Source organism: Dendropsophus ebraccatus, chromosome 6 (genome assembly GCF_027789765.1).
Source record: "Dendropsophus ebraccatus isolate aDenEbr1 chromosome 6, aDenEbr1.pat, whole genome shotgun sequence".
In the NCBI taxonomy this organism is placed as follows: domain Eukaryota; kingdom Metazoa; phylum Chordata; class Amphibia; order Anura; family Hylidae; genus Dendropsophus; species Dendropsophus ebraccatus.
In genome coordinates this window covers 58,057,606-58,129,694 of record NC_091459.1, presented here as the reverse complement: position 1 = coordinate 58,129,694, position 72,089 = coordinate 58,057,606, and the positions used below count along the sequence as shown (strand labels likewise).

The 72,089-nt window shown below is 45.5% G+C and overlaps 1 protein-coding gene across 2 annotated transcripts; it reads left to right on the top strand.

The window, feature by feature from the left end:
* Positions 1-11,504: 11,504 nt before the first annotated feature.
* Positions 11,505-67,092, top strand: EZR (ezrin). 2 transcript variants are annotated; one of them, XM_069975031.1, is made up of 14 exons: positions 11,505-11,607; positions 12,664-12,728; positions 43,344-43,427; positions 45,955-46,050; positions 48,350-48,624; positions 50,345-50,428; positions 53,183-53,329; positions 56,177-56,273; positions 57,213-57,376; positions 58,144-58,274; positions 59,261-59,421; positions 64,672-64,764; positions 65,660-65,902; positions 66,431-67,092. In XM_069975031.1, exons 2-14 carry the CDS (start codon positions 12,717-12,719, stop codon positions 66,593-66,595), a joined length of 1,752 nt encoding a protein of 583 aa, XP_069831132.1. In that variant the 5' UTR covers positions 11,505-11,607; positions 12,664-12,716; the 3' UTR covers positions 66,596-67,092. The 2 variants fall into 2 exon arrangements, with proteins under 2 accessions (XP_069831132.1, XP_069831133.1); XM_069975032.1 differs by lacking the exon at positions 11,505-11,607 and adding an exon at positions 11,665-11,782.
* The last annotated feature ends 4,997 nt before the right edge of the window (positions 67,093-72,089 follow it).

Below are 72,089 nucleotides of genomic sequence, written 5' to 3'. Positions count from 1 at the left end.
TGTCCCCTCTCTGCCCTCTATCCCCCTTCTCCCCCGGTCCCAGCACCTGTCCCCTCTCTGCCCTCTATCCCCCTTCTCCCCCGGTCCCAGCACCTTTCCCCTCTCTGCCCTCGCTCTATCCTCCTTCTCCTCCGGTCCCAGCACCTGTCCGCTCTCTGCGCTCTATCCCCCTTCTCCCCGGTCCCAGCACCTGTCCCCTCTCTGCCCTCTATCCCTCTTCTCCCCGATCCCAGCACCTGTCCTCTCTCTGCCCTCTCTTTATCCCCCTTCTCCCCCTGTCCCCTCTCTGCCCTCGCTCTATCCCCCTTCTCCCCCGGTCCCAGCACCTGTCCCCTCTCTGCCCTCTATCCCCTTCTCCCCCGGTCCCAGCACCTGTCCCCTCTCTGCCCTCTATCCCCATTCTCCCCCGGTCCCAGCACCTGTCCCCTCTCTGCCCTTGCTCTATCCCCCTTCTCCCCCGGTCCCAGCACCTGTCCCCTCTCTGCCCTCTATCCCCCTTCTCCTCCGGTCCCAGCACCTGTCCCCTCTCTGCCCTCTATCCCCCTTCTCCTCCGGTCCCAGCACCTGTGCCCTCTCTGTCCTCTATCCCCCTTCTCCTCCGGTCCCAGCACCTGTCCCCTCTCTGCCCTCTATCCCCCTTCTCCTCCGGTCCCAGCACCTGTCCCCTCTCTGCCCTCTATCTCCCTTCTCCTCTGGTCCCAGCACCTGTCCGCTCTCTGCGCTCTATCCCCCTTCTACTCCGGTCCCAGCACCTGTTCCCTCTCTGCCCTCTATCCCCCTTCTCATCCGGTCCCAGCACCTGTCCCCTCTCTGCCCTCTATCCCCATTCTCCTCCGGTCCCAGCACCTGTCCCCTCTCTGCCCTTTATCCCCCTTCTCCCCCGATCCCAGCACCTGTCCCCTCTCTGCCCTCGTTCTATCCCCCTTCTCCCCCGGTCCCAGCACCTGTCCCCTCTCTGCCCCTCTATCCCCCTTCTCCCCGGTCCCACCACCTGTCTCCTCTCTGCCCTCTATCCCCCTTCTCCTCCGGTCCCAGCACCTGTCCCCTCTCTGCCCCTCTATCCCCCCTCTCATCCGGTCCCAGCACCTGTCCCCTCTCTGCCCTCTATCTCTTTCTCCCCCCGGTCCCAGCACCTGTCCCCTCTCTGCCCTTGCTTTATCCCCCTTCTCATCCGGTCCCAGCACTCTCCCCTCTCTGCCCTCTATCCCCCTTCTTCCCCGGTCCCAGCACCTGTCCCCTCTCTGCCCCTCTATCCCCTCTCTGCCCCTCTATCCCCCTTCTCCTCCGGTCCCAGCACCTGTCCCCTCTCTGCCCTCTATCCCTCTTCTCCTCCGCTCCCAGCACCTGTTCCCTCTCTGCCCTCTATCCCCCTTCTCCTCCGGTCCCAGCACCTGTTCCCTCTCTGCCCTCTATCCCCCTTCTCATCCGGTCCCAGCACCTGTCCCCTCTCTGCCCTCTATCCCCATTCGCCTCCGATCCCAGCACCTGTCCCCTCTCTGCCCTTGCTCTATCCCCCTTCTCCTCCGGTCCCAGCACCTGTCCCCTCTCTGCCCCTCTATCCCCCTTCTCCCCGGTCCCACCACCTGTCTCCTCTCTGCCCTCTATCCCCCTTCTCCTCCGGTCCCAGCACCTGTTCCCTCTCTGCCCTCTATCCCCCTTCTCATCCGGTCCCAGCACCTGTCCCCTCTCTGCCCTCTATCCCCATTCTCCTCCGGTCCCAGCACCTGTCCCCTCTCTGCCCTCGCTCTATCCCCCTTCTCCTCCGGTCCCAGCACCTGTCCCCTCTCTGCCCTCACTCTATCCCCCTTCTCCTCCGGTCCCAGCACCTGTCCCCTCTCTGCCCTCGCTCTATCCCCCTTCTCCTCCGGTCCCCTCTCTGCCCTCGCTCTATCCCCCTTCTCCCCACCTGTCCCCTCTCTGCCCTCGCTCTATCCCCCTTCTCCTCCGGTCCCAGCACCTGTCCTCTCTCTGCCCTCTCTCTATCCCCCTTCTCCTCCGGTCCCAGCACCTGTCCCCTCTCTGCCCTCTATCCCCCTTATCCTTCGATCCCAGCACCTGTCCTCTCTCTGCCCTCTCTTTATCCCCCTTCTCCCCCTGTCCCCTCTCTGCCCTCGCTCTATCCCCCTTCTCCCCCGGTCCCAGCACCTGTCCCCTCTCTGCCCCTCTATCCCCCTTCTCCCCCGGTCCCAGCACCTGTCCCCTCTCTGCCCTCTATCCCCATTCTCCCCCGGTCCCAGCACCTGTCCACTCTCTGCCCTTGCTCTATCCCCCTTTTCCCCCGGTCCCAGCACCTGTCCCCTCTCTGCCCTCTATCCCCCTTCTCCTCCGGTCCCAGCACCTGTCCCCTCTCTGCCCCTCTATCCCCCTTCTCCCCGGTCCCACCACCTGTCTCCTCTCTGCCCTCTATCCCCCTTCTCCCCCCGGTCCCAGCACCTGTCCCCTCTCTGCCCTCTATCCCCATTCTCCCCCGGTCCCAGCACCTGTCCACTCTCTGCCCTTGCTCTATCCCCCTTCTCCCCCGGTCCCAGCACCTGTCCCCTCTCTGCCCTCTATCCCCCTTCTCCTCCGGTCCCAGCACCTGTCCCCTCTCTGCCCTCTATCCCCCTTCTCCTCCGGTCCCAGCACCTGTGCCCTCTCTGTCCTCTATCCCCCTTCTCCTCCGGTCCCAGCACCTGTCCCCTCTCTGCCCTCTATCCTCCTTCTCCTCCGGTCCCAGCACCTGTCCCCTCTCTGCCCTCTATCTCCCTTCTCCTCTGGTCCCAGCACCTGTCCGCTCTCTGCGCTCTATCCCCCTTCTACTCCGGTCCCAGCACCTGTTCCCTCTCTGCCCTCTATCCACCTTCTCATCCGGTCCCAGCACCTGTCCCCTCTCTGCCCTCTATCCCCATTCTCCTCCGGTCCCAGCACCTGTCCCCTCTCTGCCCTTTATCCCCCTTCTCCCCCGATCCCAGCACCTGTCCCCTCTCTGCCCTCGCTCTATCCCCCTTCTCCCCCGGTCCCAGCACCTGTCCCCTCTCTGCCCCTCTATCCCCCTTCTCCCCGGTCCCACCACCTGTCTCCTCTCTGCCCTCTATCCCCCTTCTCCTTCGGTCCCAGCACCTGTCCCCTCTCTGCCCCTCTATCCCCCCTCTCATCCGGTCCCAGCACCTGTCCCCTCTCTGCCCTCTATCTCTTTCTCCCCCGGTCCCAGCACCTGTCCCCTCTCTGCCCTTGCTTTATCCCCCTTCTCATCCGGTCCCAGCACCTGTCCCCTCTCTGCCCTCTATCTCTTTCTCCCCCGGTCCCAGCACCTGTTCCCTCTCTGCCCTCTATCCCCCTTCTCCTCCAGTCCCAGCACCTGTCCCCTCTCTGCCCTCTATCCCCCTTCTCCCCCGGTCCCAGCACCTGTCCCCTCTCTGCCCTCGCTCTATCCCCCTTCACCTCCGGTCCCAGCACCTGTCCCCTCTCTGCCCTCTATCCGCCTTCTCCCCCGGTCCCAGCACCTGTCCCCTCTCTGCCCTCTATCCCCCCTTCTCCCCCGGTCTTATCACCTGTCCCCTCTCTGCCCTCGCTCTACCCCCCTTCTCCCCCGATCCCAGCACCTGTCCCCTCTCTGCCCTCGCTCTATCCCCCTTCTCCTCCGGTCCCAGCACCTGTCCCCTCTCTGCACCCTATCCCCCTTCTCCTCCGGTCCCAGCACCTGTCCCCTCTCTGCCCTCGCTCTATCCCCCTTCTCCTCCGGTCCCAGCACCTGTCGCCTCTCTGCCCTCTATCCCCCTTCTCCTCCAGTCCCAGCACCTGTCCCTTTTCTGCCCTCTATCCCCCTTCTCCCTCGGTCCCAGCACCTGTCCCCTCTCTGCCCTCTATCCCCCTTCTCCCCCGGTCCCAGCACCTGTCCCCTCTCTGCCCTCTATCCCCCCTTCTCCCCCGGTTTTATCACCTGTCCCCTCTCTGCCCTCGCTCTATCCACCTTCTCCCCCGGTCCCAGCACCTGTCCACTCTCTGCCCTCGCTCTATCCCCCTTCTCCCCCGTTCCCAGCACCTGTTCCCTCTCTGCCCTCTATCCCCCTTCTCCCCTGGTCCCAGCACCTGTCCCCTCTCTGCCCTCTGTCCCCCTTCTCCCCGGTACCACCACCTGTCTCCTCTCTGCCCTCTATCCCCCTTCTCCTTCGGTCCCAGCACCTGTCCCCTCTCTGCCCCTCTATCCCCCCTCTCATCCGGTCCCAGCACCTGTCCCCTCTCTGCCCTCTATCCCTTTCTCCCCCGGTCCCAGCACCTGTCCCCTCTCTGCCCTTGCTTTATCCCCCTTCTCTTCCGGTCCCAGCACCTGTCCCCTCTCTGCCCTCGCTCTATCCCCCTTCTCCCCCGGTCCCAGCACCTGTCCCCTCTCTGCCCCTCTATCCCCCTTCTCCTCCGGTCCCAGCACCTGTCCCCTCTCTGCCCTCTATCCCTCTTCTCCTCCGGTCCCAGCACCTGTTCCCTCTCTGCCCTCTATCCCCCTTCTCCTCCGGTCCCAGCACCTGTTCCCTCTCTGCCCTCTATCCCCCTTCTCATCCGGTCCCAGCACCTGTCCCCTCTCTGCCCTCTATCCCCATTCTCCTCCGGTCCCAGCACCTGTCCCCTCTCTGCCCTCGCTCTATCCCCCTTCTCCTCCGGTCCCAGCACCTGTCCCCTCTCTGCCCTAACTCTATCCCCCTTCTCCTCCGGTCCCAGCACCTGTCCCCTCTCTGCCCTCGCTCTATCCCCCTTCTCCTCCGGTCCCCTCTCTGCCCTCGCTCTATCCCCCTTCTCCCCACCTGTCCCCTCTCTGCCCTCGCTCTATCCCCCTTCTCCTCCGGTCCCAGCACCTGTCCTCTCTCTGCCCTCTCTCTATCCCCCTTCTCCTCCGGTCCCAGCACCTGTCCCCTCTCTGCCCTCTATCCCCCTTATCCTTCGGTCCCAGCACCTGTCCGCTCTCTGCGCTCTATCCCCCTTCTCCCCCGGTCCCAGCACCTGTCCCCTCTCTGCCCTCGCTCTATCCCCCTTCTCCTCCGGTCCCAGCACCTGTCCCCTCTCTGCACCCTATCCCCCTTCTCCTCCGGTCCCAGCACCTGTCCCCTCTCTGCCCTCGCTCTATCCCCCTTCTCCTCCGGTCCCAGCACCTGTCCCCTCTCTGCCCTCTATCCCCCTTCTCCCCCGGTCCCAGCACCTGTCCCCTCTCTGCCCTCTATCCCCCTTCTCCCCCGGTCCCAGCACCTGTCCCCTCTCTGCCCTCGCTCTATCCTCCTTCTCCTCCGGTCCCAGCACCTGTCCGCTCTCTGCGCTCTATCCCCCTTCTCCCCGGTCCCAGCACCTGTCCCCTCTCTGCCCTCTATCCCTCTTCTTCCCCGATCCCAGCACCTGTCCTCTCTCTGCCCTCTCTTTATCCCCCTTCTCCCCCTGTCCCCTCTCTGCCCTCGCTCTATCCCCCTTCTCCCCCGGTCCCAGCACCTGTCCCCTCTCTGCCTCTCTATCCCCCTTCTCCCCCGGTCCCAGCACCTGTCCCCTCTCTGCCCTCTATCCCCATTCTCCCCCGGTCCCAGCACCTGTCCACTCTCTGCCCTTGCTCTATCCCCCTTTTCCCCCGGTCCCAGCACCTGTCCCCTCTCTGCCCTCTATCCCCCTTCTCCTCCGGTCCCAGCACCTGTCCCCTCTCTGCCCTCTATCCCCCTTCTCCTCCGGTCCCAGCACCTGTGCCCTCTCTGCCCTCTATCCCCCTTCTCCTCCGGTCCCAGCACTTGTCCCCTCTCTGCCCTCTATCCTCCTTCTCCTCCGGTCCCAGCACCTGTCCCCTCTCTGCCCTCTATCTCCCTTCTCCTCTGGTCCCAGCACCTGTCCGCTCTCTGCGCTCTATCCCCCTTCTACTCCGGTCCCAGCACCTGTTCCCTCTCTGCCCTCTATCCCCCTTCTCATCCGGTCCCAGCACCTGTCCCCTCTCTGCCCTCTATCCCCATTCTCCTCCGGTCCCAGCACCTGTCCCCTCTCTGCCCTTTATCCCCCTTCTCCCCCGATCCCAGCACCTGTCCCCTCTCTGCCCTCGTTCTATCCCCCTTCTCCCCCGGTCCCAGCACCTGTCCCCTCTCTGCCCCTCTATCCCCCTTCTCCCCGGTCCCACCACCTGTCTCCTCTCTGCCCTCTATCCCCCTTCTCCTTCGGTCCCAGCACCTGTCCCCTCTCTGCCCCTCTATCCCCCCTCTCATCCGGTCCCAGCACCTGTCCCCTCTCTGCCCTCTATCTCTTTCTCCCCCGGTCCCAGCACCTGTCCCCTCTCTGCCCTTGCTTTATCCCCCTTCTCATCCGGTCCCAGCACTCTCCCCTCTCTGCCCTCTATCCCCCTTCTTCCCCGGTCCCAGCACCTGTCCCCTCTCTGCCCCTCTATCCCCTCTCTGCCCCTCTATCCCCCTTCTCCTCCGGTCCCAGCACCTGTCCCCTCTCTGCCCTCTATCCCTCTTCTCCTCCGCTCCCAGCACCTGTTCCCTCTCTGCCCTCTATCCCCCTTCTCCTCCGGTCCCAGCACCTGTTCCCTCTCTGCCCTCTATCCCCCTTCTCATCCGGTCCCAGCACCTGTCCCCTCTCTGCCCTCTATCCCCATTCGCCTCCGATCCCAGCACCTGTCCCCTCTCTGCCCTTGCTCTATCCCCCTTCTCCTCCGGTCCCAGCACCTGTCCCCTCTCTGCCCCTCTATCCCCCTTCTCCCCGGTCCCACCACCTGTCTCCTCTCTGCCCTCTATCCCCCTTCTCCTCCGGTCCCAGCACCTGTTCCCTCTCTGCCCTCTATCCCCCTTCTCCTCCGGTCCCAGCACCTGTCCCCTCTCTGCCCTCTATCCCCATTCTCCTCCGGTCCCAGCACCTGTCCCCTCTCTGCCCTCGCTCTATCCCCCTTCTCCTCCGGTCCCAGCACCTGTCCCCTCTCTGCCCTCACTCTATCCCCCTTCTCCTCCGGTCCCAGCACCTGTCCCCTCTCTGCCCTCGCTCTATCCCCCTTCTCCTCCGGTCCCCTCTCTGCCCTCGCTCTATCCCCCTTCTCCCCACCTGTCCCCTCTCTGCCCTCGCTCTATCCCCCTTCTCCTCCGGTCCCAGCACCTGTCCTCTCTCTGCCCTCTCTTTATCCCCCTTCTCCTCCGGTCCCAGCACCTGTCCCCTCTCTGCCCTCTATCCCCCTTATCCTTCGATCCCAGCACCTGTCCTCTCTCTGCCCTCTCTTTATCCCCCTTCTCCCCCTGTCCCCTCTCTGCCCTCGCTCTATCCCCCTTCTCCCCCGGTCCCAGCACCTGTCCCCTCTCTGCCCCTCTATCCCCCTTCTCCCCCGGTCCCAGCACCTGTCCCCTCTCTGCCCTCTATCCCCATTCTCCCCCGGTCCCAGCACCTGTCCACTCTCTGCCCTTGCTCTATCCCCCTTTTCCCCCCGGTCCCAGCACCTGTCCCCTCTCTGCCCTCTATCCCCCTTCTCCTCCGGTCCCAGCACCTGTCCCCTCTCTGCCCCTCTATCCCCCTTCTCCCCGGTCCCACCACCTGTCTCCTCTCTGCCCTCTATCCCCCTTCTCCCCCGGTCCCAGCACCTGTCCCCTCTCTGCCCTCTATCCCCATTCTCCCCCGGTCCCAGCACCTGTCCACTCTCTGCCCTTGCTCTATCCCCCTTTTCCCCCGGTCCCAGCACCTGTCCCCTCTCTGCCCTCTATCCCCCTTCTCCTCCGGTCCCAGCACCTGTCCCCTCTCTGCCCTCTATCCCCCTTCTCCTCCGGTCCCAGCACCTGTGCCCTCTCTGTCCTCTATCCCCCTTCTCCTCCGGTCCCAGCACTTGTCCCCTCTCTGCCCTCTATCCTCCTTCTCCTCCGGTCCCAGCACCTGTCCCCTCTCTGCCCTCTATCTCCCTTCTCCTCTGGTCCCAGCACCTGTCCGCTCTCTGCGCTCTATCCCCCTTCTACTCCGGTCCCAGCACCTGTTCCCTCTCTGCCCTCTATCCACCTTCTCATCCGGTCCCAGCACCTGTCCCCTCTCTGCCCTCTATCCCCATTCTCCTCCGGTCCCAGCACCTGTCCCCTCTCTGCCCTTTATCCCCCTTCTCCCCCGATCCCAGCACCTGTCCCCTCTCTGCCCTCGCTCTATCCCCCTTCTCCCCCGGTCCCAGCACCTGTCCCCTCTCTGCCCCTCTATCCCCCTTCTCCCCGGTCCCACCACCTGTCTCCTCTCTGCCCTCTATCCCCCTTCTCCTTCGGTCCCAGCACCTGTCCCCTCTCTGCCCCTCTATCCCCCCTCTCATCCGGTCCCAGCACCTGTCCCCTCTCTGCCCTCTATCTCTTTCTCCCCCGGTCCCAGCACCTGTCCCCTCTCTGCCCTTGCTTTATCCCCCTTCTCATCCGGTCCCAGCACCTGTCCCCTCTCTGCCCTCTATCTCTTTCTCCCCCGGTCCCAGCACCTGTTCCCTCTCTGCCCTCTATCCCCCTTCTCATCCGGTCCCAGCACCTGTCCCCTCTCTGCCCTCTATCCCCATTCGCCTCCGATCCCAGCACCTGTCCCCTCTCTGCCCTTGCTCTATCCCCCTTCTCCTCCGGTCCCAGCACCTGTCCCCTCTCTGCCCCTCTATCCCCCTTCTCCCCGGTCCCACCACCTGTCTCCTCTCTGCCCTCTATCCCCCTTCTCCTCCGGTCCCAGCACCTGTCCCCTCTCTGCCCTCTATCCCCATTCTCCCCCGGTCCCAGCACCTGTCCACTCTCTGCCCTTGCTCTATCCCCATTCTCCTCCGGTCCCAGCACCTGTCCCCTCTCTGCCCTCGCTCTATCCCCCTTCTCCTCCGGTCCCAGCACCTGTCCCCTCTCTGCCCTCACTCTATCCCCCTTCTCCTCCGGTCCCAGCACCTGTCCCCTCTCTGCCCTCGCTCTATCCCCCTTCTCCTCCGGTCCCCTCTCTGCCCTCGCTCTATCCCCCTTCTCCCCACCTGTCCCCTCTCTGCCCTCGCTCTATCCCCCTTCTCCTCCGGTCCCAGCACCTGTCCTCTCTCTGCCCTCTCTCTATCCCCCTTCTCCTCCGGTCCCAGCACCTGTCCCCTCTCTGCCCTCTATCCCCCTTATCCTTCGGTCCCAGCACCTGTCCGCTCTCTGCGCTCTATCCCCCTTCTCCCCCGGTCCCAGCACCTGTCCCCTCTCTGCCCTCGCTCTATCCCCCTTCTCCTCCGGTCCCAGCACCTGTCCCCTCTCTGCACCCTATCCCCCTTCTCCTCCGGTCCCAGCACCTGTCCCCTCTCTGCCCTCGCTCTATCCCCCTTCTCCTCCGGTCCCAGCACCTGTCCCCTCTCTGCCCTCTATCCCCCTTCTCCCCCGGTCCCAGCACCTGTCCCCTCTCTGCCCTCTATCCCCCTTCTCCCCCGGTCCCAGCACCTTTCCCCTCTCTGCCCTCGCTCTATCCCCCTTCTCCTCCGGTCCCAGCACCTGTCCGCTCTCTGCGCTCTATCCCCCTTCTCCCCGGTCCCAGCACCTGTCCCCTCTCTGCCCTCTATCCCTCTTCTTCCCCGATCCCAGCACCTGTCCTCTCTCTGCCCTCTCTTTATCCCCCTTCTCCCCCTGTCCCCTCTCTGCCCTCGCTCTATCCCCCTTCTCCCCCGGTCCCAGCACCTGTCCCCTCTCTGCACCTCTATCCCCCTTCTCCCCCCGGTCCCAGCACCTGTCCCCTCTCTGCCCTCTATCCCCATTCTCCCCCGGTCCCAGCACCTGTCCACTCTCTGCCCTTGCTCTATCCCCCTTCTCCCCCGGTCCCAGCACCTGTCCCCTCTCTGCCCTCTATCCCCCTTCTCCTCCGGTCCCAGCACCTGTCCCCTCTCTGCCCTCTATCCCCCTTCTCCTCCGGTCCCAGCACCTGTGCCCTCTCTGTCCTCTATCCCCCTTCTCCTCCGGTCCCAGCACCTGTCCCCTCTCTGCCCTCTATCCTCCTTCTCCTCCGGTCCCAGCACCTGTCCCCTCTCTGCCCTCTATCTCCCTTCTCCTCTGGTCCCAGCACCTGTCCGCTCTCTGCGCTCTATCCCCCTTCTACTCCGGTCCCAGCACCTGTTCCCTCTCTGCCCTCTATCCACCTTCTCATCCGGTCCCAGCACCTGTCCCCTCTCTGCCCTCTATCCCCATTCTCCTCCGGTCCCAGCACCTGTCCCCTCTCTGCCCTTTATCCCCCTTCTCCCCCGATCCCAGCACCTGTCCCCTCTCTGCCCTCGCTCTATCCCCCTTCTCCCCCGGTCCCAGCACCTGTCCCCTCTCTGCCCCTCTATCCCCCTTCTCCCCGGTCCCACCACCTGTCTCCTCTCTGCCCTCTATCCCCCTTCTCCTTCGGTCCCAGCACCTGTCCCCTCTCTGCCCCTCTATCCCCCCTCTCATCCGGTCCCAGCACCTGTCCCCTCTCTGCCCTCTATCTCTTTCTCCCCCGGTCCCAGCACCTGTCCCCTCTCTGCCCTTGCTTTATCCCCCTTCTCATCCGGTCCCAGCACTCTCCCCTCTCTGCCCTCTATCCCCCTTCTTCCCCGGTCCCAGCACCTGTCCCCTCTCTGCCCCTCTATCCCCTCTCTGCCCCTCTATCCCCCTTCTCCTCCGGTCCCAGCACCTGTCCCCTCTCTGCCCTCTATCCCTCTTCTCCTCCGCTCCCAGCACCTGTTCCCTCTCTGCCCTCTATCCCCCTTCTCCTCCGGTCCCAGCACCTGTTCCCTCTCTGCCCTCTATCCCCCTTCTCATCCGGTCCCAGCACCTGTCCCCTCTCTGCCCTCTATCCCCATTCTCCTCCGATCCCAGCACCTGTCCCCTCTCTGCCCTTGCTCTATCCCCCTTCTCCTCCGGTCCCAGCACCTGTCCCCTCTCTGCCCTCTATCCCCCTTCTCCCCCGGTCCCAGCACCTGTCCCCTCTCTGCCCTCGCTCTATCCGCCTTCTCCCCCGGTCCCAGCACCTGTCCCCTCTCTGCCCTTGCTCTATCCCCCTTCTCCTCCGGTCCCAGCACCTGTCCCCTTTCTGCCCTCTATGCCCCTTCTCCTCCGGTCCCAGCACCTGTCCCCTCTCTGCCCTCTATCCCCCTTCTCCCCCGGTCCCAGCACCTGTCCCCTCTCTGCCCTCTTTCCCCTTCTCCTCCAGTCCCAGCACCTGTTCCCTCTCTGCCCTCTATCCCCCTTCTCCCCCGGTCCCAGCACCTGTCCTCTCTCTGCCCTCTATCCCCCTTCTCATCCGGTCCCAGCACCTGTCCCCTCTCTGCCCTCTATCCCCCTTCTCCTCCGGTCCCAGCACCTGTCCCCTCTCTGCCCTCTATCCCCCTTCTCCTCCGGTCCCAGCACCTGTCCCCTCTCTGCCCTCTATCCCCCTTCTCCTCCGGTCCCAGCACCTGTCCCCTCTCTGCCCCTCTATCGCCTCTCCCCCGGTCCCAGCACATGGCACCCGCCGCCGGGCTCTGGCCTCCTATGTGGTGACGTACGGCCCGGGCGGAGGGAGAGGCAGGTAGACGGTGACACCAGGTCCCGCAGCTGAGGGAGTGGCGGCCGGGAGGGGGAGGGAGGGACCTGTTGCACTAAGTTTGCCAGCCAGCAGCCATATTGCAGTACAGGAGCTCCCGGGGAGAGCAGGGCACCTCGGGCACAGGCTGGCAGACAGGTGAGTGTGTATATGTGTCATGTAGCCTCGGTGTGGCGGAGGCCGGGGGCAGCCGGAAGGGGCACCCTCCTCCTTCCCATACACCGAGCTGGTAGGTGAGGCACCTGTCACCCTGTGGTGGCCTCACTACACTGCCCGGATCCGCCAGGTGTGACCAGCTGCCAGACGTGCTGCGGTAATTGAGGGGCCACCATCTCCCCTGTGTGCATGGGACATATCGGGCTGAAGCCGCAGTACACGGTGTGGAGCGGGGAAGTGGCAGAACAAGTTATATAAGTGTATGAGGCGGCCGGGAAGGTAGAGGTGCGAGGCGGCCGGGCAGGTAGAGGTGTGAGGCGGCCGGGCAGGTAGAGGTGTGAGGCGGCCGGGCAGGTAGAGGTGTGAGGCGGCCGGGCAGGTAGAGGTGTGAGGCGGCCGGGCAGGTAGAGGTGTGAGGCGGCCGGGCAGGTAGAGGGAGGTGGGTCAGGAGCCTCCATGGCTGCAGCTCGTCCGGCCACACCGTGAACTCTCCTCACAGGAGGAGGGGGCTGACCTCTGAGGGGAGGATGAGGAGCTGGGCTCTTATATAGTGAAGCACATAGTCAGCATGGTGAATACCCCACCATAGACCTGGAGTGCCCTTTCATATGGGGAGACAGCCACCACCTGGACTGTCTGCTTTACTTATCATGGAGTTTATTCAGTGCCAGCCAAGGGGCAAGATGGCACCAACCTGAGCTGGGGCCCTGTACCACCACATGTGCCAGGGACTTCCCATATAGTGTTTACCCCTTTACATGAAGATCCCAGTAAGTCTGCTGTATGGGTATATAGGGTATATAGGGATGGCCGTCTGGGTGTGGTATATGTGACCTTTAAGGGGTTGTAATTGGACTTTCTGCCGCTGGGTGAGGCCGGCTCCTTCACTCCGACTTAGAACTGCTTGTTTTCCTTATGATTCATAGACCTGAGCACACAACCTTATATTAGCTGCTTCCCATAATACTCCCTCATCCTGCCCTCCACTCTGTTCGGCTCACACTTTCTCATTGGAGTTTCCCTTTATTCTGCTTTCAGGAGATCTAGAATTTTTTCTTACTTCAGTAAAAGACTTTGAGAAAGAAGCAACCATGCCAAAACCGGTAAGTCCGCCTGACGTCACCGAATGCCTTATGTCTACTCTTATTCTTAATAATAAATAATAAGATACAGTAAGATACAATAAAATATCAGGATGTGATATGTGAGCAATGGGTTATCAATAGATGAATATTTTATGCATTGGATAAGTAAAGTTTTAAAGAATGCCGACTCGCTTTGCTTTCAGAGTTTGTGGGATGTTTATATCTCCTTCATGAGGTTGTACATCTTCCTGCATAGCTGACGGTAGACTACCTGGCCTCCTCTAACAGACCTATGCAGTTAGTATCTCCATTGGGACTCTATATATATATATATATATATATATATATATATATATATATATAGCTGTACATCTTCCTGCATAGCTGGCGGTAGACTTCCTGGCTTCCTCTAGACAGATCCATGCAGTTAGTTAGTTTTTCCATTGGTTGCCCATCTTCCTGCATACTTGCGCATTACCTGGCCTCCTCTAGACAAATCCATGTGGTTAGTTAGTACCTCCATTGGGAATATGGGGTTGCTGTAGAAATATACAAAGTATCAAACGTAACATGCTGACTTGTCTAAAGGAGGCCAAGTAGTTTACCATACACCCTGTGCAATATTTTGACAGAAATTGATATCCCCTTAAGGGTCTGTTCACACATGCAGACTTGCTGCGTATTTATCGCTGTGAGTTTCTCGCACATAAATTCACAGCGATACTGATTGCTATCAAGTTAATGTATGTGTATTCTCGCTGCGTGTTTGGTGCGATTTTTACATGCGAGTTTTGATTTTCACATGATTTTTACAGGCAAGTTCAACACCACAAAAACGCTGCTACTTTCATGCGAGTTTGATGCGAGTTCTGTGCGAGTTTTACGCAGCGAGTCTATACGTGTAAACAGACCCCTAGGGTGCCTTCACACCTACCGACTCACAGCGTTAATAACACTGCGAGTCGGCTAGGTCCTGGCAGATCACTGTCTGAACGACCGCTGCGTGTATGTAAATCTGCCGGCCACTTAACCCCTTCTGATGCCAGCCGGCCGCCTCCCGCTCCACTCTGTATACATTACCTCCTCGCTCCACGGGGTCCCGGCGTCCTGCTCTCGCGCTCGGCCAATCAGTGTGTTGCCCTGCCGCAGCCACTGATTGGCCGGGTGGGAGAGCAGGATGCCGGGACCCCGTGGAGCGAGGACAGGTAATGTATACAGAGCGGAGCGGGAGGCGGCCGGCATCAGAAGGGGTTAAGCGGCTGACAGAATTACATACACGCAGCGGTCGTTCATACCACTGCGTGTATGTACTGACAGTGATCTGCCAGGACCTAGCCGACTCGCAGCGTTATTAACACTGCGAGTCAGTAGGTGTGAAGGCACCCTTAAGGATTATTGAAAATGTTATCCTTACAAAAATATTATTTCTTAAAATTGCCCAAAAAGTTATGTAATTTTTTTTTACAAAAATGTTAATTTACCTAAAATATAAAATAATCATTGTTATAGACATATGTTGGTCACTATGGTCTACAAATATCCGATCATGTCTCTACCTGTGTATCTGATGTCTGTGCTTGTTCAGTTACACAGAATACTTTATGGTCTTGATTGAACAGGTTTTCATTCATTCAAATATTGCTGACTGTATTGGAAGTAGAGGCCATAATGTTTAATGGGAACCCAATGGACCCATAATCTGTGGGGTCAGTTGGGCGTTGTTGCGATCCGGCAATAGCATTATGTTTTGTTTTCTGTTTCTTTGATGGATACCAGAAATGAGAATGCATGAACAGAGCCTAAAGTTAAAGGGGTATTCTGCTCAAAACTCAGTTTTAATATGTTGCTGCCCATTGGGATAACATAACAAGCAGCGTATTGTTACATTTTCACATACGGGTCTCCGGTGTCCCACCCGAGAAGATCCAGATCGGATTCAGCTTGGGGGTGACAGTCATCTAAAGGCTATGCTCAGACAACGTTTTTTCAGCTCCGTTTAAAATGACATCCATCATTTTGAGTCTAAAATAACGGACGTCATTTAGCTGCCTGGCCTCCCCTTAGTGCAATGACAGCTGTTGGTACATTATTCTAGTTTGGGGTTACTAATTGGCCTTTGGGTGTGGCTTAATTGAAAGTCCATTGAATTTAATAGTAAAAACGGTGACAAAAAACATGTGTGTTAACAACTAGTAAAAAAAGTCCGAAAATAAACGTTATTATGATGTCCGCTGCAATAACGTCTGTTATCCAATACATTGTGTACATTGGACGTCCGTCTTTCTATTGACTTCAAAAAAATTCCCCCTCCCTGTGTGATAAGTCCTCGGCTGAGCAGGTCATCCTCTCCCACCCCTGCTCTCACTGTTATGTGGGTGGGGATGGTATACTAAGGTTTACACATATGGTTACTTCTGCCATTGTTTCTATATATATAACATGTTGATACCCTAAAAAATTGGAATTATTAAAATTTATGTTTATCTAGTCATTGAGTTTGTTGGGAATGATCATCTTTGTAGACATATGGAGTAATAGAGAAGTGAAGGTGACGTCCAATGGGCTGAGCCTGTCTGAGACGCTAACCTCACTTCCTCATTCTCTAGTGTCATTGACTGATTAGGAGCCATTTCCAGTACAGAGGAACACATCTATGTACTAAGCATGACAGTAAACGAAGCTTTCCTCTAGAGGAGGGATCCCCACCTTTGGCCCTTAAGCTTTTGCAAAACTACAATTCCCATTATGCCGGGCAATCCAAAAGCTTTAGCTGTCCAGGCACCATGGGAATTGTAGTTTTGCACCAGCTGGAGGGCCAAAGGTTTCCCATCCCTACTCTACTTATACATACAACCAGTGGATTTTTATGTGCCCATCCAAGCCCTTTGTTTAATAATTTAATACATACTTGGCATCAATATTACCTATGTTGTTTTAATATCATTTGCCTTGGAGTAAAATAGATGTTTTTCGTCTCAATATATTTGTGTTCTTATATAAATCCTTGTTAAAAATAAGTGAAGTGACACCTTTGACCCCATACATTTTAGATATTTGGCCCATGTGACTAAAATCAGTGGGTTTGGCTAGGTTTTTATCCGCTTTCATCAAATACTTCAGTGTTCTTTTGGATAGACATAAAATTTGTTTATGCAAAAATGTATTGCCCGTCCCCAAAAAATGGAACCAAAACAGAATGCACATATCCTTTTTTATTTTTTACAATATAGTCAATGGGTTCACACTCGGATCCATTTTTAAATAGTTACTTTTAAAATACAGAAAATCTTGATTCTTTTTCTTATAATGGAGGTCAATAAAAAAAACGGATCCAAACAGAAACACACAATTGCATTCGTTTTTGCATTGTTTTTTTCTCTCCTATAAAACGGATATGTTAAACAGACTGCAAAAGTGCAGTGTGTTTTTTTCACTTAATTCATTTAATATGGACTAATCTGTTCATGAATGAGACAAACGCAGATGTGAATAATGAATGTATGTGGCCACCTTCAAGGGGTAATTCACCTCATAATTTTTTCATTCAAACAACTGGTCCCAGCAAGTACCAGAAATTTGTAGTTTACTTCTATACAAAAAAAACCTTCCAGTACTTATGAGCTACTGTATGTCCCTGAGGAAGTGGTGTATTCTTTCCAGTCTAACACAATGCTCTCTTCTGCCACCTCTGTCCATGTCAGGAACTGTCCAGAGCAGGAGCAAATCCCCATAGAAAACCGCTACTGCTCTCCAGACCGAAAAGAATACCACTTCCTGCAGGACATACAGCAGCTGATTTTAAAAGAAAAGTTTATTTAGTGAACTACTCCCTTAAACCTTCAAGAGGGAAGGAAACCTGATCATCTTCAGTCATTTTTATTCATTACAAACATCCTGTGAAATAACTCGGTTTAGTTTTTATTCTTTTTCTTTTAATCCCATTTGTATGCGCTCATATTGTTTCTTTAGCGAACATCATCACAGACAATAAGCGGTGAGATATAACTCATTTCCTCAACAATAGAGCTAACCGGTGGCCTGAATGTTATCAGGGTTTGCGAGCTCACACAATGCGTCTGTCATCAAAATAAGAGTAACGACTGCATGCTGACCAATGGAGAATGCCTTGTTTGTTTTTGTAACTAAAGGCTTTTAGACAATGACACCGTCCTGCAATTACATCTGGTCACAGGACTTAGCAATAAAAAGTCATGTTCTAGTGCTGGCTCTGAATCCAGTTACAGCAGAGGACGGTGTGCCAAATGGCCCATTGTCCGAGGCTCTGCCTCTGTGAGAAAGTAATACTTAACCATTACCAGGTCCCGAGCAAGACCAACTATCCATATGTATCCATATACGATACAGGGATAATCAAGTGATTTTCTTATATAAATAGTTATCCATATTGATAAAAATAACACCACATCTGAACAAATTTTGGTTGTTCTTTTTGGTTCTGTTAGGTTTATTGCCAGAATAGAATAATAGAAAATAGCAAGAAAAGCAAAAATCACAGCACTTAAAGGAGTATTCCGCTCAAAACTTAACAGACGGTACAGCGCCTCGGCCAGTGATTGGCTAAGCGGGCAGTCAGTGCCAGATGAGTCCGTCTTTGAAGGGGTATTTTTTCCAGTCTGACACAGTGCTCTCTGCTGCCACCTCTGTCTATGTCAGGAACTGTCCATCAGCAGCAATTACCAATAGAAAACCTCTCCTGCTGTGGACAGTTCCTGACATAGACAGAGGTGGCAGCAGAGAGCACTGTGTCAGAGTGGAAAGAATACACCACTTCCTGCACGACGTACAGCAGCTAATAAAGACATGATATTTATAAATAGAAGGGATTTACAAATCTGCATAACTTTCTGGTACCAGTTGATTTAAAAAAATAAAAATAAATCACTGGAGTCCCCTGATTGTTTACATATAGTGAATCTGTGGGATAGACTAAGTTCCTTTTTGTGTTTTTAGATCCCATGTAAATAGCGTATAAAAGCAGTCATTACTTATTTCATATATCATGAGATGCTCAGTGTTATTATAGCAGCAGAGAAGTAAGCTTTATACAACACAATGTAGTGGTGAAGACCACAATATACTTTATTGTCTTTATGTAGAAAACCTGGGTTTGTTATTGTTGTCAGGTTTTCCAGTTACATCCTAGCAGAAGAGCTTATAGCCAATAAAGGGATCCATGTTTTGATCTTAGGGCAGACAGCTGTTAATAGGATTAGGTTGCTAGGGGCTTGACAGGATACAGTCAAAAGCTGTTCTGTGTCTGAGTGGTGTTTTAATACTGTTGTGTAGTTTCTGATCAGCAGTATACTGTGCAATATGTACAATTCTAATAAATGGCCTTAAAGATTATATTCTAAAGGACCCTATTACACTACCCAATCTGCAGGAGCAAGTGAGTGCCTACCTGTCAGGTTAGCGCTCGCTTGCTCCTCATTTACTGTTGGCGCTATTACACAGATAAGAGCTGGGAGGCCATGGGGAGCTTTGGGAGGGGCTCCCTGGATGATCTTTAGATTGTCCGGGAACCCATAGGAGATAGGGACGGTCTGCTGCCACCTCTCCTATTACACAGAGCGACAGCCAGCAGACTGTGACAATGGGAATCAAGATTTTTGTTCCTGTTGTAAACCAGTGATTAGCCGACATTGTGCATGTCAGCTGATCGTTGTTTTACAACATGAGTTATTACACGAAGCGATGCAATAGCGATGCACTGTCCGTGCAGCCCTTGCCTTAAAAATGTATACATACCTCTCCACGGTTCCTGATATTCTTCTGCTCTCTACTCACTTCCTGGAGCCGCTGCTGTAGCTTTAGAGCAGGTCTCTGAGCTGACAGGCTGCTGAGCCAGAAAGGCCGCTCAACCAGTTAGTGATTGGCTGAGCAGCCTGTCAGTTACTAGACCCACTCTGAAGCTACAGTGGCGGCTCTGGGAATCGAGCAGAGGGCAGAAGAATACCATAGATAATGGAGAGGTATGTATACAGTTATTTTTTTTTTTTTAAACAATCGTCAGTATATAGAGATGTGTGATCGTTGGTCAACAATTTTAGGTCAGCACCAAAAGACTTGATCAGTAGATGATTGTTGTCATTTGTTAATCATTGTCTCTATTACATGGAGCAATAATTGGCCAGATTATCACTCCATGTAATAGGGCCCTTAGCATAGAAGCTGTATTTTGTTATCCTTTCTCTTTTTCACATGTTGCATTCATACTATAGATTTACACCAGGTTCTGTAGTTCTGTGCCAGCTCTAAGCGGGTGCAGATTTCAGTGAGGGCACACCAGCTGCTCACATGCTTGAAATTTTGTAGAGGTTTGAGCCTTTATATAAATACAGCTTGCCCGTGTGCTGGCGAGAGATTGCGTAAGACCGGTGTGAGATGAAAGTCTGGGTGAACAGCATAAATGTGAACATAAATTGCTTTTAATTTTTCACATCGCAATTTTTTTTTTGCCAGTTTCGCAGCATATTTTATGAAAAAACTAAGTCTACCATTGCAAAGTACAGTTGGTGTTGCAAAAAATAAGGAATCATGTTATAATTTTTTGGGGCCAATATTTGATAAAACTAGACCTGTATGGTGTGATTGGCCATTTTTTTTCTACATATATGCTCGATCTGCTAGTTTAATCTATTAGGTATGTTAAAATCCAACACACCTGACCCATTTTTATGGCTCACATCACACTTGGCAAAATTGTTCTAGACGTTTAATTCATATTAATGAAGTTGTTTTGGCAGCAAGAAGATAGAATTCTCTATAGAATTCTCCATTCAGATGAAATCCTCAGTTGCTGGAAGTTTTGCAAGAAATTTGCCAGGCGTGAATTTATCGTAACAGTAACCAAAACAGTGATGACACATGGTGTGCTGTCATTGAGTGCCCATAAATACCTTACATAACTCGTCTTATCACTGGTCCTGTAGTAATAGACTGGATTCCATGGCACACAGCTTGTTACCTAGCAGCAAATCACTTGCTGATTCATTAACTTATAGATAAACAGAAAGTGACTCCACGTATAGATTATTCTTGGTGCATGATTCAGTGGGAGTATCAGGATGTGTACAACTATTTGTATTGTACTGCATTGATCACACACCTTAGGTACACAGGAACCAGGTTATCAAAGAATGAAGGGCCAATGTTCAGCGAATGCCAATGTTAAAAGCTTTTTTCAGTGAATGCCAACATATATATATATATATATATATATATATATATATATATATATATATAGAAAACAAGCATACATGGTGGCCACCAAGAAACATTGTATGATCGTAAAGGTCAGCAGAGGGGATTTATCAAGACCGGCGTACCAGTATGCCAGTATAGGGCTGCTTCACATGCAGTTTTTTAGTGGGGTTTTTTTGGCTTCCAAAAAAAAAAAAGCTAGAGAAACTGCCAAATATGATCTTGGTGTTTTTTTGCCTGGGGAAAAAAAAATGCTAATACATAAGCGGCATTTTAGAAAAACTGCCAAAGAGCCTCAAAAATGGCAGACAGGAGAGAAAACTGCCACACAATAAAATGCCAAGTATGTATTGCATCTTATAAACTGCCATTGACATCCAGCTAACATCTGGGCGCTGGCATTTTTCTAAAAAAAAACTTCATGTTGTTTTCTTTGTGGTTTTTGTGAAAATTAAATGAAGCCCCACCCCCATCACCCTGCTAGATTTATGCTGCATTTACACGAAGCGATAATTTGCTCAATCGATCGTTTAACGATTTTGAAGCAACAATTTGGTTTTTATAACGATCAGCGTTTAGACGAACGAATCGTTAAAAAAATCGTAAGAAAATTCGCAAGAAAAATCGTTATTGCGATCGTTTTTAAGATCGCTTAAGCCCATCTTTTACATAGGGTGAATCTTTGAAAGACTGTTCACGCAAAGCGATCTGCGAATTTTTAGCGAACGACAAACGACAATTTGAGAACATGTTGAAAGATCAAAATGAATGATTTTTCGCTCGTTGATTGATCGTTTGCTGTGTTTACACAGAACGATTATCGCTCAAATGTGATCGTTATTGCAAATATTCAAACGATTATCGTTCCGTGTAAACACAGCATTACTAATTGGTGCATGCCTCTTAGTAAATCCATCAGATGAGTGGGGCGTACGTTGGGGAAAAAGGCACCGATTTTTGCACAAACTGGTACACCACCAAGAAAATGTGTACCTACGGAATGGAGGGTGCACTCAAAGTAATAAAAATATAGAAATGTTTGTTTCGTAATTCACAGAAAAATAAACACATAAAATCATTTAAAAGTGACAAAGCACACATAGGGAGAGGTCGAGTCCTCAACCAATCAAAGAGCCCCCATCCCCCTTTCCTTGTAAATCACATGGATGACTATGGAAAATACTTGGTGTAAAGTGAAACTGGCTCAGTTGCCCCTACAACCAATCAGATTACAACTTTCATTTCCCAAAGAGTCTGTGTGGAATGAAAGGTGGAATCTGATTGGTTGCTAGGGGCAACTGAGCCAGTTTCACCTTACACCATGTTTGATAAATCTCCCCCAAGGTGCGTAAATAATAAATCCTCCCGTTATATTTACATTTTTTACAATTTATTAGACTTTGTCCCTGACCTAACAACAAACCCATGAAACAATAAACCATGGGGGAGATTTATCAAAGGGTGTAAAATTTAGACTGGTGCCAACTGTCCACAGCAACCAATCACAGCTCCTTTTTCCTTTAACCAGAGCTGAAAGCTGAGCTGTGATTGGTTGCTGTGGACAGTTTGCACCAGTCTAAATTTTACACCCTTTGATAAATCTCCCCCCATAAGTATATTGGTCCATAGTGCCTATAGGAAAAGTGCCACACAGGACCTGTTTCTATATAGTCTATAGCTCCTCATTAGCTGCCATGTACCTGTCCTTGTTACCATATAGGACATCCAGCCTGTGTAGTTTGCATCTACCTAGTAGAGGACAGGATAGAAGATTTGGAGAATGGGACTAAATAAATGTATTTTTTCATTTACATACATGAAGATTCCAAAGAGATACATGTATGATGTTACACAAAAAATATTGGTCCAATAAAGGTGGTTTATGGGAAGGATAGTCCTGTAAAACCCTGTTGGATTCCCTCTTCAAAGGAATGATTTCACTTATGGTGTCAGGTTTAATTTCCTAGTTAATGTAATGTGTAGTTATTGAAGCTGTTAGTACCTGCCTGATGCTTTTTGTCTTTTGTACAGAATTGCTTCCCTGTCCATGTTACTTCATGAATCACACTACTGTCATCCTTCTCTAGTGTCTAATGTGTAACTTGTTACGTCCTGTAGTAAAAGCTAATATGTACTATAGTAAGCTGCATACGTATGTCCCAGCACTATTACATAGTATATGGGGGCAGTATAAGTAACATTGCTCAGAGACAGAAGGTCAGGACACAGGACAGGAACTAGGATGCATGGCGCTGCCAGGAAATCATGCATCTTTTTTTTCTCCTGAAAGTCTACTGGTGTCAGAAAGTTGTATAGATCTGTAATTTATTTCTATTTACAAATCTCCAGTATTAAAGTACTTATTATCTGCTGTATGTGATTCAGTCAGACACAGTGCTCTCTGCTGCCACCTTTCTCCCTGTCATGTACTTGTCCTGAGCAGGAGAGGTTTTCTATGGGTATTTGCTACTGCTCTGGACAGTTCCTGTCACGGACAGAGGTGGCAGCAGAGAGAAGTGTGTCAGACTGGAAAGAATACACCACTTCCTGCAGGACATACAGCAGCTGATAAGTACTTGAAGACTTGAGATTTTTAAATTAAGTAAAGTAAATTACAAATCTGTATAAATTTCTGACAGCAGTTCATCTGAATAAAAACAAAAACTTTTTTTGATCAAATACCCCTTTAATATGTGAAAAAAACACATTAAGGGTAGGTTCACACATACCGGAATCGCAGCGGATTTCACCCTGCTAACCCCAGCACTGTACGTTTGTATGGGTTTACATACTCTCAGCGGATATTTCATTCTGCTGCAAGTATGTAAACCCATACAAACTGAAAGTACTGAGAATCGTGTAAAATCCGCTGCGATTCTGGTATGTGTGAACCTACCCTGAGGGTAGATTCAAATGTACAATATCACAGCGGATTTCACTCTGCGAGTTCCACAGCAAAATACGCTGTGATACTAAGTCTCTGCATTCTCGTACTGGATTTTTAATGTAGCGGCTGCCTACTTAACCCATTAGCTGCCCGGCTTTAAACAAGCTAATACATGACCTCCTTGGGTCCCCGTCTGGGCCGGAGAAGCAGGCAGGAGCGCAGGCAGTTAAAAACCCAGCAGCTGATGGGTTTAAGTAGACAGTGGCTACATTCTCGCAGCGGAATGAAAATCAGCTGCAAGTATGCAGAGCGATAAACCATGAGGGTACAGAGATACTGTTAGTGCGAAATGAGGAAAAATGGGATCCAGTGGTGCTAGGTGGACAGTCCAAAATGATTGTGATCTACCCTTGATCTATGAGTAAGCGATTTTTAAATTTTTGTTTTTTGCGATCTGGTGACAGAAAAAATGGAAATGATGGTGCAGGTGTGAACAGAGCCTTAGCAACCTTTGTCCAGCTTGCAGGTTGCTTCAATGGAAATGATTAGTGAGATATGCAAATATCACTAGCAGCTAATCTGTGCTTCATTATTCTGGTAATGTGAACAGCTTCTGTAGAAACTTAATTTCACCTGGAAGAGGATAGTGTAAAGTTAGGGCCTTCTAATGTAATGCAAGAATAGAAAAGTACAGGTATATAACCACTCTTACAGGTTACTGACAACATTGCATGCATAGGGCTTCTGTGCAAAATGCAACTTTCTAAATAGACTAATGCTGCTTTTACACGGAACAATAATTCACCCAATCGTACGATTACTGATGTCGGAGTACCGATTTTTTTTTCATAACGATCAGCGTTTAGACGGTACGATATATCATACGGAAATTTGTTTTGCGATCGCTTTGCAATCGCTTAAAGCCTATCTCATGCATTGGTTAAATGGGCGAACGACTGTTCACACGGAACGATCTGCGAATTTTTTGGGAACGATCAACGATGATTTGAAAACCTGTTGAAAGATTAAAATGAACGATTTCTCGCTCGTCGTTTGATCGTTCGCTGCGTTTACATGCACAATTGCCGTTCGAATTCGATCGTTATTGTGCGAATTCGCACGATAATCGTTCCGTGTAAATGCAGCATAAGCTACATCGATCATATAGGCTTTCTGCTCACTTAGGCTGGGTTTCAATATTTGCATTTGAGGGTACAAACACACAGGACGTATACGCAGCGAGTTTCTCGCTGCGTATATGCAATGAAACTCGCTGCGTATCCCGTCCCTGTGTAGTCAATGGCAGGCAAAATCGCAGCAGAGATGAACATTGGGCGGCTGTGGGGACGATCAGGGCTGCCAGGGCTGCAGGATGTGTTAAGGAGGCTGCGGGCTGCGGCTGGCTGGAGCATATACTTTACCTGGTCCCCGCTCCGGCTTGCTGAAGACACCGGGAACCACTGGAGCCGGGATCAGCTAAAGTATACGCTCCAGCGGCCGGGGGGTTAAAAGGGCGGGCTGCAGACAAACTCCTGCCATTGCCTGCCATTGACTACACAGGGACGGGATACGCAGCGAGTTTCACTGCGTATACGCAGCGAAAAACTCGCTGCGTATACGTCCTGTGTGTTTGTACCCCGAAACACATTCTGAACATGTCTGCAATCATGCCCCATTTCTTTCTTTTTAATAGCCCCATGATTATGTTGATAATCCTGGCGTTTCAACTGGGAAAGGAATTGTCTTGGACAGGTTCCTAACGCAAATGTAATAACACAGCATTAGGCCCCCTTCACACATCAGTAACATTTACCCGGATTTCTCGTCACAATCCAGGTAAATTTCTGAATACTATTGGGCATGGATACCCTTCAAGTTTTTACCAGCAGGTGAGTATGATTTTTATTTTTTTACTCGTTCGTTATTACAGCCAGGAAACACTGATGGTATCCTGAAGCCTCCTGATCAGTATTTCCTGACTGTAAAAACTGCCATGGATGTGTGAAGGGCGCCTAATAGTTAAAAACATCCTGTGTACATAATAGAGAGTAAAAAGAGCTCACACAGCAAGCTGCAGAAGAGAAACTTTTTTTATCATAATAATTAGGCCCCATTAACACCGTAGTGCTGTCAGCAACCTGTCCACACTGGCACGGACCCCTTCAATCACTATAGGGGATTCGAAGAAAGAAAAGGAACAGAGGGCGCCTTCTGGTGCAATATCACTACAGCAGGATACAGATAATACTATAAATTAAGGGAATGTAGGTGCAAATGCACTCACCTTTTCGTGTTGTGCTAATTATAGGCACAACACTATTGAGCACTAAGGGCCCTTTTACACAGAAAGATTATCTGACAGATTATCTGCCAAAGATTTGAAGCCAAAGCCAGGACTGGATTTGAAAAGAGGAGAAATCTCAGGCTTTCATGTATGACCTGATCTCTGTTTATAGTCTGTTCCTGTTTTTGGCTTCAAATCTTTGGCAGATAATCTGTCAGATAATCTTTCTGTGTAAAAGGGCCCTTAGTGTGTACATCGCAGCCGGTATCTTTGGGAGTTTCCCAGCCAACAGGTCGTTTAGCGGGTAGAATCAAATAGAAAGCTGAGGATTGTCATGAGATCGACAAAAACCTCCAAAGTACTCCCTTCCAGGAAAATGGCGCAGATGTGCGAAAGGTTTTCCAATATGATATCCACTGGTGTATTAGTAAACATCTACGATTTATTTCGGCAACGCGTTTCGGCTTGTATAACAACGGACAAGCCTTTCTCAAGCCATATGAACTGTTCACAGACAAACCAATATATATATACATACACATGTGCAACCCCACATCATGGCCTCCAAATATTTCCGGGTACGAACTCATCACTAGCCAGCCCAAAATTAAAAGAAAGCTAAATATTCCAATTCAAAATAAAATTAAAACCATATTGCCTTACTATACTCCTTGGTGCGCCATTCCTCGTGTCGCTCCCTTCCGGAGGTCTTCGGAGCTTCACAAAGGAAATGACGTCAAAAGGGTTTACGGTGGTGGCGTATCTATTAGAGTAAGAGCTATGATTAAAGCTGTGTAAGCCGCATTTAGTGTACAAGTCTGCACTCTTACATCTATGTGAAGGATGTAATTCAAAAAGAGATTTTGCATTATCTACGTTGCGCTTGCGCATATCAAATCTGTGTAGAACTACATGGCTCATAAGAGCCTATTAACTCCACAAATGCTGGTGATTATTCCATTGTTTGGATGAAAAGGTTTAATGCTCCTAAACAATTTAAGATATAAAAGGCAAACAGCTTATCCTTCTATTCTAATGTATTCAGATATGTTCAATAACTTCATTTAATTTATTAGGTATTAGACTTTGCATTTTATATATCCAAAATGATTCCCGTCTATTTAAACGTGCATATCTGTCCACAACATTAGGCAGAATATGTTCAATAGGAAGAATAGTAATATTATTAAAATCACTATTATGTTCATATAAAAGGTGTCTTGATACACTATATTTTTCAAACTTCCTGTTTGTATTGCATCTATGATTATTCATACGGAGGTGCAATGGCTGTGTGGTCCGCCCAATGTATTGGAGGCCACATGTACAGTTGAGCAAATAAATTACAAAAGACATAGTGCAAACAAAATATAACAAAATTTTATTTTCTCAAATGTTGAAACTAATTACGTTTTAGTCTTAGGCTACGTGCACACGGAGCAAAAGTGGCGGAATTCCGCGGCCAGGAATGCCGTTACGAATCCCCTATAGTAAGCTGAGGATTGTCATGGGACCGACAAAAACCTCCAAAGTACTCCCTTCCAGGAAAATGGCACAGATGTGCGAAAGGTTTTCCAATATATGATATCCACTGGTGTATTAGTAAACATCTATGATTTATTTCGGCAATGCGTTTCGGCTTGTAAAACAACGGACAAGCCTTTCTCAAGCCATATGAACTGTTCACAGACAAACCAATATATATACTGTATATACATAATATTTTGTTTGGCTTCTAGACACCAATCTAATAAAGTAAACTAAAAATAACTACAAGAGACTTTCAGTTTAAGGCCATGTTCCTACTATGATCATGAATATTATTTGCAGCCAACTTTTCCTGCTATGGTCCCATGGTGGGAGCATAGCCTAAAGCACACCAGTCACCTGAATATGAAAGGCGGGATATTTTAGAGCAGGGGTCACAAAAGTTGGCGGCTGCATTCCTTTCAAATTCACATTTATACAGAAATATTGCTAATTATTGTTTTGCCCCATATAGTAACAATGCACCCTGTACCTCCTTTCATTGATAAAGCCCCCCTGTGCCCCCCTCAGTAATAATGCATTTTGTGCCCCATATAATAATGTCCCCATGGTCCCATATAGTGCTATTGCCGCCTGTGCCTCCATTCCGTATTAGGGCCCTCTGTTCCTGATAAAAAAAAAAGAGAAAGCTAATATTCACCTAGTCCTGGCTCCAAGGAGCGCCCCTCTCTCTCTTCCTCCAGGCCTGTAGCCTATGAACCACAGGGATAGGATCCCGGGCAGGCCCAGTCACATTATATGTTCTTATTGCATGTCCGACTTTGCAACATTTTCATCTTGCTTTCTGTGGGTATTGTATCCTTATATACACTTATAGAGGTTACTGATTGTGAACGTCTTTTTCTTCCTTGGTGCTCGTATGCACGCTATGGATTTTATTCAGTTCTTTTGGGATCTTCCTGACTGCTGCTGGGAGTGTACACAGTGATTCATAAAGGTAGACGTTAACTTTCTGTCACCTCCCTGCCACTTTTCAGCAATTTTTTTCTGCTGTTTTTGTTCAATGTCTTTTCACCATATCATAATCTGTCTGCCCTTGAATGTCGCCATTGTCTAAAGGACTTTAATTGCGTCACAATAAGAGGAGGGGTGTAAGACATTCCTCCAGTTAGAGAGGTGAAGTCCAGCTCCTGAACTTCCTTAAACATTGACATTTATTTATATAATCTCTTTTTCGACCTACACCTGATCTACGTCTCGCCTTACTCCTAGTACACAATGCTGCAGAAATCCTAGCACTCCCTCTAAAGTAATTTCACACATCCAGACTTCCATTCCCATTAAGGCCATGTTCACACAATAATGTTTATTGTTAAGCATACTTTGGTGGCCATCGTTGCAATGATGGCCGTTTATTCTTTCCTCAGGTTCATGTTTAATGCTGGCCACTTTTAACACCCTTTCGGGCTTGGCTATTCAAAAGTTACATTGAATTTAGGTTATAAAAAGATTGAATGACGGGCAGAAAATAAATCAATGAACAACTAAAAATAACAGCCGCTGTTTAAAAAAAAAAAAAAATTAATTTGACGGCCGCTGCGGACAATGGACACTATACACTGTGAATTGGCAGCCGTTGTTTGCACTTTAATGGGAATCGTAGAAGATTGAAAACAATGGGCGTTTTTTTATATAAAGTAGATGGATATTATTTGAGCAAAAGTGTGTGAACATAGTCTAAGGTTATTAGGAGATTATCGTTCAGATTATCGTTAAATCGTTCAAATCTAAATGATAATCGTTTGGTTGAAATGCAGCTAACGATTAACGACCGAACGAGAAATCGTTGATCGCTTTATAATAGCCCTATTTCATGGAACGATTATCGTTCATAGACTCGCTCCAACGACCGCTCGTTAACGAGCACTTAACAATTTTTTTAAGCGAACGATAACACATAATACGTGTGGGAACGTGAACGATATCTGTAGTGTAACAATTTTTTTGCGGTCGTTACATCGTTACATGGTCGTTTAAAACGTGGGGAAATGTAGGTAGACATTTCAAGAATGACTGAAAGATTTTTTATTCAACGAAAAGATTAGCGAATTATTGTTGAAAGACCACTGATTTTTTTTCGACATGTAGAAAAAAAATAGTAAACGACTCGACGACGATTTTGCTGTTGTCGTTCGCTCGTTTACAGCTATTCCACAGAATGAATATCGTTAACGAGCGGTCGTTTGAACGGTTTTATGAACGATAATCGTTCGAAAAAGTTACGTGGAATAGGGCCTTAAGACCTGGACCTATTTTTATCGTTGCTCGTTCGCAAAACGTTCGCAAATCGTTCGCATTGAATAAGATGTAGTTCGGTCGTTCGCAGTAGATACGAACGCAATAGCGAAGAAATAGCGAAGAAAAAACGATCGCAAATACGATCATAAGTAACAATTATCGTTCCATGGAAATGAGTGAACTTTTCCAGGTCTTTCGCAATAACGGTCGTTTGAGATCGTTAATCGTTAACGATTATGCGAACGATAATCGTCCGGTGGAATAGGGCCCTAAATATGTTTACTATGCAGTAAAAGTAGATGTTTTACATTAACAATGAATATACTGTAGGTGAACTATGTCTTGTTTATTGAAACGTTCCTAGCGTCAAAAGTTTTTAATGGTCCCAACGTTATGTAGATACAGCTGGGAGAAGAGCATAGCTGGGTGCTTTACTCCCTGACTCTCAATCTTAGTGCTGGAGTGCACCCTTCGGCTATTATTCACACACACTATTTTTGCTCAGTATTGTGGTCAGTATTTTGCAACCAAAAAATAAAGGCTATTGTTTTGAGGTAATGGCTGTTATTTTTCCGTTAATTGACGGCCATCCACTCATTTCCAGCAGTGTGTGAAGACAGCCTTTCTGTCTTTTTAATGCACTTCTGGTTTTGGTTGCAAAATACTGAGCAAACATACTGCGTGTGAACATAGCCTAAGGGTGGTATTACACGGAACGATAATCGGCCGAATTGGCCCGATTCGGCCGATTATCGCTCCGTGTAATAAATGCAACGATCAGCCGATGACAACGATCATCGGCTGATCGTTGATATAGGTTAGAACCTATTTTCGTCGGGCGCCGACCGCGCACCGCTGCGTGTAATAGCGGTGCCTGACCGGCGACTAACGATATACATTACCCATCCACGTTCCAGGGCTGCTCCTGCCGTCCGCTTCTCCCTGCGTCCCGCGCGCGCCCTAGCGTCACAGAGGCCTGTCAGCTGATAGGCCGCTCAGCCAATCACAGGCCGCGGCGGTCCCGGCCTGTGATTGGCTGAGCGGCCTACCAACTGACAGGCTGCTGTGACGCTAGAGAGCGCGCGGGACCCCCGGGAGAAGCGGACGCAGGAGCAGCCCTGGAACGTGGATGGGTAATGTATGCCAGTTTAGCAAGGGCTGCAAGGACATCGGTAACGATGTCCTTGCAGCTCTTGTCAAACGATTATCGGGCCGTGTAATAGGTCCAGTAAACGAGCAACGATCTAGCAGATCGCTGCTCGTTTACAGGTATTATCGAGCCCTGCTCGGCCCGTGTAATACCACCCTAAGTCTGTAGAGAACTTCTCCTGCTTTGAAATGGATTGAGTGGCACTCCAGGGAGTAAAGCATGCTGCCACTCGCAGGTATATATCTAGAGATAGAGGGGATCGGGGGGTCTCAGCACTGAGACCCTAACCGATCAAGACATTTGACTTGTCAAAAGTTTTTAGACACAAGCTTTGATAAATCTCCCAACTATGGTCATTCTTTACCTGCTCAGGAGCTCCACATATATTATGCACCACATGTCAGGTAAAGCCTAGTGCTGCGTTTACACGGAGCGATAATTCGCCTGATCGTATAATTTACGATTTCGAAGTAACAATTTTTTTATAACGATCAGCGTTTAGACGGAACGATATATCGCACGGAAAAATCGTGTTGCGATCGTTTAAGTCTATCCCGCACATATGTTAAATCGGTGAACGACTGTTTACACGGAACGATCTGCGAATTTTTTGCGAACAACCAACAACGATTTGAGAACATGTTCAAAAATCAAAATAAACAATTTCTCGCTTGTCGCTTGATCATTCGCTGCGTTTACATGTACGATTATCGTTCAAATTCGCACGATAATCATTCCGTGTAAACGCAGCATAGGTCACATCACTTCTGTACAAATAATATTGTGAAGACCCGAGAGAGCAAGATCTCCAGTATCTTGCCTGTAAGAAGGGACATACAGTGTATAGAAGAGAATCCTCTGATCTGGTTAGTAAATGAGTTTATCCATTTAGTTTTAGGATCAAGAAATAATCCCACAATGGGAGAGAAAAGTTAACCCTTGGTTTGGCACCTTTGTACATGTTTTATTCAAAGGTATAGCCCAAACAGTGTGTTCAATACCTTGCACCATCTCACATCACAGGTATCATGAAGCAGCCTGATAATTCAGATTACAAGCTGTTGTCAGACGTGTAGAGAGTTGTACACACATAGAAATGTACAAAACCAAAGGCATATACTGTATTATAGGGAATAGCCTGCTTCTGTCTTATCTATGTACCTTTTCATCTTTATTGTATGTAATTGTGTCTGTCATGATAAGGACAGTGATCTTTATAGAACATGAAGTGTCAGTTTATTATTAGGCCTAGTGTGCCAAATTGAAGACTGCACCAGGATTATTTCATAGTAAAATAGAAAATTAGAAACACATCACCAAAAATTCTTTAAAAATATGTTTAATGAAAGAAGCTTAATTTGATCAGTTTACTGATGTGTAAAACTTTTGGTGGAACAACACAATGTCATATAAAGGATTCCATAGATTATCATAAATATTGATGGGAGATGGATTTTACTTTAATGTCAGCAAAGATAATATATTCCATGTCAACCTACCCCTAGGACAAGGGAGCACAACCTGCGGCCCTCTTGCTGTTGCCAAACTACAGTTTTCTCATGTGTGGACATTCTTTGGCTATCCGGGCATGATTTTAGTTTTCCCCCGGGTCGAGAGCTGCAGGTTGTGCTCCCCTGCGTTAGGATATTCATACATATTAAAGCGGTACTCCGGGCTGGGGGGTATTTTTGAGGAACGCCGGGGAAGGGGTGGAAATTGAAGCCGGAGGTCACTTACCTCCTCCGTTCCAGCTCCGGTGCCCGGATCGTGCTGGCCCGTACTCCCGTCCCGCAGCCGCTTCCTGGTCAGAGATGCCGCATGAGACGCGACGTCTCAAAGCAGTTCTGCCATTCAGCGGCCGTGGCGGGACTCCGCTACCAGGGCACTGGCGCTGGAAAGGGGGAGGTGAGTGACCTCCGGCTTCAATTTCCACCCCCTCCTCAAAAATACCCCCCTGGCTCAGAGTACCCCTTTAAAGGGATATTCAGAAATAAAAGTCAAGCCTCTATTACACGGGACTCTTTGCTCCTCATTTCCCGCTTGCTGCCGCCGCTATTACACGCGGCAGCAGCGAGGGGGTTAGTGCAGGAGGGGCGCTGGGAGGTGAGGGGGGCTGCTTGGGTGATTGCTAGATCGTCCGGGCAGCCCATAGGGGATAGCAGCAGTCTGCTGCCATTGCTCCTATTCCATGGAGCGACAACAGATCGTTCATGTCTGCTGATCGTTGCCTTCTATTCAATTATCAGCCGATATATTAGGGCCTTTAGAGTTGAAAACCTTCAGATAAATGCAGATAAAGTGATATAATTTCACATACTCACATGGCTTAGGGTACTATTACACCAGCCGATAATCGTTTAGTGTAATAGCTCATGCTGAAAGGCAATTATCAGCCGACTTTCAGCAAAAAAAAAAAAAAAAGACGATAGTGTGTAAGAAAAGTGCCGGCAGTAGACCACTGCTATCTTTTATGGGCCACCCAAACAATCTAAAGATCGCCCTTGAAGCCTCTTCCGCTGCTCCCCGTGGCCCCCCGCTCGATGCGTGTGTGTATAATAACACAGACAGCAAGCGGTGAATGAGGAGCAAGGGATTGCTGACCTGAAAGGTCGGCTCTTGCTTGCTCCTAATAATCGGGCCCTCTTATACGGCCCTTATTCTAAAATGTCACTGGAAACAACAGCTTTACGTTAATACTGGAAATGAGTTATCGACAGTTGTGTTTCCCAGCTTTATGAAGCTTTATAAAATAGTCCAGGTATTTCCTATGGCAGCATATATTCTATGAAAATAAATAGTACTTTTATTGTTCGCTTCCAGGAGCATCCACTCAGTAGATTCCCTACATTTGTTATCATACATTACTTACATCTGTACAGGTTAGACAGCAATTCTGCTTAGGGTTTATACTCACAGTAACATTGTGTTCAATGACCCTCATTTTTTTTTAAATAGAAGTGTGGGTGCTGTATGATGGCTCTATAGGACAAGTAAAAACCTGTCTGATTCATATGTGTCCTAAGCAGACCTAGGTGTCTTCCTATCAGCTCCAGTAGGCATTAGAATTAGATGATCAGTAAAGCCTACTACTAATATCCACAGGTTCTGCATATTGTAATATTCTAAATATGTGTTTGCAGCTTTAGAATTACTTGGCACATTGATATTATATATGGGCACATAATACTTGCAGCGTGCACTTGTTGTTTACTGAGGCTGCATTGCTTCTTTTGTTTAGCAGCTTCATCTGTCAGTCTGCTCAGGGCCTCTTCTCACCAGGTTTTAAAAGATTGCTTAGTGCGTAGGTGTTTTTAATCCCATCTGCTTTTTAATCCCACTTGCCTTTAGGTTTAACTATAGTCGGTATGGATGGTTTAGCCAATTACACCATAGTAACTCTTGGGAGATGACTTTTGTTTTTCAGACTCTAATAAAGATATCGAGATGTTACAATACAAAGCAGGATTATTCTCCAGCCAATTATATATTAGTATGGAAAAAGAAGGCTACTTGAGATGGACAGGGAAATGTTTCCATTTGTTTCCTACATAGTGAACATACATTTCTTTTATGCTTCCATGCTAACACTGAGTGCTTGGTCAGGACTAGTGTTGAGCAGATCTGTCAAAATGTTCAGGTTCGGGAATGTAATCTAGACTGAACGTTCAGTGTTTGATTCCACACGTCTGGAGAAGTTGGATGCCACCCTAGGGCTGCCAAGAAAACATTTACAGGACTTGTACGGCTGCATCCATCTTCTGCAAATGTGGGGAATCAAACGTAGAGCATTTAGTTTTAGATTACGTTGCCGAACGGGAACTTTTTGAGAGATCCGCTCAACACTAGTCGGGACGCCACAACTTGTGGAGTATTGGCATGCTGGTTTGATCCATGCTGTAGTCCAAAGAATAAAGTGCTTGTTTCTAACTTGTGCGCCAATACTCTGCAAAGTTGGGTGTCCTGACCAAGGACAATCTACAACCCTGTACGTCAAACAAGGGAGCGTATGTGAGGGAAGATGTGGGGGAGTGGGCATGCATTATGAGGTTTAGCATCTATTCTGTGGCACTTCAAAGTTAAAGGGGTACTTCTGTAATTTTTTTTTCTTTCAAATCAACTGGTGTCAGAAAGTTATTTAGAATTGTATGTTCTCCAAGAAATGATCTGCTACCACCTCTCTCCATGTCAGAAACTGTCCATAACAATAGCATATCCCCATAGAAAACCTCTCCTGCTCTGGACAGTTCCTGACATGTGCAGAGGTGGCAGCATTGAGCACTTTGTTAGACTGGAAGAAATATACCACTTCCTGCAGGACATACAGCAGTGAATAAGTACTGGAAGACTGGAGATTTTTAAATAGAAGTAAATTATGGTGTGTTTACACAGAGAGATTTATCTGACAGATTTTTGAAGCCAAAGCAAGGAATGGATTTGAAAATAGGAGACATTTCTGTCTTCCCTTTATGACCCGTTCTTTGCTTATAGTCTGTTCTTGGCTTTGGCTTTAAAAATCTTTTAGATAAATCTCTCTGTGTAAATGCACCCTTACAAATCTATATAACCGTGCGCGCGGACAGACAGCGGAATTCCGCGAACATTATCTGCGAATATTCCTCAGGATGAACCCATCCTTATATAACTTTGTATTACTGCATTTACACGGAGCGATAATTCGCCCAATTGATCGTTTAACGATTTTGAAGCAACAATTTGGTTTTTATAACGATCAGTGTTTAGACAAATAAATCGTTTTGTGCCAAAGCCAGAACTTTCCTGTACTTCTCTTTCCTGTTGGATCCTCTTCTGGTTTTGGCACAAAAACCATGTGTGAACCCAGCATTAAATCATTGGCAGAACGTAGAGTACAGGTGGGGTGGTAGACTGTGGGGAAGAAAACATAATATTTAATTCAAAACCTGGTTTGAATTAAATATAATGGCAGCTGGGTTTTTATTAGTGTGGAGCCTAGGAGATGTCATAGTTCAGGCCACTTCTTACTAGAAGTATGACCACCAGAGTAGCCAGATGCATAGTTATGGCTACAATCATACATTTTATTCTGTATAAAAATACTGCACAAATTATTATATTTTAATGTCCAATCTGTCCAGTTGCATGCCATCATATTGTAAACCAAAGCTCTTATTATATATTGTGGGCCGAAAATTCCTTAGTTATTTTCCACTTGGAAAGCAATCTCCACTAAAGCAAGTCAGCGACCCAATAACATTTATAAGCAGATTTAGAATTAAGTCCAAAGTAATCCCAGCAAAAATGCCAGAAGTAATGACTGGCAAGGCGATAGCTTTCTAGTTACCCTACCTGATACCTGCTGCTTACACTTCTCAGGCTGTTGCTGTGATATCTTTTATTGTAGGTATCATTGCCATTTGCACTGTATAAAGCAGGGGTGTCAAACTCAAATACACAGTGGGTCAAAATTAAAAAAATTCAACAAAGTTGCTTTGATAATATTGAAGTGCGAAAGCTGCAGACCTGGCACTGTCAGAGCAGCATGCGGTGTTCCTGGCACTGTCTGTGTGCGTCTCCCAGCGCTGTGCACTATGATAAATGACATGATAAGCTGCTATGACATGATTAAACCCCATCCCATGTAATAGCCAACCTCCCCCCCAATATTACCCCATGTAGTAGCCAACCCAACCAAAATTTACCCACATATAAGCCAGTCCTCCCAATAGTGCCTAAATAGTAGTCAGCCCCCTAAGTGTCCCATATAGTATCCAGCTCTCCCCAATAGACTCATATAGTAGCCAGCCCTCCCCATAGTCTCATATAGTAGCCAGTCCTCCTCATAGTCTCATATAGTAGCCAGCCCTCCCCATAGTCTCATATAGTAGCCAGCCCTCCCCATAGTCTCATATAGTAGCCAGCCCTCCCCATAGTCTCATATAGTAGCCAGCCCTCCCCATAGTCTCATATAGTAGCCAGCCCTCCCCAATAGTCTCTTATATAGTAGACAGCCCTCCCCCATAGTCACTTTTATAGTAGCCAGCCCTCCCCTGCAGTCTCATATAGTAGCCAGCCCTCCCTGTAGTCTCTTATATAGTAGCCAGCCATGCCCAGTAGTCTCATATATAGTAGCCAGTCCTCCTCATAATCTCTTATATAGTAGCCAGCCCTCCCCAATAGTCTCATATAGTAGCCAACCCTCCCCCATAGTCTCTTATATAGTAGCCAGCCCTCCCCAATAGACTCTTATATAGTAGCCAGCCCCTAGAACAGTTGTTAAAGGGAACCTGTCACCTGTGGACAGCCCCCCGAACCCACCCTACCCCCGGGTACAGCCCCTCTATACTTACCCCTTCCTGCCGGCCCTACTCCTGATACTGGGCCTGCCGCAAAGATACAGCCGCCCACTCATCTTCTCATGTAAGCATGGGGGGCTGTCGAGGGGTGACAGGTTGCCCCAGTAGCTTGGACTCACCCTTTTCTGCAGCCCCAGAAGGCGCGGGAGGCGCCCAGTGCAGGATGTGTGTGATGACGTCACTGCGCTGCCGGCGTCGGAACACCGCTCACATACTCCTAGCCCACAGGCTAAAAACTGCTTGTGGCCTACAAGAATATAATATGGGTGGTCTGAGTGGCTCTCCGGACCAACCATATCATAATCTAATGCAATGACGGGCTAGATGTAATTCAAACCCTGAATTGCCTGGCGGGCCAAAAGTAATAGTACCACGGGCCAGAGTTTGACATGACTGGTATAAAGGGTAAAATGTAAGTTGAAGTGCTGAGACAAGAGGAAAGTGATGCACCCTGTCTCACTTACAAGAGCGAGGAATTTTACAGGTTTAAAAAAAAAACATAAAAAAAAAAAAACACATGACCCGTTGAATGGGTGGGATAGGATGTGCTTTGACTGGTATATATCAAGAGTCTTGATATAGTGGTATATACAAAAATATGCACCATGCACCAGTTTTGGGAGTGCCCAAAAGCACATTGGCTCCAAACGTTAGCTTATAGTATAAGAAGAAAATCCTAGTACAACCAGGAGTGGTGAACGCTAGAAACGAGTCAGACTACATTCACCTGCCTGTAGTGCTGTCTGCAATTGGGAACCCACAAATACAGACAGCACTAGAGGTGTGCATCCGTAGTTGTCTGCAATGCTCGGAACTATTCAGAGATGGATAGTAATCCGTGCTGTAAAAAGAACTGACAGATTCTAGTACGGACCCGCATTTGCGGCCCAGATTACAGCCCTTAAAACAGACAGATGTGGTAATGGGTCCGTAGTCTGTCCGCAATTATGTACAGGTTGTGCGAGTGTGTGAATACAGCCTCAGGCTATGTTCACACACTCTCAAATGACAAATAACGGATGTCCAATAAAAACTTTTTTCATTTGAAGGATATTTGAACATAGCCTCAGTCTGTTTTCTTACCACATGGAGGAGCCAGTATTTTAACTTGCCTAATAAAAATATGGATTTTATGGGGTTGTGCTGAAGGATTTTTTTTTAAACACATCTTTTTTTATTGTTTTTTCAATGCTCCGGACCGCCACCACACCCTCTCTCCCGCATCTGCAGCAGCCGGTGTCCATAGGCAGGGACCCGGCGCTGCTGTTGCTTAGGCTCTGGGGGGCGCCTCACCTCACCGCGCTCCTGTCTGTCGCTGTGCCCGCCGGCGCGCGCGTGCCCGCCTCCTCGCACGCGCCGGCTGTCTCAGATTTTAAGGGGCAGTGCGCTCCTAATTGGCCTGTATGTCAATCACTCCCCTATAAGTTCCAGCCCTGCACCCTTCCAGGTGTTGGAGCCTCTACATGCTTCCCATAGCGTTTGGCCCAGCTCCCTGTTGTTCCTGATTCCTGTCCGCTACCTGGTCCCTAGTCCTTGTTCCTGATTCCTGTCCGCTACCTGGTCCCTAGTCCTTGTTCCTGATTCCTGTCCGCTACCTGGTCCCTAGTCCTTGTTCCTGATTCCTGTCCACTACCTGGTCCCTAGTCCTCGTTCCTGGTTCCTGCTCCTCTGTTACACTATTGCTCCTGTGTTCAGCCTGTCACCTGCGGTTACGCCTACAGACCTCTGCCAGCACCATCTCCTGCCTACTGCTCCTGCCACGCCTCGCCTCGCCTGCCGTCACTAGCAACCAAGCCAGTGGTAGCGACCTTTGGGTCGCCTGCCGCAGCAAGTCCATCCCGCCTTGCGGCGGGCCCTGGTGAAGACCAGCGGCCCCTTAGACTCCGCTCCCTGGTGAGGTTAGTGCCATCGCTAGTGACGGTCCAGTGGATCCACTACTCCAGGCATTACATTCAAGACATAACAGAAATGTAACAGTCAGAATTATCATATAGTAAAGATAGTAACATTGCATATAGAACATATTGGTTACATTCACAGGTGTAATGTCTGTTGACACATAAAGGTTCATACCAAAGAAAAGTCAGCTTGTCTCTTGCATAGTTAATTATTGTGCGAAATAAGATATGCATAGTATGGGTCTCATAATTACATAAGTAGTATTACAAAAGCCTACTTCTCTGATCATTCTATCTAAGACCTAAAACCCTAACTCCAACTCCATAATTCCCCTTCCCTCCTTTCCCCACTTCCCTACCTTCCTCAGTCTCCACACCTTTGGCTGTTCATGAAGAATGATCTGGCAGCTGCAGTTTTTCTAATGACCCTTTAAGGGCTTCCTTGTTGTACCATACTGTGTTTTGAAAAAATTTCGGGAGTTTTTATGTTTCTTCAGGACTAAAGTGAAATTCAATAAATGTTCTCCATTTGCGAAAAAACCCTTTTTTTCTCCTTTTCCTTGTGTCTCTCAGTTTCTAAGGATTTTCTTCTTGTACTCTTCTGCTATATTAGGGAATGTGTAACCAGATACTGTTACATACTCTTTTTTGTAAGCTGTTGGGAATTTCACATTGTAGATTTTTTTTTTACATGTTGGAAGCAGCCATTTTGCTTGAGCTGCTAAATTTGTATTCTATTCAAAATTTATGTCTATCAAATTGTACTCAGTTAAAGCGTAACTGTCACTTTTTTTTATTGCAGAAATCAGTAGTATAAGCGATTTTAAGAAACTCTGTAGTAGGTTTCATCAGCCAAAAAAGCCTCCTTCTGTACTCAAGAAGCAATCTCCCAGCCTCCCCCCCTGACTTCTTATCTGTGCATTATCAGGCAAACATGTCTTCATTACAGAGAAGCCAGTGAAGACGGGTTCTGCTCTCTCCATTGTAAGCCTATGAAGGGAGGAGGGGCTGAGGGAGATGAGGGAGCAGGAAGAGGTAACATGAAGGTCAGCTGTTTCTAGACTCTCTGGGCACCTAAAACGCTAAATTCAGGTGTCACAAAAGGTCAGTGCTTATCTATGAACTTACTGAGAGAAGATTGCAGGGTGTTGTGCTTTGCAGTAGGGCTGGGCGATATGGCCTAAAATTTATATCACGATATAATTTGATGCATGCACGATATAACGATATATCACGATATATAAATTTTTTTTTGTGTGTATACTCACCCCCCCCCCTTGCCAGTCATCAGCCTTCCCCTGTGCCAGTGATCAGCCCTCCCCTATGCCTTCAGCCCCCTTTGTGCCAGTTATCACCCCCCTTGCCAGTCATCAGCCTTCCCCTGTGCCATCAGCCCACCCTGTGCCAGTGATCAGCCCTCCCCTGTGCCATCAGCCCCCCTTGCGCCAGTCATCAGCCCCCCTTGCCAGTCATCAGCCCCCCTTGCCAGTCATCAGCCTTCCCCTGTGCCATCAGCCCACCCTGTGCCAGTCATCAGCCCTCCCTTGTGCCAGTTATCACCCGCCTTGCCAGTCATCAGCCCCCCTTGCCAGTCATCAGCCCCCCGTTGCCAGTCATCAGCCCCCCCCCCCCCCAGTGCCAGTCATCTCCCCTCTCAGTTTTCCAGCCATTTCATGTGCCAGCCATCATGTCCCCCCAGCCAGGGCCATCATCAGCCCCATGCCAAGCCATCTGCCGCCCCCGACCCCTCTGCTACTTACCTTTCCTGCAGGGCTGGCTGATGGAGTCCGCGAGGCGAGACGGGCCGCGTCTTCTTCCCAGCATGCACTGGGAGACCTGACGTCACACGCATCAGCGCGCTAGCGCGCTGACAATGCGTGAACGGAAGGCCCTGCAGCGCGGTACCAAGGAGCGGTAAGTGAGAAGCTTATTCACTACCGCTCCGTGGTATATCGCGATATGACGATATGCCAAAAATCTATATCGTCAACCGAATTGATGACGATATTTTGGCATATCGTTTATATCGCCCAGCCCTACTTTGCAGGACTGCTCCGTGCTCAGTCACTCCTAACAGCCCCTCCCCTCTCCATAGCCACATAATGGAGACAGAAATCCTGCTTCATTTGATGTGAGGGGGGAGGCTGGGAGATTGCTTTTTCAGTCCAGAAGGAAACTCTTTTAGTACATAAAACCTATTACAGAGTTTCTTAAAATCGCTTGAACTGTTGATATTTAATGTTTTCAGAAAAATGACCCTGAAATTACAGTTACGCTTTAAGTTTAAAAATTGTATGCTCTGACATGGCCCCAAGCACAGGTAACGGGGTTACTTCCCCTTTAAAAAAATTTTTAATCAACCAATGACAGAAAGTTTTATATAGATTTGTAATTTGCTTCTATTTAAAATCTCCAGTCTTCCAGTGTTTTATCTGCTGCTGTATGTCCTGCAGGAAGTGTATTCTTTCCTTTTTTTAATCAGATCTTTTTTTATTGAAAAATACCCAACCCCCCCAAACCAAGGAAAAAAGAAACATGTAAAATAAGAAATTATAAAGGTAGCCATGAACAAAAAATGAATCCAATATCGTAATGCAGATCAGAATAGGAATCCTAACATCAATGTAAAGGGCATCCCCCAGCCGTGTTCATCCATCAGCAGACAAGAAAATGAAAAATAATAATAATAATAATATAATAGCAGATGACGCATTTGCATCCTTTCTCCAACACTCTCCTAAAAAATATGCAGAAAAATAATCTACGTTAGACTAGATCGCCAGTTCTCCTAGCAGAGCTAGCATGTTGGTCAGCAAATTAAAGAAAAGCCTCCATTGGATTCCTCCGGAGGAGTCTAGAAGGAATACCAGGTGCATCAATATCAACTCAATATCAACTCAAACTTTTTCATAGCTTTTCTTTTTTTGTAGACTCCCTTTTCCAATCTAATAATGTTGTTAAGTTTAGCAATAGATTCCGCAATTGTAGGTGCGGTAGGTTGTATCCAGTGTTTTGCGAGCTTGGTAAAGGACTCTACAAATAGCCAATTCTATGCCTGTGGGCTCATCATTCTCACTTATCAGTCCCAAAACACATTTCACCGGTTTTTAAGGGTATTGTAACCCCAAACACCCGCCTTATTAGAGCCACCACCTCCCGCCAATAACCCTCCAACTCCACACAACTCTACATAAGATGGGCAATATGGGCGTCTCCCATGCCACACCGGGGGCAATTTAAATCAGCAAAAACTTCTATTTTTAAAAGGAACATAGGGGGTTCTGTATACTCTATGGACAAGGAACAACTGGGAAAGTCTATGTGCCTCGGAAATCGCCAATTTAGGCGTCATAGCTAAAACAGTAGACCATTAGTCATCTGTTATTGGACCCACATCCATCTCCCACTGCTCCTTGATCGTTAGAGGTCTGCTGGACATATATGAATCTGATAGCTCTCTATAGATAAGGGAAATCAAACCTTTGCTATCTGAAGCTGTCAGCACTGTGTCTAAAAGGAAATAAAAGGATATGTCCGGAGGAGATCTTCCAAATTGCGTCTCAATTGCGTGGCGCAGCTGCAAATATCTAAAAAAGGACGAGTGTGGTAAGTCAAAATCCATCTGTAGCTGAGCAAAGAACTTGAAAGCTCCCTCCTGAAACAGCTGCGAGAGAGCGTTCAATCCCTTTTGCTCCAAGAACAAAGCTCCTTCCAATGTGAGCAGGTGTGGGAACCCAGGGTTGTGCCACAGCGGAGTGGTGTATTCTTTCCAGTCTGACATACTGCTCTCTGCTGCCACCTCTGTCCATGCCAGGAACTGTCCAGAGCAGTAGGTAATCCCCATAGAAAACGTCTCCTGCTCTGGACAGTTCCTGACATGGACAGAGGTGGCAAAACACACAGCAGCTGATAAGTACTGGAAGACTGGAGATTTTTTCTAATACGAGTTGATTTGATTTTTTTTTATTTTTTTGCCGACGTACTCCTTTAACTTAATTCTCACCAATGAAATACTAGTATGAGCTTCAGTAAAAACAGGACCATTAAAGAAGCACTCCTTATTACTCATTATACAGCCAGTCAGACAATATTTGTATATATATGTACAACCTCTCCACAGAACGGGGTGGAAACTCCTGCTACAGTTACTGATGAAGATACATCTTCTGTCATGCAGTTTTAAGGTATAGATAACTGACTGTTATATACAGTATAGAGATGAGGATTATTACACTCTCCTCCCAGCAGGCAGATATGGTTTAGGCCAGTGCGTCTCAAAGTGTGAGGCGGGCCTCACCAGTAAGGCGCCCCCTAGTTATTGGTGAGGCCCAGCTGAGGAACCAGTTTTCACAAAGTAACTATGATCTGCACAGTCCTTTTAATGTTTGCAAAAATCTCCATATTAGCAACATTATTAATTTATTTTGTACTTGCTTTATTGGTATATAGAGCTTGGGAGACTGGTGAAAGGAGCCCTAGCATTATTTTCAGCTTTTAAATGGACTTTCACAACAGATGGTGAGGCCCAGGCACCCTCTTGGTCAGTCTGGTGAGGCCCAGGCATTGCTTTGGTCTGTTGGGTGAGGCTCCAGTAGAAAAAGTTGGAGAAGCACTGGTTTGGCTGTAGCTGCTATTGTAATGCTGTGCTGATGCATCATGGGAGAGAGAGGAAATATAAAAATTGGTTCAATGAACTTCAAATGCTTTATTGTACTCAGATTCTGCATTGTAGCTCTGTTTGGGAAGCTCTGTCACATAATCAATTTATTTAGCAGGACCTGAGCAGACAAGCCGTATTTTTTGGTTTGCTCAAATCCTGCTAAATAAGTAGACACCAGACAGGAATCCGACAGACACCATTAAAGTCAAGGGAATCCATAAGGATCCAATGGTGCTTGTTGTACAGAAGACCGCCTGTTTAAAGAAACTTTGTGAGACCCTGAGCAGATATATATCCAATCAACAATGTGACTTTTTGGCCTTTAGTTTCTATGTGGGTTGAAATTTTGGTTTGATATTTTATCTATAATATTTCCCATTGGCTATTAGTGACCAGGTATGTTTTATTTCAGGTCAATGTTCGGGTGACCACCATGGATGCAGAGCTGGAATTTGCCATACAGCCCAACACTACTGGCAAGCAGCTTTTTGATCAGGTAACTGATATTTTAATGATATTTTAAGTGTTACACAGGAAAACACTGTGGCACAGATTTACTAATGCAACGTTATTCTGGTGCAGTTTACACCAAAAACATGGCCAAAAGGCCACTGCGCTTGCATTTATACTTATACTTTGCAAATACAGACTTTAGCACATTGCTTTTTTGTTTGGCGCTTGCGCAGTTTACCGTGCAAGATCAGGAATGTGATAATTTAATAGTTTGTGTGAATATGCACGCGGCGATACCAATTATGTTTATTTTTTTATTTATTTTTTTTTATTTATAAATTGATTTAAACTTTTATTAGGGGAGGGTGTTTTTTATTAATAAAAACACTTTATTTTTTTTACATACATTAAATAGAAGCCCCCCTAGAAGCCCCCATTGAGATCAATGCTGTGTATATAATAGAGCAATGATCCATCAGATGAGTGCTCTATTATACTGGTCTGCAGCAGACTGTCACTAGGACGGATTAGTCCGTCTCAGAAGTGGAGGCAGGATCCTTTAGCCAGGACCTGCATGCAGGACGACATTGGAGGAGTGCTGAAAGTAGAGATGATCGGACCGCCGGACTTTTGGTCCGTCGGCATCGGATTCCCTGGAATATCACCAGGAGCGCAACTATGCGGCCGGGATCGCAGGTATAATGAGAGAGAAAACTGTGTTCGGACCAAAAGTCTGAACAGTTCGCTCATCTCTAGCTGAAAGGTAAGAATACCCTTTTTTATGTTCTGTGCCAGGGCAGCACCATAGTAAAAGTCTCACTTTAGCAGAATACCCATTTAAATTGTTGGGGAATGAGCTAAAAGTTTTCTTATGTAAATGGCCATCTTTAGTGATTTTGCCTCTTATACCCTTATAATGAATACTTTCATTAACAGAGAAAGGATAGGCAGAGGGCAGGCCAGAAATTGGGCCATCTCATGGACAGCTGCAGAGAATGCTCTGTCATTAAAAATCCCTATTAATGTCTTCTTTCACCGGCCTCAGTAGATTTTCATGAAACAGCTACATATTGTGTATGGCTAATGAGCCCAGCACCAGAACAATAACTTGCTGAGCGCTTATTCGCTAGGAATCTCCATGTACCAGAAGTAATTGTGTTATTTGTTGGCCTGACGTTAATCTGTGACTGTTCAGATGCAAGCCTACATTATCATAGCTGCCCTAATTTCTCCAAACCTTCAAAAAGCTCTGTAGCCTTTGTGGTCATTTCAGAAAATAATTTTTACGATTTAAATTCAAACAAATATAAATATAAAATATTCCTTTCAGACTCCATTGAGTACACAGACAATTATTTTCCATTACCATGTATAACATCTGAATGATGAATGTAAAATGTAAATGCAAAAATGTAATGTAATGTAATACAAGCACCATACAGTGGCACAAAGTCCCTGTGGAGCAACAGAGAATTCTTGTCCCCTTAATAGACTCTTGACTCTGTACACACTGTTCCACATATATATTGTCCATGATGTCCGTGAAGCCCTTGCTTTTTACATTAAAGGGGTAGTGCGGCGCTAAGAAATTATTCACAAAATAACACATATTACAAAGTTATACAACTTTGTAATGTATGTTATGTCTGTGAATCGCCTCCTTCCCCGTGTCCCACCACCCCCGCACGTGTACCCGGAAGTGTGGTGCATTATACATATCTGATCCGTGTCGCGCCCGTCTGCCATCTTGTGCCAATGATGTCATCTTCAGACGGACGGCCAAACCGCTCCGACCTTCCCCAGTGCCGGCCGCCCTCTGCAGCGCCATCAGATGCTCAGCCGCAATTGGCTGAGCATAACTGTGCAAACATGTACAAACAGTTAGGAGTGGGCTGATTGTGGCTTTAAAGGAGAAGTCCGGCAAAAATATTTTTAAAGTATTGTATCGCCCCCCCCCCAAAAGTTATACAAATCACCAATAAACACTTCTTATGGGAAATGCACATAAAGTGCGTTTTTTCCTGCACTTACTACTGCATCAAGGCTTCACTTCCTGGATAACATGGTGATGTCGTGACCCGTCTCCCAGAGCTGTGCGGGCTGTGGCTGCTGGAGAGGATGATGGCAGAGGGACACTGAGGGACACAGGGCACTGGAGGGACACTAAGCATCATCCTGCCATCATCCTCTCCAGCAGCCACAGTCCGCACAGTTCTGGGAGTTGGGTCATCATGACATCACCATTTTATCCAGGAAGTGAAGCCTTGATGCAGTAGTAAGTGCAGGGGAAAAGCACTTTATGTGCATTTCCCGTAATAAGTGTATATTGGTAATTTGTATAATTTTTTGGGGGCAATACAATACTTTAATAACAATTTTCACTGGACAGTACAAAGCAAAAATAAAAACAATTCTTTTTAATTGTGTCCCCTTTATTTCCTTGTGCAATTTAGATTTTGACAATTGTATGTATGTATGTATAAAATAGCTGCAATCTATGGTGGAGTACCCTGTGATCAGCATACTAGGTATACTAGGTTTTGTCATTAATAATTTTTCTGTCATTTTAGGTGGTAAAGACTGTGGGCCTGCGTGAAGTATGGTACTTTGGACTTCAGTACACGGATACTAAGGGATTCCCGACTTGGCTGAAGCTCGATAAAAAGGTAGGTTTGTCATTCAGCCACAGAGTTCAGAAGTCCATACTGCGCTAAATTCCTGAGATGGTTGTTGATCCTTCAGCTGTAATTATACAGTCACTGTTTAACCAGTGCGGAGCATGTTACACCAGGGTCAGCATTTACGAGAGCCCTACATTGTGGGCACAGTATCATGGTTAGTTATAGAATTCACCAGTGTCAGTAACAATTGCTTGTAAAAACATGCAGTTTGTTTTTTTAAAGAATTGTAGTCACTGTTTGTTTTGTTTTTTGTTTACAAGTAAAAATACATTACATATCACACTTTCCGTTCTGTAGAGATCACTTTTCTGGTGTCCCCTTTACTATCAGAGGCAAGATTACAATGAAAGGTGATACATCTATTGTTCAGGATCACCACATACCAAAAGTTCAGTATGGGTTCTGATGGTGATAGATTCCCCTTAATAGAGAGCTCCAGGGATTTGTGCAGGAGTTTTTAATGTGAGAAATGCCCAAAAATACATGTCCTAAACATGCATTTTAAAAAAATCTCATAAAAAAATAAAAAGTGACAGAAAAAAATGTAATTAAAAAAACGCATTTATTTTAAAACTTGAGGGGTCAACTGCGGCCACTGTTGTTATGTAATACTGACACCATCCTGGGCTCTTTCTCCCTTAATGTGATAGGATGGTGATGAGTAGTATTTTGACACAATAGAAACCATGTCACATATGCAGCCAGGTACAGAGTCACAATGATTGCAGAAAGAGTGTTGTGTATTTATGACATTTAGGGAGTACAGATGAGGTTCAAGACTTCCAGGTCCAGCGGTTGAGCTGAAAACCAAGATGATGATATCATATGCCACACCTCTACATGTACAGATTACTTTTAGAGGTCATTTCCAAGAATAGGCATGACAAGTATATGAAGTTGAGTCATCTGCATATTTCAGTAGTATTATGGTCAATAAACTAACAATACTCTGACCAAATCTCTAAACACTTAGACCAAACAATAATTTAGAGAACATACTTCTTCAGAAAACCAACAGGGCTTATGCACATATAAAACATAATAATGAGAACAGCTGTATTATCAGTTATGTGGCCAGTGCTACTGTTGGGATTGTAATGCCTACATTTCTTTTTACTGATTAGAGACAAATACTGGAGTATTTGATTTTATGTAATCAGTCTTTTAGTACATTATTATGGGGGCTGCCATCTTGTCTTAGCTAAACTGCAATTAGTGATGTGCCTTAAGGCCCTATTCCACGGGCCGACTGACAGGAGCAAATGAGCGCTATTTGCGCTCGTTTGCTCATTCCCCACTCGCTGCTGTCGCGATCCCATGCGGCAGCAGCGACCGGATGAATCTGCGGGGGGCTACCCGGGGGATCGGTGATCGTCCGGGCAGCCCATAGGATACAGCAGGGTCTGCTGCCAAAGCTCCTATTCCATGGAGCGACGGCAACAGATCGTTGCTGTATCAGTCGGTTGTCTTTCAACATGTTTAATGGTCCTTTTACACGGGACGATTATCGTTCGTTTTTGCACGATAACGGTCGAGTTCGAACGATAATTGTACGTGTAAACGCTGCAAACGATCAAACGACGAGTGAGAAATCATTAATTTTGATCTTTCAACATGTTCTTAAATCATCGTTGATCGTTCGCAAAAAATTCGCAGATCGTTCAGTGTAAACATTCTTTCAACGATTTCCCCTATGTGTGAGATAGGCTTAAACGATCGCAAAACGATTGCATAGCGAATTTTCCGTACGATGTATCGTTCCGTCTAAACGCTGATCGTTATGAAAAAAACATTGTTCATTAAAAATCGTTAATCGTGCGATCGAGCGAATTATCGCACCGTGTAAAAGTACCATAAAAGACAAACGACACAACGATCAGCCGACATGAACGATGTCAGCTGATCGTTGCTGTCAATTCCACGGAATGATTAACGGCCGATATCGGACTAATACAGCCGATAATTGTTCCATGGAATAGGGCCTTTACAGCAAGCCTCACGACACAGACACAATAAGCATCCCCAGACACCCTTGTGAGCATGCTCTATAACCTCTGTAATCTGTGGAGATTTCATTCCACTGGGAGTGGGAAGCAGAGCTGCTATTGTCTTTGCTACCTACTGGTGTCACCTTTCGCTGTAATGCTGTATAGATCACTTTTTAGCAGCCCCCTACTTATCATCATAGACAGAACAGGAAATCTTGGATTTTGTATAGTTTGTATAGTTGTGTATAGTTTGTATAGTTTTATGGTATTGATTTTGGTTACTTACTATTGGGTAGGTATCTGCACAAGAAGTGAGAAAGGAGAACCCTCTTCAGTTCAAGTTCCGTGCCAAGTTCTTCCCTGAGGATGTGTCTGAGGAGCTGATCCAAGACATCACTCAGAAACTATTTTTTCTACAAGTCAAAGAAAGTATCCTGAGTGATGAAGTGTTTTGTCCTCCGGAGACTGCCGTCCTCCTTGGTTCCTATGCTGTACAAGCCAAGTTTGGAGACTACAGTCGGGAAACACACAAGTCTGGATATTTGAGCTCAGAACGCCTTCTACCACAGAGGTGAGCCCACAAGTGAACAGACATGTTGTGTAACCTGTATACCATACAAAACAGTTGCTGTTGTTAGGTTTCGTTAACGGGGTTGTCTATGACTTTTCAATAAAATAGCATGGCAGTGACTTCTGTGAGTGATATATTTTCTATACACACTCTCATTATTTATTTCTAGCTCTTGTTGTGTTCTCGGACTCAGTCACATGACCACTCTGTTTGTGATTTCTTTACTTCCTGTGATGTCTATATCTGTTTCCTTTTTCTTTCACTAAACATGATCACAGGTGAAGTCATCAGGTGGGCGGGGCAGGTGTCCATCTCATTGGCTGGCTGGAACTCCACGTTGATGTTAGCCCTGCCACTATAGCCAGAGCTAATACTGGAGCTCAGTAGAAGCTGTAACAGAAAGGGCAGCATGACATAAAGGAGAGCACAGGATGATAGCTACCTTGTGTTGCACTACAAGTCATCATGGCTAACCACTGTGCCACCCACATGTAGTTATCAGCCCCTACTCTCATCCATCTATGCTGCCCTTTCTGCTACAATTTCTACTGACCTTCAATATTGTCTCTGCCTACAGAGGCAGGGCTAAAATAAATGTGGAATTCCAGCCAGCCAATGGGAGGGACACCGATACTGAACATGACATCACAGGAAGTAAGGAAATCACGGACAAGGAGGTCACGTGACTGAGCCCAAGAACACAAGAGGAGGTAGAAATTAATAGTGAGAGTGTATATAGAACATACAGCGCCCACAGAAGTCAATGCAATGCTAGTTTATTAAAAACCCCTTTAATATAGACAGCATCGATGCCTGTGCACAGAAATGACAACGCAGTCACTCATCTGATTTCCTATGGTTTGATTTGATTATATTTTCATTTTTTAGAATCATATTAGGGCATGTTAGCTACCAAGATTTCCTTATGAATATAAAAGAATGATTAATACTATTGTATAGGTATAAAGAGTCACCTGGGCACATGGACCATTCAAGCAGCAATACTTCCTTGGTAGTCTCTAGTGCCCCTTTTTTATATTATTTTGGTGCACTGGGGGCAGGGCTACTGCACCAATATGAACCCACTACACCATTCTGCTGATATTCATTAGGTGGGGTGGGATGGTCCTGGGTGGTAGCCCCTCCCCCAGTGCACCAAAACAGCACATTTGCATATCGATTCAACTCTTAATATAGTGGAAACTGCGCCAAAGATGGAGGTAAGAAACCTCCCTTCATCCTCAGCACCCTGTGCGTTATAGGGACATATCAGCTGGTTACTTCTAATCTGCTGATAGTTTCCTTTTAATTTGAAGACATGTAATAAGCATTGGTTATATTTTACAAGCATGCAGTGTAGCTCATCTATGGATTTTGTACAAATTAAGAATACTTAGCTACTAAGAATAAGAATATACTACAAAAGGGGTTTTCCTTTAAGAGACATTTGTGCCAGAAAAGAAATTTTCATGTTCCTCCTTATGTCATTTCTTTGGGCGGAGAGCACAGGTGCACGAGAAATCCCATTGAAACAATGTGACAGGTGGAATTTCAAGCTGCGTCCTTCCAGAGGGCTTCGCTTGAAATACCGCCACTTTTGCTCAGTGTGAACAGAACCTAGCTTTGGAAAGCTTTTAGTTGTATATTCATCCTGCTGTCACTCTATATATAGTATGTCCAACACTTGAATGACAGATTATGGTGTGTTTTCCATTTTCAGAGTGTTGGATCAACACAAGCTTTCCAGAGAACAGTGGGAAGAGCGGATTGAGGTGTGGCACTCAGAACATCGGGGCATGCTCAAGTGAGTCTTTGCTGGTTTGTATTTCATAGATTGTATAACTAAGGCTGCTCCTATAGACCAGTGTCACATGTGCAGAATATGGGCACATGTTCCAGCCTGTATTATGTAAAAACGCAAGGGTGAACTCACCTAGAACAGGAAAACTGCTTGTTTTATCTGCAGATTTACACACAGGTAAGATCAGCAGTGGATTACATCAGTAGGCAAGCAGGTTTTCCAGATATCATCTAAATGCTGTGCGCTTTTTCAGATCCATAGCTGGTTAATAAAATTGTGGATTTGATGTGGATTTTTACTACAGATTTCACTCTGACACTTATATCTCCCATCCTCACTATGTCCTCATGTGTTCCATAAAGAGAAGAGGGTTAAGCCACAGCCATCAGTCGGTGGAGAGTCGTGAGGCCCCCATACACTGTCGGCTGAACCTTCTTCAGACTGTCATATAAAGTGTATTGGCACCTTAAATCAATTAAGGATGTGTTGACAACTGTGGTTGACAGATCTGGGAGAAGCTGTTGGCAATATTTAAGCTTGCTGGCATATTTTGTCTTTACGGCTATGTTCAGATAACGTTGATTTAAGTACCAAACAACGTTTGTGGTTTAGCATGTTCCTACGGCCGCCATTGCAATAGCTACATAGTACGGTTAAAAAAAGACATATGTCCCCCATATTTCTTGTAGAGGCCATTTATATATTTATGTAAAGGCCATTGGAAAATTATTCTAGTTTAAAGTCAAAGATGACCCTTTTGGGTGCATCTTTAAGTAAATGGTCCATTGATTTTAATTGACAGAGAAAGGACGGTAAAAAAAAGTATGTGTACTGTGTGTAATCAGGGCTGTGGAGTCGGTTAACTCTTGAATTTTATCAGGACCGACTCCTGCTCCTTCATAAATGGCCAGTCATATACCAGGGGAGTTATTTATCACACTGGCTTAGCAGCTTCTCCCTAATGTCCTACATGATCCTGGGGCGACTTCTGAGGATATGCAGCCAGTCTCCAGCCTCCATGTCCTGAACTACTCACAACTAGACTAGATGGAGCAGTGAGTCTTTTCCTGCTGACAGTCTTCTATGTTTCTAACTAAATATTCACCATACACACAGAAACACTGCTAACACTGCCAGATCCCTGTAATATAGATGTCAGCCATAATGATATAGAGAAGTCACACATAGTGATATAGAGGGGTCACTGTGGGTGTGGGGGCACGCCATAGCACGCACACACACACACACACACATACAGCCTGCTGCAGCCATAGCATACACACACACACACACACACACACACAGCCTGCTGCAGCCATAGCATACACACACATACAGCCTGCTGCAGCCATAGCATACCCACACACACACACATTTTCTGGGTGCAGCCAGAGCGGTTATTCCAAGGCTTTGGAAGCAGTCTTGCCCTCCTTCCAAATAGAATTGGTAAAAACTCTTAACAGGATCAGGCGTATGGAGGAACTGGTGGCGGCTGACTCGGATAAGCCGACTCTTTTTGATAAGACCTGGTATGCCTGGGATGCTTTGAGGGATACCCTGGACTTTCAGGCTTGGTTAGTCTGATTCATGGATGGTATAGCCTTATCATACCCCTACCTTCCCTATCCCCTCCCCTTCCCCCCCTTTCCCCTTCTTTTTCCATCTACTTCCTTTCCCTCTATCTCCTCCGTTCTTGTTTCTACTTTTCTCTTTCCTCTTGCTTTTCTACTTTGCCTTTATGGGACACACTTGGTCCGATCTCCTTAATCTACTCTTTTATTTTGGTTTAAAGGATTTAATGTGATAGTATATTTACCTATGCTCCAGTACATGGACAGTTTCTTGTTCATTTAACTCCACGGTCTGTCAGTTGGACTTTACACTCTTCTGTTTTACCATATTTGAACCCATGGTACTTTTTTGTGATGGACTACTCCGTTGGGTTCTACTCAGGGGACTTCCTTCATCAGTGACTGGAGCCTCGATCATGGAGCATCCAGCCTTGTTCATTTGCCTATTGTGAAGTTAATGCTTACTTGACTACATGTACATGTTCATGTTCTGGATATTTTCTTGTCCTGTTATATTCCATGATACTTTTTTCTGCTTTAATAAAAACGATTTACCATAAAATCAAATGACGGGTGTTGTTTTACAGCGTGTGTACATAGCCTACTCCTGCTTCAGTTCATTTTTGGTCCATGAATAACTTGTAAAAGGCTGTATCTGTTTATAAGGACTATTCTCATGCAGTATGTGCCAGCAATTTATTATTGGTTATTTTTAACCCCTGGAACCCTTATCGATCCTGAGAATAAAAGGTGGGGTCTCAGTAGTAGTTGGACCCCAACAATCCTAAAGTGCTGGCTGATGCCATTATTCTACAAGATCAGAATATTCCTTTGAATTGAAGAACAAGTCCATGTCAGGAACTGTCCAGTGCAATAGCGAATCCCCATAGAAAACCTCTCCTGCTCTGGACAGTTCCTGACATAGACAGAGGTGGCAGCAGAGGGCACCGTGTCAGACTGGAAAGAATACACCACTTCATGCAGGACATACAGCAGCTGATAAGTACTGGAAGACTGGATATTTGTAAATAGAAGTAAATTAAAAATCTGTATAACATTCTGACACCAGTTGATTTGAAAGATTATTTTTTCTCTGGAGTACCCATTTAACCTCTTGCCTGTAATATGGTGGCTACTAATTTTGTGGGTGCTATGCTACAACTTACAAGATTTTTATAATTTACAGAGAGGATGCAATGCTGGAATATCTGAAGATTGCTCAAGACTTGGAGATGTATGGTATTAACTACTTTGAAATTAAGAATAAAAAGGGCACGGACCTCTGGCTGGGAGTCGACTCATTGGGCTTGAATATTTATGAGCAAGATGATAAGTAAGTAAATCTTTTAAATGTGCGCTTAAATGTCAAGCTTAGCATACTGTACCTTCACTAAAATTCTAGTAATGTGTTTGTGATAAAATTATTGGTTATTTCAGTAAATCTTGTATCCTACCCTCTGCTCTCAGCAATGGTTGTAATACCTATAGAGAATGAATAGATTGCTGATCATGTATGTGCACTGTTGCTTTATTGATTCAGGTTACATTTTCAGTTATTTCCTACTCTGTGAATAGCGGATAACATTTGATAATGAAAATACCCCTTTAATGGAGTTTCTAGAATTGTAGGAGTGCAATTGCTGTGAATTGCTGTCATTCATGCAAGCATTACATAACATAAGTGAGGTCAGTGATTGGCTGCCGCAGTCACATAAATAAGATATATACTTGAAGGGGTTTTTAAGGTGTACAAAACCTTTACCGTATCAATATCAAATCAGTAGACAGGTTCCCTTTAAAGACTGTAGAGATGGAAAAATAAGATGAGTAGAGGTCCAGAGGAGATGATATTTACTATCTCTTTATTTACTCGGTGGACATTGTCAGATAGGTCGGGCTCGGCTGGGGAAAGGGGGCCCAACTGCTATGAAGCCTCACCTAGGTGACCCTGTCCACCGATGAAATTAAGTGATTTTCGAGCAGAAATAAGACATAGAGAAGTGTTATACAGTTATATATCCAACGTGCAGCATCTAAGCTTGTGGATGGTGCGTAGAACTGTACATAGAGTAAGGGGGGTGACAGTATCTCTTTAATGTAAGCTCCTCAGTTATAGGCGGATGTCACATTGCAGTGTTACATGAGGACTCCATGCCACTGCATGTAATGGTGTGAGTCTGAATGTGTGCTGGGATACTTCACAGTAGCTCATTGCAAGGTGTGGTTATCCTCAAGCCCTGTCTGGAGAAATAGAAAAGAGTGCATGAAGTCATTCTTTTGCAAGCTGCCAGCATTACAGATTCCACCCTGTGGAGAAACAAGGAGTGCCTGTCTGTGGGTTACGTAATAGAAACTGCCAGTACTTTTTTTTCTTTATGTGAAATACGGGATACCTACAGTGTCACTATGGAGACACAAACAGGTTCTGCAAGCTGCAGGAATCTACAAAATACGGGACACAGCACAAAAATGTAACTTTACAATACCTCCGAAACTCCAGATAGTTGTACAAAACCATTGTGTTCACCTTTGACTCCTTACTGACTAGTTTGCAAACCTCATTCCCCAGACTTTGTGACTAAGCTTCTTATAAATCCAAAACACATTGATAAAATTTGTATATTTTTTAGAAGTCGTAGGGCCTCCAAACCTTTACTTACTATGAGGGTAAACGATTGACAGTGAAGCCCATGTATCATCTGGCCAGTAAGCTAGAAGGTAGAAAGAAAATAGTGCTCACTATATTTATATTACCTGCAAAGAGTCATAGGGATGTAGCTCTTTTGAAGAGTCGCTCTGAAAGGTTGGATTGATTGACATCCTTCAGCCTGGATATATGACAAGCCAGCTCTGGTGGCCTCAAGGACATCAGTACACCCGGAGAAGCACTGTGGGGCACCAATGTGACTCTTCAGAATGGAGTCATCACCCTCATGCCTTTTTACAGTTAAAGGGGTAATCTAGCAAGAAAAAAATATCAGATCAACTGTTGACAGAAAGTTACAGTTTTGTAATTTACTTCTGTTTAAAACTCTCCAGTCTTCCAGTACTTATCAGCTGCTGTATGTCCTACAGGAAGTGGTGTTTTGTTCCCAGTCTGACACAGTGCCGTCTGCTGCCACCTCTGTCCATTTCAGGTACTGTCCAGAGCAGCAGATGTTTTATTTGGGGATTTGCTACTACTCTAGACAGTTCCTAGCATAGACAGAGGTGGTAGCAGAGAACACTGTGTCAGACTGGAAACAATACACCACTTCCTGAAGGACATACAGCAACTGATAAGTTCTGGAGAACTAGAGATTTTTAAATCTGTATAACTCTCTGGCACCAGTTGAAAATTCCCGCCCCCCCCCCCCCCCCCCTTTTAATAAGAAGCAGAAAGTTTATGTAGAAATTTATTTTTCTACATTATACTGCATTAGCAACAATATGGAAGGGCATCATTCTTAGTCTGTTGCCATCCTGGATAACAGGTTAGTGGTGGTTTAGGAGCCTAAATTCTCCTTTGCGTGTGCAGAGTTGTGGCTGAGGAGTTAATATTTCTAGCGCAGATCATCCAATAACTTGGCATTGTGTTTTAGGAAAGTTTTATATCCATCATGATTTTATTTCTGTACTGTGCCAAGTACTTATGTGGCCATCTTCCAAGTTTCACCTGTAAAGTACTTGCGATTAGTCTTTGTGACCGCACATTCAGCACATCTTGTTCTCTGTGTGTAAAAGATTTTTCCCTGATAATTTTAATAAAGGGAAACGTTTATTATGCCATACACTAAAAAAATCTTATCTACTGTATACAGTATAAGCCTCAGAGTGTCCTGTGTTTTTTGTAATACAAATTCATTCCTAATGAGGATGTGACACACCTAAGGCAATATAGATGTGGACCAGTAGAGCTGTACTTGGTCCGGAATTACCTATTGCTGGGGGGTGGGGTGAAGCAACAAGTCACATCACTAAAGGTGGGTTTATCATCCCTACCTCCGCATACATCTGTACAAATACCTGTGCCTTTAATGTATGCCCTGCTTGTTGCAAGGCCTCTTCTGCAACAATGTGTAAATCATGATCTTTAAATTCTGGATTGAAAGAAAGACTTTTACTGTACATGTAATACATTATACATGTAATACATATGTTCTTAATTTTTTAAGTTTTGTTTTCTTTTTCTTTATTTTAGATTGACCCCAAAGATTGGTTTTCCTTGGAGTGAGATCAGGAATATCTCCTTCAATGACAAAAAGTTCATCATTAAACCAATTGACAAGAAGGCTCCTGTAAGTGTTTTCTTTAAGAAACAAAACAACATTAAAGGGGTATTCCCCTTAGGTAAAATACATGTTGAATCATCCCCCCTCCTGGAGACTAACAATTCCTTAAAAAGTTACCATTATCTTATCAGTCCCCTTCCCACAGTTCTGAGCTGCTGCTTCCTGCTGAAGACACAGAAAACTGTGTGTGAGCTTTTCTCTCCATCTCCCCTCCCTTCCCTTTTCCTTCCCAGACATCTCAAGTGAACAGTGTCCCTGGCCGGCTGTCTCTATGCAGATCAACCCTGACGCAGGATTAATCTGAGGTCAAGTAACTGATGACTTCACTGTGATTAACTCTGTTGGCATCACAGAGTGCTGAGACAGCCAGCCAGGTTGCTGTTTGCATGATCTGTCTTGGAAGGGAGGCAAGACGATTGGGAGATGGAGTGAACAGCTCCCACACTTTTCTGTGTCTTCAGCAGAAAGCAGCAGGTCAGAACTGGAGGAAGGAGACAGAAAATATAATAAGTATAGAACAAATTGTTAGTCTGCAAAGGGGGGGGGGCTTATTCAGCATGTATTTTCCCTTACCGGAATACCCCTTTAGGCATGTTTTTTCCACCTTAGGCTAGGTTTTGGTGACTTTTGCCTTGAACCTGACGATTGTGGTGTCACACTGCAACATTGTATCTAATGTTATCATGTTGCAATTTGTGACATGATATGACAGTGACATGACATGATCTTAACATACTGAAACACATTTGTGCAACTGCAGGTCAAAGGCAAATTGCAAAAAATATTTGTGTCCCTATCCTATCCTTATTAGTGCTATATTGGTGATTTGTATAACTTTTAGGGTGCTATGCAATACTTAGATAAAAATTTTCACCGGACTTCTCCTTTAACTGATGCGGTCTAATTTACTTGAGTGTAATAAATTGTTTTCTGCACTGTCTACAGGACTTTGTTTTTTATGCTCCACGCCTGAGAATTAACAAGAGGATCTTACAGCTTTGTATGGGTAATCACGAGCTGTATATGCGTCGCAGGAAGCCAGACACTATTGAAGTACAGCAGATGAAAGCTCAGGCCAAGGAAGAAAAGACTCAAAAGCAACTGGAAAGGTGTGGAAAAGTCATGTGCATTACTGATATATGTCTACCAATTATCTAAACTATGGATCAGTTATATTGAAACATAGAAGATTGTCGGCAGAAAAAGCCCCCCTGGTCCATCTAGTCTGCCATTTTAGTATTTGCCTTCTTATTATCTTAGGATATATATATGTTTATCCCAGGCAGGTTTAAATTCTGTTATTGTAGATTTACCAACCACATCTGCTGGAATATTTTCTCACATTGCTTCTGATCTTTTCCCCAACTAACCTCCCACTGTGACCTCTTGTTTTTGTGTTTAGTTTTTTTCTAAAAACACTTCCCACCTGAACCTATTTTAGACACCAGTCTTTGGTTAAACAATGTAGAATGTAGCTACAATTTACTCCAATATGTGGCCTAAATTATAGTAATTACTTTGGGCCTCAGAGGCTACACCCCCTCTAACTAAATCTTACCCCTTGTTTGACAAAATAGGTAATAGTGTTTTGCTTACTGATGTTTTTGTCTTGTGTTTATGTTCCCCAAAACTCAGCATAATGTTGTTTATGGTCTTTTGCATCATGGGTTCCTTTAATATTACTTAAAAATGCATGTACAAAAATAAGAAGGAAAAAAACAGTTTGCACTTTATGTTTGTTTTATGCAAATTTAAACTCACAAAAAGCTGTCTGAGCCATAGTGATCAAGTGCCACTGGTGAACATGATATTGTAGCACTTGCTATATTGGTAAAAGGACTTAGAATTTATTCCTGGTTTATTGTTCCTAATACAGGCAGCAGCTTGAAAATGAGAAGAAGAAGAGGGAAGCAGTTGAGAAAGAGAAGGAAATGATGATAAGGGAGAAGGAGGAGCTCATGCTCAGGTTGCAGGAGTATGAAGAGAAGACAAAGAGGGCAGAAAGAGGTAAGCCAGTAAAGGTGGAAGTCTTGCTTGGAAATGCTTCCAAACTAATGATTCAGTATACATTATACCGGTCTTAAATAAAGCTCCATCCCCATTCACCCTGCTGATTTTATTAAAGGGGTACTCAATTGAAAAAAATCCCAGTGTTAAATAGAAATAGATTACACATCTACTGTATATAAAGAGTGGATTTGAAAGAACCACAGTAAATATCTTAGTAAATCAGGTATGGCTTCCTCCTCACTTGCTACGCCCACCCTGTCCGCTCATGACGAGTGTGGTGTACGACACAGAAAAGATGCTGATTTTTGTGCAAACCTTTTCTGTGGTGTACGTAAGTTGTACAGTTGATAAGTGTGTCCCTCTGTGTATGCTCATTAATGAGGATCCAGATGTGAAAATGACCTTAGATGTGCATCATACATAGGGAAGGCCTACATTTTGGTACATTGTAAATTAGAAGAACAATCCACAGTGTAATCAGAACATGTACATCTTCAAAATGCCAGCCCAGTAGAAATTAAATTAAAACACATTAATGGTTTGGTTTGCACATATACATTTTCTGTACAATATGCCCAAAGAATTGCAGTGATAATTGCTATAGTATGGACTTAAAGATGAAAGGACTGCATGGATCAAACTGGACATCATCTTAAAGGGTACCTGGAATCCTGTCATAATGTTTTCTCACCCAGTTGGCGTGCAGTTGCTCCTGCCATCAGAAGTTCGGGTAACGACTATGGATACAAACATGCTGGGGCAACTCTGTTCATGAGTCCCATTCTTATAATACAGGGCTCATGCACAGAACCAACCCAGCGTGGTAGTGTCCATAGTTGCCAGAAATTCCAATAGCAGGAGTGACTGCACACTATTTGGTCAAGACAACATCATGACAGGGGCCCTTCATAAATGGTTGAAAGCTTTTATTTTTTTTTCCTTTCTGACTGGGATCTGATATGCATTTTTGTGTCATTAATCAGAATTATCCGAGCAGATTAGAAAAGCCCGTGAGTTGGAGGAAGAGAGAGTAAGAGCTCAGCTAGAAGCAGAGAGACTAGAGGCTGAACGCATTGCTGCCCTCCGTGCCAAAGAAGACCTGGAAAGACAGGCTGTTGACCAAATGAAAAGCCAAGAGCAGCTGGTAAGATTTGCCCTTTACTTTCATTTTTCTGGGGCCTAAGTTTACTACTAGTAAGGTTGACATCTTTTTCACTAAAAATTACTGACAAGGGTAAATAAAAAAGGTTTGGTGCCCGGGAATAGAACGGCGCCGTACGCGGGAACTGTGGTACATTCGCATTAAAGAACTTAACCTGCCATTATGTTTTCATAAGGATACTAGGGATGAAGATCATTTTCTTACCTTTACTTTAGCACTGAGTTTGGTAAATCTTTAGTTTATTCAATAAGCAAATTAGGCAGTTTGGTGCACTGGGGGCGGGATAACCACTACTAGTGCACCAATCCACCAGGACAGACTATAGTGATGTGAGGGCAATATTGGTTGCCTGACTACTACCAGAATCAAGATGAAGAAGAATCCAACCTGCTATTATATTCCCATAGGGCACTGAGGATGTACACTACCGTTCAAAAGTTTGGGGTCACCCAAACAATTTTGTGTTTTCCATGAAAAGTCACACTTCTTCACCACCATATGTTGTGAAATGAATAGAAAATAGAGTCAAGACATTGACAAGGATAGAAATAATGATTTGTATTTGAAATAACATTGTTTTTACATCAAACTTTGCTTTCGTCAAAGAATCCTCCTTTTGCAGCAATTACAGCATTGCACACCTTTGGCATTCTAGCTATTAATCTGTTGAGGTAAGCTGGAGAAATTGCACCCCACGCTTCTAGAAGCAGCACCCACAAGTTGGATTGGTTGGATGGGCACTTCTGGTGTACCATGCAGTCAAGCTGCTCCCACAACAGCTCAATGGGGTTCAGATCTGGTGACTGCGCTGGCCACTCCATTACCGATAGAATACCAGCTGCCAGCTTCTGCTGTAAATAGTTCTTGCACAATTTGGAGGTGTGTTTAGGGTCATTGTCCTGTTGTAGGATGAAATTGGCTCCAATCAAGCGCTGTCCACTGGGTATGGCATGGCGTTGCAAAATTGAGTGATAGCCTTCCTTATTCAAAATCCCTTTTACCCTGTACAAATCTCCCACCTTACCAGCACCAAAGCAACCCCAGACCATCACATTACCTCCACCATGCTTAACAGATGGCGTCAGGCATTCTTCCAGCATCTTTTCATTTGTTCTGTGTCTCACAAACGTTCTTCTTTGTGATGCAAACACCTCAAACTTGGATTCATCCGTCCACAACACTTTTTTCCTGTCTTCCTCTGTCCAATGCCTGTGTTCTTTTGCCCATCTTAATCTTAATTCTTTGCCACTCTGTCCTGAAGCCCAAAATTCCGCAGCCGCCTCTTCACTGTAGATGTTGACACTGGTGTTTTGCGGGTACTATTTAATGATGATGCCAGTTGGGGACCTGTGAGGCGTCTGTTTCTCAAACTAGAGACTCTAATGTGCTTATCTTCTTGCTTAGTTGTGCAACACGGCCTCCCACTTCTTTTTCTACTCTGGTTAGAGCCTGTTTGTGCTCTCCTCTGAAGGGAGTAGTACACACCGTTGTAGGAAATCTTCAATTTCTTAGCAATTTCTCACATGGAATAGCCTTCATTTCTAAGAACAAGAATAGACTGTCAAGTGTCGGATGAAAGCATTTAATTGACCCTACAAATGTGATGCTCCAGAAACACAATCTGCTCAAAGGAAGGTCAGTTTTGTAGCTTCTGTAACAAGCTAGACTGTTTTCAGATTTGTGAACATGATTGCACAAGGGTTTTCTAATCATCAATTAGCCTTCTGAGCCAATGAGCAAACACATTGTACCATTAGAACACTGGAGTGATAGTTGCTGGAAATGGGCCTTTATACACCTATGTAGATATTGCACCAAAAACCAGACATTTGCAGCTAGAATAGTCATTTACCACATTAGCAATATATAGAGTGTATTTGTTTAAAGTTAGGACTAGTTTAAAGTTATCTTCATTGAAAAGTACAGTGCTTTTCCTTCAAAAATAAGGATATTTCAATGTGACCCCAAACTTTTGAATGGTAGTGTAAGTCATTTTCTTACCTCCATCCTTAGCATTGTTTTCGGTAAATCATTACTTTATTCAATATGCACTCAAAACCATTTAGTGCACTGTTGGTGGGACCTTCAGTGAATCCATCCATTCATCCCTTCTCTTGAATGTTCATCCAGTACTCTGCAGTTATGAGCGCTGGAGTGATGTCACTGCAGAGCGCCATATGAATATTCAAGAAAAGGGCCATAGTCAGGCAATTAATATTATGTCTGTCATGGATTACCAGTCTAGTGGCAGCTCTAACTGGGAGAGGCTACATTCATTTTATAACTCTTGTAATTCTAGCTCCACCAAATGTGTTTTCATTTCTGTTTGTTATGTAAGTGCGTTTGCTGCCCTCTGTAGGATATTGCAATGGTTGCAGTGATCTGTGGTATCACTTTCTACTCAAACTATTTATATAAAAATTGAAACCAATGCTTTTTTTCTTAATGCACATTCACTTGCAGTAATGCTTTGTACTCGCTTGTGAACTCAAAGAGACTTACCTTTCTCCTAGACCTTGGTTTGGATTTTGGTGCTCTTTTGGCCCTAGTATCTGAGTTTAAGGCTAGGGCTACACAACAGTTTTTGGTGGCATGCCTGGTTGGGCGAATTCATCACTTATACAAGTGAATGTGGTCCATTGTGATCCACAAGCGGCCGTGACCACTACCCTGCGGTGGCAAAAAATACATGCCACAACACTGTGTTTCCTACTCTTACAATTGGGAATCGCCATGTAACCCTATCCCAAAGTGTACCTGTCACAGTGCGTGTATTAATAGATCAGATAGGATCACAGTAAGGCTATGTTCACACAACGTCAAAAATCGAGAAAAAGAGGCCGATTTTGATATTTAAAAAAATGCCAGTGTTTGGCGTTATTTAACTGACTGCAATGGCAATGCATTGAAGTCAATGGAAGGACGGACATTCAATACACACAATGTGTTGAATAACGGACGTTTTTACCGCAGAAGTCAAAATAATAAACATGATCATTATTTTCGGACGTCTTTTGCAAACAGCGGACATTTTTTATTAGTTGGTCACACACAGTTTTTCTTTTGTCACCATTCTTTCTCCATTTTTACTATTAAATTCAATGGAATTTTCAATTAAGCCACACCCAAAGTCCAGTTAGTAATCCAAGCTAGAATAATGCACAAACACCAGTCATTGCACTAAGGGGAGGCCAGGCTGCTAAATGACGTCCGTTATTTTAGACTCAAAATATGCAGAGGTTGATCTGCCACAAATCCACTAGGGTAGAAAACACACGATCGGGTCACATTGTTTTTTGTTGCAATGAAGTTCTGTCATTATGATACGGAGGCTGGCAGCATTCTGCCTCTCTTGCTCTGTGTGCAAGGGGCCTAAGATTACCTGCATAAATACTGTGGATTATCAGCTGCAGAAAATTGAAAGCAACCAAAAGATTTTGTGCGATTTGTTTGCAACTTGACTGTTAAAGTGGTAGTGCGGCGCAAAACAATTATTCACTAAATAACACACATTACAAAGTTATACAACTTTGTAATGTATGTTATGTTAGTTAATGGCCCCCTTCCCCGTGTTTCCCCCCACCCACGCCACCCCCGGAAGTGTAGTGCTCTATACTCACCTGATTTTTGTCGACCCCTGTCTGCCATCTTGCGACAATGATGTAATCTTCAGGCGGCCAGCCGAACTGCTCCGACCGCCCCCCCCTCTGCCGCGTCATCAGCTGCGATTGGCTGAGCATAACTGTGCTCAGCCAATCGCGGCTGAGCAGCTGATGACGCGGAAGAGGGCGTCGGGCACGCGGGACGGTCGGAGCGGTTCGGCCGGCCGCCCGAAGATTACATAATTTTTGCAAGATGGCGGACGGGGGTCTACACGCATCAGATGAGTATAGAGCACTACACTTCCGGCGGTAGCGTGGGTGGGGGGAAACACGGGGAAGGGGGCCATTAACTAACATAACATACATTACAAAGTTGTATAAAACTTTGTAATGTGTGTTATTTAGTGAATAATTGTTTAGCGCCGCACTACCCCTTTAAAGGGGTTCTCTGGTGACTGACACTTATTATTTATTTTTATTTATTTATTACTAATACTGTGTTAGGCTATGTTTACACTACGTAAGTTTCATATGAATCACGGCTGTTGTTGCCAATTTGTAAAAACGTCCATGATTAATATGAGACTTACATTGTGCTGCCCTCTATAGAGTCCTGGCAGGAGTGTATACACATAGGGGGACATTTATTAAGTCCTGCCTTTTTTGTACGCCGGACTTATAAATGTCCCTGCATCTCCGGCGCTACAGGGATTTATGTAGAGGCGGACTGCCTCTACATAAATCCTGTGCGCTCCGGTGCGCACCGCCGAAAACCTACGCCAGCTGAGGACTGGAGTAGGTTTTCGGCGTATCTTTTGGTGGAACGGATGGTGAACCCTCCATTCCGCCCCCTTCACACCCCCTCCCCGCCCCTCGGCGTACTTGGCGGAAAGTGCAATTTGCGAATATTTTATTTGCAAATCGGCCATTTGCAGATAAAATAATGCGCAAATCGGCACTTACCGCTGAAAATCATCCGTACGCCGGATGTCCCCCATAGTATACACTCCGGTGGGGATCGCCAGCGGCCACGCAAAAAACTGACATGTCAGTGCACACAATGGAGCGTGTGGCTTCAGCCACACACTCCATTGTGTGCAGCGGTGAATTTGGATGCGGGCGCCCGCATCCGTATTCAGCAGAAGTGAAGATCATCAGGCCGGTACTGCAGTACCTGCCGGGATGATCTTCTCTGACACCGGCCGTTCCGTGACACCGGCCAGTGCTACAGAACGTCGAGTGTCTTATGCCATGTGAACATGGCTTAACTTTGTACTATAACTTAATTTAAAAAAGTTTCGTTTTTCATTTGCAAACATACTTCTGGTTCGTGGCAGCAATAAGGGGCGACACGGCTCTCTGCTGCCCTGCAGTTCCTGATCCCCTGCTCTGTTCTAGCACTGCTGAGCAACGATATACAGAGCTTTGTTTGTTTCCCTTTGTGCTATATATTCTTATATACAGTCGCCGTCTAGACCTAGCCTACAGCGAGGACATTGCAGAAGTGCATCCAAGCACTTTTCCACATGAATCCATTTATGCCTTATTAATTGATTTGCTTATTTCAACTAACTACAGATCTATACAGTATAGACTTTCACTGGATGAGACCTCTGTCATTTTCCTTTAGGCTTCAGAGCTAGCAGAGTATACAGCCAGGATTTCCCTTCTGGAGGAAGCAAGAAAAGCTAAAGAAGAGGAAGTTGGTGAATGGCAAATGCGGGTAAATAGCCACATTTCTATTTTACTGTAATATTTGACAGGAAAACTTTTAAATTAAAATTTTAAATTCTAAGTAAATGAAAATGCTTGAAAAGTTACAAATTTTTTTTGGCAAGTTTGCTCATCTCTAGTTCTCTCACACTTGTGTAACAGAATTATGACATATTTGTAAAGGGGCCATTAATGAGAAAATCCTATCCATGTAGTTTGACCATTATAGCTGCTGAGCCTCCATCAATCTGACTAGTCTGATTTACATGTTAAAAAAGAAAAAAGCCTACCGAGCCTATGTTTTAAAAGGAAATATTATATCAGCGTGTTATAAGTATCTAAACATGCCATTTTAGTTAACTGGGGGTGGGATTACTGCCCCACGTGCACTGATCCACCCCCTGCCAGGGGATTGGAGCAGATTGGTGCATTGGGGGTGGATTGGTGCATTGGGGGTAGGATTAAACTCTTAATATTATAATTAAAATATTAAAATTAAAATATTATAGAAATGGGTCCTAGAATGGGGGTAAGAAATTTACCTTCAACCTTAGCGCTGTGTGCCCTATAGGGAGATATCAGCAGGTAGATACTCCTAGATATTTTCCATTTAATTATACTGCAGATCCATAGCTTTAAAAATCTCTTCAGTGATGTCACAGTGATGTGAGGCCTAGTTTCAGTAACTCTTGCATTCTGTCAGTCCATTCCCTATGAAGGTAGTATGATACTTCTGACAATTAAATTTCACAATACTATAAAGCTGAAGACATTTTGGCCATTAATGCATTAAAAGTATTTTAGCTGTATTCTTGTTTCTCAACCAGTCATTCCTTCTCATTTATGTGTGTTTTTTTTACTAATATAGCTTATTTTAAATCTTAATTGTAATATTTGGTTTACAGGCACAAGAAGCCCAAAGCGATCTTCTTAGAACCAAGGAGGAACTGCATATGGTCATGAGTGCTCCCCCACTCCCACCTCCCCCAGTATATGAACCAGTCAGGGAGTATGTCAATGAGCACTTGCCAGATGATGGAGTAGAATACTGTGCAGAATTCAACTATGACAATTTCCATGATGACCGCAAAGAGGAGACGCGTATCACCGAGGCCGAGAAGAATGAGCGTGTACAGAGGCAGCTAATGGTGAGTGTAGATTTATTGGGCCTGTGTATTAGGCATTACTATTACTGTACTGTTGTTGATTATCTTTTGGTGTGTTAAAATATTACAGTAATATAAAAAAATACATGCCTATGACATGTCATAAAGACAGTATACCCCAAAAATTTAACATTGCAAAAACCCAGTGTGAACCCAGCCTTAATGTTTGGGTGTTTGGAATTCCAGCAATTGATAAAACAAACTTGGAGAAATGCTTTGTTAAGTGTTTGTTAAAGATTCTTACCTTTATCTTCAGCGCTGTTTTCATCAAATTAGTGGTAATATGTAAATTATATATTTTGGTTGCAGTGGGTGTGGTACTCATCACCTGCTCCTTCTCGCAACTATTCATTCAGTGCCAGATGGGAGGGCAGCAAGCAGCAGGGCCGGATAAATAGATGATTTTTTTCACACCATATTGCTGCAACTGTGTAGATTTGCTATGATAGAGACAATGATTAAAAGTTATATGAAAAGGTGACAACCAATATTTCTAAATCTCTCCACCAGGCTTTGACCGATGAGCTTTCTCAAGCTCGAGATGAGACCAAGAAGACACACAATGATGTATTACATACAGAAAATGTTCGAATGGGTCGTGACAAATACAAGACCCTGAGACAAATCCGACAGGGCAACACCAAACAGAGAATTGATGAATTTGAAGCAATGTAATGGACTTTGTCATCAGTCATATTTCCATTGAGGATGTACTGAAGGGTCCATGTGTGATAACATTGTATAGTTGACTCAACAACAGCGGCAAAAGGAAACAATTCATGTTTTTTTTTCTCCACTTCTTACTTTTTTTTTTAGACAGCTAGCAGGTCTACATAACAACCTGGGGCCAAAATGCATTACGGCTGCCATATGCATCCGCAGCACATTTTTGCACCAATTATTATTTAAGTTGAACAGTTTATTAGAAATGATGTTTATGGAGCTATAATATAATGATTCATGTTACTATATCGGTGCCAAAAGGTTTGTTGTCATTATGGAGAATTAAACAATATTTTTTTTGTAAGGCTTGATTAAAATCTGATCTGGTTAGCACTTCGGCACCTGATTATATACACTGATGCCAATGGGTCATTTGTTTTTATTATATATTTTTCACTGTAAATTGCATTGGTGTATACCTGTAATTAAAGATTTCTGGGTGAACATTGTGCCATACATTTGATCTATGTAATTTTCACCATTAAGAATCTGTATTTACTCCTGGTTGGGTAACATTTAACTAAGATCAAAGTTTTGACAACATAAAATAAAAGTAAGACTATGTCAAATACCCCTTGCGGGTCAGTTAAGGGTCTCTCACTGTACGGCTGGGTTCACACTACGTATATTTCAGTCAGTATATTTCAGTCAGTATCAACCAAAACCAGGAGTGGATTAAAAACACAGAAAGGATCTGTTCATACAATGTTGAAATTGAGTGGCTGGCCGCCATATAACAGTAAATGCCATTATTTCAATATAACAGCCGTTGTTTTAAAATAACAGCAAATATTTGCCATTTAAATGGCGGCCATCCGCTCAATTTCAACATTGTGTGAACAGATCCTTTCTGTGTTTTTAATCCACTCCTGGTTTTGGTTGCAATACTGACTGAAATATACTGACTGAAATATACATATACTGACTGAAATATACGTAGTGTGAACCCAGCCTTATACTGTATTTGAGGACAGCAGGTTTCACAACTGAAATGAAAGTTGATATTGCTATAAATGTTCTAAATAAACACTTTAAAGGAAACCTGTCATGAGATACATGCGGCCTGAAGCAGCACCCTAGTGACAGCCATCTAGGATTACAGGGTGAAAGTAAAATCATAGTTGGAAAACAAGTTGGGAAAGGGGCAAAAAGGATGTGAGAGGTCCCAGATGACTTCTCTCTGTCCTGCTCGACTTGATTAATACATCTCCCTTCTCAAATAGGGAGAGACCTGTCAGTCAAGCCCAGTTGGATGGGAGAAAGCTTCCTGGGATCACCCAGATGACCTTACACCCTCTTTCCAGCTGGAACTGTAATCATAGATGGCTGTAATGAGGGAGCCTGTCCCTGCCTCATGCTGCCCATGTTACAGGCAGAATGATCTAGGTTCAGTATAAGTTCAATATGTCAATCCCATCATGCCTCAGGAATGATTACAGATTCCAGCCAGTGACCTGCCAAAAGGAAAGGATGGGAAGGAAAGTAATAACTGCATTCAGCATACTTGTGGCTCACAATTGTGGTTGTCACTTTTTAGATTTGTTTAGCTTTTGTTCTGGCAAACTAAGTTAAAGGGGCTATCTGTTTAAGTAAAATACACGTTGAATCATCCCCCCTCCTGGAGACTAAAATTCATCCAATACTTTTCATTACCTTATCAGTCTTCCTCCCCCAGTTCTGAGCTGATGCTTTCTGCTGAAGACACAGAAAACTGTGTGTGAGCTGTTTTCTCCGTCTCCACTCTGATCTCCCCCTCCCTCTCTTTCAAGACGGCTCATCTAAACAGCTTCCCTGGCCGGCTGTCTCTGCACTCTGTAATGCCGGGAGGGTTAATCACAGTGAGGTCATCAGCAACTTGACCTCAGATTTACCCTCCCAGCATTACAAAGTGCAGAGACATCCAACTAGGAACAATGTTTAGATGAGCCATCTTGGAGGGGAGAGGGAGAGAACAGCTTACACACAGTTTTCTATGTCTTTATCAGAAAGCAGCAGGTTTAGAACTGGGGAAGGAGACCAATATGGTAAAAGTGTTACGCCCTATTCACACATCCTGTTCCTGTCCGCAATTGCGGATCCGCAGAAAAATAGGACCAATGTATTTCAATGGACCCATACACACATCCGTGTTGTGTACTGGGCTGCAATCCGTTCTGCAAAAAAAAAAGGACAGGCCCTAGTACGGACAGTAACTGACACACCCAATACAACTCTATGGGGTCCGTATTTTTTTACAGATGCAATACGGATGCAATACGGACTGAATTTGCGGATTGTTACTGACTGAAATTTACGGATTTGAAAAATATACTGACGTGTGAATAAGGCATTAGTCTCCAGGAGGAGGAATGATTCAACATGTATTTTATCTAAGAGAAATGCCCCTTTTAGGATGTTTAATTAAATTAGCAATGATACTTACCAAACCTTATAAAATAAAGGAATCTTGCTGGAGGTAGTTAAGGAGGATCTCAGATTCAGTGAATAAAGCTCATTAAATAAACTTGTAACATGAACAGATACCATACACTCAGTTTATAAGCTAGCAATACAAAAATTTTGATTTTATTAAAATTTAGCATGATACTTTCACTTTTTCCTTTTATCCATGTAACAAATTTATGTAGGATATTGACTAGCAAACTTAGTGGTTAAGCAGAATAGCATTGATTGTTCTCCAGGATCATATAAGCCATGATGTCATTACACCAACAGATTATCCGACTGATTTTTTTGAGCCAAAGCCAGAAATGGACTATAATCAGAGAACAGGTAATAAAGGAAAGACTGAGATTACTCCTCATTTCAAATCCATTCCTGGCTTTGGCTCAAAAAAATCTGTCAGATAATCTAATGGTGTAATAGGGCCCTAAGGCTGCATTCATATGGCAGTGTCTGTATATTTCTTGATAAACGTGAGTATGTATTTTGTAACAAAAAAAAAACCCCACACAGACTTTTAGTAAAAAAACATGAATGTACCATAATCATAAGCAACTTGTATGAGCTTGTAAATAATGTACCATGTCACTGAACTCATGTAATGGCAATGAGAATCTCAGCGTCTCCAAACTACAGAGAAATAAGCTATTTCAGTTGTTTATTGGGCTATTTTGTATTTTCTGGTATTATTTTGTGATTGTGTTGCATATACATCCCACAGGAACTGTGATCCAGTAGTATGGGACATAATAAGGTCATAAAAAAAAGAAACTTTCTTATAACTTACTCAAACGTGCATATTACAGCTCTGTGTGGTAGACTAATATTACCACCTGATTTAGACTGGAAGAGAATTAAAGGTAAACTCTGATGAACAAAAAAATGTTTTCAAATTAACTGGTGGTAGAAGGTTTTACAGATTTGTAAATTACTTCTATTGAAAAATCTTCAGTCATCCAGTACCTATCAGCTACTGTATGTCCTGCAGGAAGTGTTGTTTTCTTTCCAGTCTGACACATTGCTCTCTGCTGCCACACCTGTCTAAGTCAGGAACTGTCCAGTGCAGTATAAAATCCCTATAGAAAACATCTCCTGCTCTGCACAGTTCCTGACATGGACAGAGGTGGCAGCAGAGAGCACCGTGTCAGACTGGAAAGAATTCACCACTTCCTGCAGGACATGCAGCAGCTGATAAGTACTAGAATACTGGGGATTTTTTTAATAGAAGAAATTTACAAATCTGTATAACTTTCTGACACTTGTTAATTTGAAAACAACTTTTTTTCACTGGAGTACCCCTTTCAGTAAATACCTTCCTACATTAAAGGAAGCCTTTCGGGCTCATACACACATTATTATTGCATCTCTATGAGTGGTATAGGGTTGTAATATTGCTTTAATGTTATCCTGTGGTTGGGATAAACCTATTTTGTATGTACTTTTTATGCTTTTGTAAAGAAAACAAAGTCATGTTTCATTGTATGCTGTATAGATAACGATTTCCCCCAAAATTGCATCCCAGAATTAGGAGCCACATAGCAGCAGCAATACAGACACAGACCTGATCTTTGTTTATAGTCTGTTTCTGGCTTTGGCTTCAAATTTTTGTCAGATAATCTGTCAGATAATCTTTCAGTGTAAAAGGGTGACACATTTTAATGCAGGAAAAACTTTTGACCACATTAGGCACCTATCCAGAACAGTATATGGAACTCATGTGGAAGTACATGGAACTCACATGGTACCTGAAGGGAACACCTTATGGAAACATATGGTCAAAAACATGAGTACATATAGAACTTTTTGTTGTTTGTACTATCACAGAGATTGCCAACCTGTACCTGTTTTTTCTTCTGGTCATGTGCATGAGGCTGTAGGGTTTGTTGTTCCTCTTATGTCAGGTTTAGAATACTGCCTAATTCTGGCACAACTATGCCTCCTTGGGACTCAGGTTTTAGGTGAAGAGAAGTGTCTAACATGAAATAGAACCAAAATGGCTCATGATCCTTCAGACAAACAGATGTGACCAGTGCCTAATAAGTTCATTGTAAAAATGACTCCTTTGTTTATTACCATGTATTTAAGCCCTAGCCAAGAAATGAGCTCTCCAGCCTAGAATGTGTATAGACAATTACTGTTTGCTGTGTGTTTAATAACCATTTTTTCAGGTGGCTAAAAATAAAGCACCTGGATGTAGCATTTAGGAAATGAGTAAATGACTTCCTATTCACATACTGAATTTAGTTTGAGAGATTTTTTCGGCCTTGTTCTAAAGGGGTTATCCAGGATTAGAAAAATATAGCTCCCTTTTTTCCAAAACAGCGCCACCTCTGTCCACAGGTTGTGAGACGTAACCAAGCTGCAATCCCACATACAAACTGAGGGCAAGAGTGGCGCTGCTTTTGGAAGAAAATAGCAGTGTTTTTCTAATCCTGGATAACTCTAACAAATTGGAGATAGGACAGGACTTGGGTCAATTCCAGTTATTTGAATGACACATTTTCCACAATCATAACATCAGGGATTTTTCTTATTTTCTGTTACAGTATATGGGCAGTATAAAGGGTGGCACAGGGAGTCAGAATGTAGAGCTGCTTTGGCAGATGTGGTTCATTCATGCATTGCATTTTCATTCACTACAACACAGCGTCCCTCCAGCTGTTCAAAAACTACAATTCTCATTATGCCTTGACCAGGCATCATGGGAATTGTAGTTTTGCAATAGCTGGAGGGCCCTGAGTTTTACAGCCCTACACTACAAGGTCAATTTCCATGGCAGATTACACTGTTTGCCTACAAGTGGAAACTGTGTTCTTTATCTGATACATTGGTGTACAGCTAACATAACGTTTGGACCCAGCAGGAAAGATTGCTTACACAGGCATTTAGCTTTCATGTCTTTTTATTCCTAGAAGTAGGAAATAATCCCAATTCCAAAAAATCACATGTAAATTTTATATCCCCGGATTATGTCGATCTACAACTTTATGCTTATGACCTTTGA

What these genes read in the sequence shown, in the direction of transcription:
- EZR (XM_069975031.1), top strand. An exon ending in TGAAAAGCCAAGAGCAGCTG is followed by an intron (nt 59,422 to 64,671) that starts GTAAGATTTGCC and finishes ATTTTCCTTTAG; the next exon opens with GCTTCAGAGCTAGCAGAGTA. An exon ending in TTGGTGAATGGCAAATGCGG is followed by an intron (nt 64,765 to 65,659) that starts GTAAATAGCCAC and finishes TTTGGTTTACAG; the next exon opens with GCACAAGAAGCCCAAAGCGA.